This window comes from Pleurodeles waltl, unplaced genomic scaffold, assembly GCF_031143425.1.
Source record: "Pleurodeles waltl isolate 20211129_DDA unplaced genomic scaffold, aPleWal1.hap1.20221129 scaffold_67, whole genome shotgun sequence".
Lineage (NCBI taxonomy): Eukaryota > Metazoa > Chordata > Amphibia > Caudata > Salamandridae > Pleurodeles > Pleurodeles waltl.
The window spans coordinates 2,266,285-2,338,373 of NW_027150384.1; the positions used below are offsets into that span (position 1 = coordinate 2,266,285).

General features: G+C 46.5%; 2 non-coding genes across 2 annotated transcripts; one reads left to right on the forward strand and one right to left on the reverse strand.

Annotated features, from left to right (window-relative positions):
* Nucleotides 1-15,113: 15,113 nt before the first annotated feature.
* On the reverse strand, nucleotides 15,114-15,196 carry TRNAL-CAG (transfer RNA leucine (anticodon CAG)). Its single transcript has one exon. It is a non-coding gene; the product is annotated as a tRNA-Leu (tRNA).
* An 8,776-nt stretch (nucleotides 15,197-23,972) lies between these two features.
* TRNAG-CCC (transfer RNA glycine (anticodon CCC)) lies at nucleotides 23,973-24,043 on the forward strand. The gene has a single exon. It is a non-coding gene; the product is annotated as a tRNA-Gly (tRNA).
* Nucleotides 24,044-72,089: the final 48,046 nt, after the last annotated feature.

Below are 72,089 nucleotides of genomic sequence, written 5' to 3' on the forward strand. Positions count from 1 at the left end.
GCACTCACGCAAGCATCACACACATGCAGACACACCAACATCCACTGCCTCCACTGTGTCCCCCTCCTCCTCGTCTCCCTCCTCCCTCCCTGTCTCGTCTACACTCACACCTGCATGCACTACCTCTACAGCCACTACTACCATCACCAGCACACCGACCACCACACCTCGCTCACGTGCAGTCACCACCCCCACTACCATTCACATGTCCCCTGTGTCCTCTCCCAGTGTGTCTGTGACGCCCCCTCCCAAGATACACAAATGCAGGCACACACCCACCCAACAGCCATCCACCTTACGACAGCCTCCAGCGCATGCACCTTCACCCAAAGTCACCAAACGAACACCTCCTACAACCACTACCTCTTCCTCCACTCCCAAACCCCCTCCAGCTACCCGTCCCAGTGTGTCAAAAAAACTTTTCCTGTCCAACCTTGACCTCTTTCCTACACCTCCCCCACCCCGTCCGTTTCATAGGTCTCGAACTAGTACCTCAGCCACAACATCTCCGGGACCAGTGGTGCATGTAGTCACCGGAATCTGGAGTGCACCGGCCACCAGGGCAGCCAGTGTGGCACGGAGCCACAGCACAGACAGTCCCCCACCTGTGAAGCATCAGAAGTTGGCCAGTGCCCGGTGGGAGAGGGGGAAGACTTCAGCCACCAAAGCCGCTACCAGGGGTACAGGTGGGAGTGTGGAGTCAGCTGCGACACCTTCCAAGTCTGGGAAGAGCAGCACGGCGGAGAAGACCGCCATCATCCCAGCTGCCCAGGAGGCCACCACCAGCACCAGCCCAGCTGCCCAGGAGGCCACCGCCAGCACAAGCCCAGCTGCCCAGGAGGCCACCGCCAGCACAAGCCCAGCTGCCCAGGAGGCCACCGGCAGCACAAGCCCAGCTGCCCAGGAGGCCACCGCCAGCACAGGCCCCGCTGGGCCATGAAGGACCACCAGCACAAGCCCCGCTGGGCCATGAAGGACCACCAGCAGCTGAGTCACTGCAATGGAGACCGCCGCTCCAAGCACCGCTGAATAGGGCATCGCCGTCTCAAGAACCGCTGAACAGGGCACCGCCGTCTCATGCACCACTGAACAGGGCACCGCCGCCTCAAGAACCGCTGAACAGGGCAACGCCGTCTCATGCACAGCTGAACAGGGCACCGCCGCCTCAAGAACAGCTGAACAGGGCACCTCCGTCTCATGCACCACTGAACAGGGCACTGCCGTCTCATGCACCGCTGAACAGGGCACCGCCGCCTCAAGAACCGCTGAACAGGGCACCGCCGTCTCATGCACCGCTGAACAGGGCACCGCCGCCTCAAGCACTGCTGGCCCATGAGCGCCAAGGGCACTGACGCTACTGAGTCCGTCACGGGCAGAATGAAGCACTCTGGGCACCATGCCCCCTTCAGAACCAGTGGAGATTTACATCCACTACCTCAGCCCTTGGCAGGATGAAGCACTCTGGGCACAAAGCCCCCTCCAGAACCAGTGGAGATTTACATCTACTACCTCAGTCCTTGGCAGGATGAAGCACTCTGGGCACAAAGCCCCCTCCTGAACCAGTGGAGAGATCCATCCACTACCTCAGTCCTTGGCAGGATGAAGCACTCTGGACACAAAGCCCCCTCCAGAACCAGTGGAGATTTACATCCACTACCTCAGTCCTTGGCAGGATGAAGCACTCTGGGCACAAAGCCCCCTCTAGAACCAGTGGAGAGATCCATCCACTACCTCTGTCCTTAGCAGGATGAAGCACTCTAGGCACCATGCCCCCTCCAGAACCAGTGGAGACTGTTATCCACTTGAGAGACTGTGGCTTTGCACTCCCCAGGATGGAACAACCCACCCACTGTATAGACTTGAGAGACAGTGGCTTTGCACTCCCCAGGATGGAACAGTGGGCAAACCAACCATTGTACTGTAGAGACTTGAGAGACTGTGGCTTTGCACTCCCCAGGATGGAACAGTGGGCAACCCACCCACTGTACTGTAGAGACTTGAGAGACTGTGGCTTTGCACTCCCCAGGATGGAACAGTGGGCAAACCACCCACTGTACTGTAGAGACTTGAGAGACTGTGGCTTTGCACTCCCCAGGATTTAACAGCGGGCATGTGGCCCTCTCGTGGATTTGGCGTTGTGCACTCAACCAGCTGCGGTGCCCCCCCTTTCCCTCCCCCTGGGGTGCCTGTTTTGTTGCTCTCTGATGCCCCTGCAGTGTTCTCTCCATCATGGTCGGGGATCTTGTGTAGGCCTCGCCCATACCGTGTGGGCCCAGTGTTCCACGGACTTAATTGGAGCACTACCTGGACTACTATGCTTGGTATATATTTTGTACATGATGTATATATATATGTTTGTCTACTTGCTTTTAATATATTACAATTGTTACACTCATCTTCTGTTGTCTTTGAACTCTTCCGGGGAGTTTGGGGGGTAACTTTGATGTATCAATATGTATTAGTGTGGGTGTTGTAGCGTGTGAGGGTGGGGGTATTGCGTGTGTGTGTCACTCTCTTTTCCCTCCCCGCTCCCCAGTGTCATAGGTGCAGTACTCACCGTGGTCTTCGCCGCCGGCATTCGTGCTCCTGGTAGAGGAGCAGGAAGACTATCGCAGGGAGAATTTGGAGTTCCGGGTCTATGGTGTCCTCGTTCCTCGTGGGGTGTGTAGAGGTGAGCGTTTTCCCTTCGAAGTCCTGTTTCCGCCGTGTTTCTATCTGCGGTGAATCCGCCCCGAAAAGGTGGAGGATTGGTGGGTTGTAATAGTGTGGGCGGTACATTGCCTCCCGCCTATCTGTTGGCGGTCACCGCCGCGCTGTTTGTTTGTAATGCCGTGGCGGTCGGAGTGTTAAAGTGGTTGTCTTTGTTGGCGGTTTCCGCCACGGTCGTAATTGCAAAAAGTTTACCGCCGGCCTGTTGGCGGTCTTACCGCCGCTTAAACACCGTGCGCCAGGGTTGTAATGACCACCTTTGTCTCTATCAGTACTCCATTACAAAAACTAACCAAGAATGTTTGTTTCTTTTAAATAATCACAAGGATGTGAAAAGAGTTTCAAAAGAATAAAACATATAATAGAAAATGCAACAGAAATGGCGTACTTCAATCCAAGGTTCCATACCGAGATTGGAGTTGATGCTAGCCCCGTTGGGTTAAGGCCTATACTTGCACAGCAGAGTGGACGCCCAAATGCAAGAAGACATATTGGGGGTCATTACAACCCCGGCGGTCCAAGACCGCCAGGGCTGTTGTGACAGAATCACTGCCAACAGGCTGGCGGAGCATTCCGGGTCATTACGACCGCGGCGGAAGCGCCGCGGTCGCACCGCCGGGGCCGGCGGTTTTCCGCCACAATGGCCCCAGCGGTTCTAATCCGCCAGGGCAGTGCTGCCCCGGGGATTACGAGTCACCCTACAGCCAGCCTTTTCCTGGCGGTTTGAACCGCCAGGAAAAGGCTGGCGATACGGGGAGTCACGGGGCCCTCTGACAGGGCCCTGTGCAGCTTTTCACTGTCTGCTATGCAGACAGTGAAAAACGCGACGGGTGCAACTGCATCCGTTGCACGGCCGCAACAACGCCGGCTCCATTTGGAGCCAGCTCCTGTGTAGCGGCCGAGATCCCCGCTGGGACGGTGGGCGGAAACCAGGTTTCGGCCCGCCGGCCCAGCGGGGATCTCAAAATTTTTGTGGCGGGAGTGCTGCTGCATTGGCGGCCGCCCGGCGGTCATATCTGGTGGGCAGCTTCAGCCACCCGCCAAGGTCATAATGAGGGCCATTGTGCCCTATGTAGTAGAAGTTTGTCTCAAACAGAATGCGCTCACAGCCTGAAAAGGAAAGTTTGGCTGTAGTAGGGGCTTGTGGACATTTCCATGTATTCCTGTACGGAAAGCCTTTTACGCTCGTGACTCAACATCAAGTCTTGCTGACTGTCTTCGGCAATTTAAAAGCCAAGATGCCTCCTCAAATTGAATGATGGGGAATACGATTGCAAGAGTATGATTATACAATTGTCCATCGACCAGGAAAGGATCACAATCCTGCTGACTACTTTTCGGGAGTGCCCATTCAAGGTCATGGCACTGCATCCTAAACAGCTGAGGCCTACATCAATTTCATTGTAAAGTCAAGTACACCAGCTACTATATTGTGGATTCTACGACAAAAGGTGATAGAAGTGGCTCACAAAGGGCATCATGGTAATGTTGCTTCAAAGAGAGCGCTCCGAGACCGAGTTTGGATTCTATATCCGAGATGAAAGAGTGGAAAAGCAGCTCAAGGCTTGTCACAAATGCAATTGCTTGCCAACCAAAGTCACTTAGCATAATTTAGACATGTCAGAACTTCCTAAACATGCCCGGGAGAGAATACCCATTGCTTTTTTGGTCCACTTGCCAATGGACATCATTTAATGGTGATAATAGCTGAATATTCACGTTTTCCTTTGGTCGAAGACCTCTCATCTAGACACATGAGCGAGTAATTGAAAATCTTGATGGCATATTTGCAACATGGCGTTTGCCAGCCATTGTGAAGTCTGACAATGGCCCACCCTTCAACAGCAAAGAATTTAAAGAATTTTTGGGGCATCTGTAATAATTCTTCTAAGCGATGTAAGAAGTTGCAATCTGAATAGTTATAGAAAATTCTTCTTTATTTTTGAAGAGATGAAGGTAACAGAAACTCAAGCCACACCTGCACACAGCTCCTCTAGCTCCAACAGTATAGAACCCTGGAGAATTCCTGATAATACAAAAGCTGGTGTAGGGGTAACCAGACCATACCAACTACAACATTTGATATAAATGAACAGATGTCCTGAGTATAAAATAAGCTTTACAATAAAATATAACCTAAGTTGACACATACAATACTACACCACCCTTCCCCTTTAAAAACACACACAAAAGTTGTTTAAATATAAGAGAAAATGAAACAAAAAAACATATTATTTTATCTTGACAACTCTATTAAGGTTCCAAATACGTCCATCATCCACCTTAACAGCTCCCTTAAACACCTTGATAACTTAAAAAACTTTACTGTAGTGAGACTGTCCACTGCCCGTTTTACCTGGCAACCTGACTTTGACGGAATCACCCACATTAACACGTATTTCTTTCACTGACTTGTGTAAATCATACACAAGTTTCCATTTCTTTTGACAACTCAAATCTCTGCTCAAAACAATTTCTTTTTGCTTCTCATAGTCAAATTGCTCCTTAGTATAATCTTTAATCCATGGCGAATCTATTTTAGTGTGAGGAACGAGTTTTCTAAAGATGACAAAAGGCGACTGGCCGGTGCTTGTGTGAAGTGTAAACCTATAATCTTCAACTTTACGCTTAACCATACTCTCCCAATCACCTCCTGTTTTGCCAATTGAATGGTTTCTTTCAACGTCCAGTTAAAACGTTCCACCATCCCATTGGTTTCTGGATGATATAAAGCACATTTTTTGTGAATGATTCCCCTTTCCTTCAAAAACTCACACATTAATTTAGACGTGAACTGTACGCCATTATCAGATAAAATATATCTTGGATTACCCTCCCTTCCAAACACACCGCCAAAAACCTTACTACCTTCAAAGAAGTGACTTCAGAAGTAATCAATATTTCAGGCCACCATGACAACCCATCCATGAGAACTAATACATACTTGGAAAGTGTTCCTCCACTTATAGGACCCAAAATATAAATTGATACTTCCTCCCACACCTCCTTAGGGATTTCTTTCAACACCATAGGTTGTGTCCTAAGCTTTAAAGTCTTATCTGCCATTTTACATTCCACACAATCACAAACTTTTCTTTCAACCGCTAGATCCATACCCGGCCACCAAATACACACACCTCATTCTTTCTTTAGCTTTACATATACCATGATGGCCACTATGTGTCAGATCAATTAAACGCTCACGTAGTTTACATGGTGGAATCAATCTACACCCTCTTACAACCACTCCATTTTGTATAGAAAGCTCATGTCAAATTTTCCTAAATTGTTCACTAACTTCCACAGTATGACCAGGTCGTAATCCAGCAGACAGCAAGTCCTTGACCTTTAGTAATTCCTCATCATTATTCAACTCTTGTTTCCACTCTTCCTCAGAAAGACATCCATCTGTGACAATACAAACTTTAACTTCCTCATTCACCCACCGCGACTTATCATTTTCACACTCATCCAACTCTTTCTTCTTCATCCTGGACAAACAATCCGCAGTCCTGTTCTCACATCCAGGAACATACTTCACACTAAAATGATAATCTTGAAGGCCAACAATCCATTTACATATACGACTAGAGACATTGTCCAAGCCTTTCTTCTCAAATATTTCACATAGAGGTTTATGATCAGTGCGTACCTCAAAGCTAGTACCCCAAAGAAACTGCTTAAATTTGTTGACAGCCCAGAATATAGCTAAGGCTTCTTTTTTAATTGTTGAGTATTTACGTTCTGCTCCTCACAAACCTTGTGAAGCAAAAGTAATAATATTCACCTTGCCATCATTCAATTGCTTCAAGACACAACCTAAACCTTTCTTTGAGGCATCTGTAGTGATAGAGCAGGGAAGACCAGATTGAAAACTGCTAAGCGATTGCGCTGAAGACAAACCAAATTTTAAGTCATCAAACTCCTTTTGACATTCAGAATCCCAAATAAAATCAGTAACTTTCTTGAGCAAACTCCTAATAGAACAGCTCCTTTTAGCCAAATCAGGTATAAACCTAGCGTAAAATTCTACCATCCCAAAAAAAACTTGAACCTCATCCTTATTTTCAGGAGCAGCCAAATCAAGAATAGACTTCACCAGCTCCTCCTTAGGTCTAACTCTATCACCTGTTATTATGTGACCTAAATACAAAATTTCCGATTTGAAAAACTTGCATTTGGTGCCTTTCAATGTAATTCCTTTTAATCGAGATGTATCGAGCACCTTCCTGACCAATTCTTTATGTTGTTCAATGGTACTTGAGAAAATAAGAACATCATCTTGAAAATATTTCACACCAACAATGTCACCTAGAATTTCATTGATTAGTCTTTGAAATACCGATGCTGCTGAACAGAGTCCAAAAGGCATTCTATTGAACTTGAACACCCTAAAGGGTGTAATAAAAGATGTGAGTAACTTGGACTCTTCGCACAACTGCACTTGATGATATGCTGAACTCAGATCTAAGGTGGTGAAGTACTTGGCATCCACCAGAGAACTAACCATCTCAGTTATATTAGGTAGAGGAAACCTATCCTCAATGACTACCTTGTTTAGATTGCTTAAGTCAACACACAGTCTAATGTCTCCATCGCTTTTTGTTGCAACCACAATCGGAGCGATCCATTCATCCGCCTCTACTTTCTCAATTATGCCTTCAGACAGCAGCCTCTGAAGTTCCATTTTTACTTTATCTCTAATACTGAAGGGAATGTTTCTGACCCTACACGCGACTGGTGCAGCATCTTTTTTTAGTACAATGCGATGCTTATACCCTTTAACGCAGCCCACCTTACTATTGAAAACATCCGGAAATTCGTTCATCAATTCTTCACCCCAACTACAAACCTTCTGCACTTGTACTTGGGGTACAGAGTTGGGGTTTAGTATAATTCTCAATAATTTTTGATGTGGCAAACTCACTATGGTAACACCTACAACAGGAACATACACCTTCCCTTCAATTGTGTTCCCTTTGAAAACAATTCTAGCATCAAAGTAGCCCTTTAACTCTATAGGCTTCCCACCGTAACTGAATGGTGTAACATCAGGTGCATGAAGAATCACTTTGTTCAGAAAATATTTAGTATAATCAGTATCCGAAACTAAAGTAAACTTTACCCCTGAGTCCATCATCATTGGTATTTTAACACCATCAACCTCCACAATATCGGTAGGGTACTCACACCGAACATTAGAGATACAATTTACATCATTAACTATTTGTAAAATAAAACTTTTTCCATCATCATCCTCTTTATCACACTCAACCTCATTTACTTTCACTATTTTTTTTTCTAAAGACTTGCAACACCTGGCAAAATGACCCTTCTTGCCACACTTCTTACGCACCACATTAAAAGCAGGACAATCTCTGTTGTTGGCTAAATGTGATGGAGAATTGCATCTGAAACACAATAATTTTGATTTTGCACTGGTATTCCCCCTAGGTTTAGACTTAGCATCCAAGGATTGAATAGTATGAGATACATTTTTTGATTTCCTTAGATCCTCAATACAAGATTCAGAATGCTCTATTTGTTTAGCCACAATCAACACCTCCTCCAGAGTGGGATCCTCCTTTGACCACAAAGCTTCCCTTACTTTATCACTTCTGCACTCTAGCATGAATTGATCTCAGATGCGTTCATCTAAAGTACCTCCAAACTTGCCTTGAGCTGCTAATTTACCTAGGTTTGTTACGAAGTCCTCAACAGTTTCAGTATTGTTCTGTTTACATTTCCCAAAATAATACCTTTGAAGAATAATTGACACTTTAGGTAAGTAATGTCTGTCCAATTTAAGCAATGTTATCTCAAATTCATTTAAAGTAGTATCTCCGTCTGCGCCATCAGGAGTAATGATCGAAGGTAAAGTCTCCAAAAACTCCTGTCTTTCCGCTCCTAAACAATGTTGTAGAACAGAGGTCTTTCTGTCCGCCGATAAATTGCTGCCACAAACACGAATATAAGTAAGGAATACTTTTTTCCACTTGTTCCACGGAATAGGTGGATCTCCTGGTAATGACAAAAATAACAGCGGCAGAGTAATGTTTTGCATAATTCCGAAAACAGATGATGAAGAACAGAGAAAAAAAAATAAAAGTATACTCAGATCTTAGATGGTAGCATTAAAAATTAAATGAAAATAGAAAAACAATTAATGAACAGGAGTCTAGTAATATGGATTGTAAAGTCCAGAGGAGCCGGAGAAATCTGCAAACAAACAATGGACAATATTTGAAGCCAGCAGGGTGCTTTGAAAGAAAGCATACAGTCACAGGGAAAAATTCAAATGCTTCAAGCGTGCTCTTCTACGATGCTGAAAACTAGAGATTAAAATCACAAACTGCGTGTGCAGCTGCGAAATAAAGTTGCGAGGAAAGCTTTGTTATAAGCATTGTAAGCGGCAAATCCTCAAATGAAATAAATCTGCCAGGAAAGCTTCATGATAATATCTCTAGCGGCGCGTGCTGAATTGAAACAAAACTGCAAGGAAAGTTTCAAATCATGCGCTTGCCTAGAAATGACAGAGCCACTAGTAAAGCTCGTGATCGAAGAGCGCGGCAACAAAACGTGAGACGCTTGAGGTTGCTAAGAAACGGACACAAAGCTTCAGCAGAGGAAAATGCGTTGTCTAGGAAACAAGACGCATAGATCCTCGCGCAAACAAAGACGTTGTCCCGGCAATGGAAAGGGAGCCGGTAAAGAAAAATAACACGTACAAAACCACATGAAAAGATACTGAGTTTTTCTTTTTCTTGAAAAAATAGGGAAAAAAATGAAGGGAAGACAAATAAACGTCACACAGTTAAAAAATCACAGTACCTTATAGTGTGACAAGACCCATGAGCGTGTTGGAGTTTCCTGCTAATCCATTGTGAGTTCAAAGTCCAAAACGTCACCAAAGTGTAGTAATTCCTCTAAGCGATGTAAGAAGTTGCAGTCTGAATAGTTATAAAAAATTCTTCTTTATTTTTGAAGAGATGAAGGTAACAGAAACTCAAGCCACACATGCACACAGCTCCTCTAGCTCCAACAGCACAGAACCCTGGAGCATTCCGGATAATACAAAAGCTGGTGCAGGGGTAACCAGACCATACCAACTACAACATTTGATATAAATGAACAGATGTCCTGAGCATAAAATAAGCAATAAAATATAACCAAAGCTGACACATACAATACTACACCATTCAAATGTAAAGAATAAAAAAATCACACTCTTGTGGCCACAGGCCAATGGACTTGTTGAGCATTTTATGAGTACGCTAAAGAAAGCAGTGCACCGTGCAGTACTTGAGAAGCTCAGTCTGAAAACAGTACTGAACTCTACTTTACGAGCTTATCGTTCAACACCCCACTCAACCACAAGTGAAAGTCCTGTGGCTTTGATGTTTGGAAAAGCAATGGCAACCAAGCTACCCAAAGGAACCACTGAGAAAGATACAAATGAAAACTTGATTTGTATGAGGGACCCGGTTCAAAGACAGAAAGTGAAGCTGTATGCAGACAAGAGGTGACATGCGAAAGACCTCTCATTCAGAAAAGGAGATTTGGTGATCGCTCGATAGCTGAGGAAACGAAAATTTGATGCTTTTTACGATGCTGAACCTTTTCAAGTAGTGTCTACTAAAGGACACATGGTGACTGGCCACTGACCCGAGAAGCCCCTTACCAGGGAATCTTCTCACTTCAGGCCTGTGTTTCATTGGTCTTTGACTTGCGGTGGTGAAAGAAAAACTGATTTTGAAACCTCAAATCCTGTTGCTGATTCCTTACCGTCGTTGGCAATTTCCAACATTGAAGACAACTGTTTAAAACTTCCAGCAACCAGATCGGGTTGACAGTACCCAGCGCCAAGAAGAGATTTAATTGTATATGTTTCTATAAATGTAGATATTTGTGTTTGTCTCATAATTTTCTAAAGATTTGCAATTTTTCTCAACATTTCAGAGGCAAATCTCCTGAGGTGGATATTTCCCCTCCTTTCAGAGCCTCCGTCTGTCCAAAAAGGCATTCAGAGAGATTTGCAAAAGGTTTGGGGATCCTTACACAGCCTTTTTGCTTCCAGGATCAATGCTCTTCTCCTGAGGTTTCTCTCCATATTTCCAGAGTGAAGAGTTTGGAGAGTGGGTGCTTTGGCCATCAAATGCCAAAGAAGCTTATATTTGCCTCTCCTCCTTTCCCTTTGACACAAAAATTGTTATGAAAGGTACTTCAAGAGAAGGCCCAGGTGGTAGTTCCATTTCCACCCAGGACAACCCGGTTCCCTCTTCTGAAGGCAATAGCCCTTCAACCTCCTTGGATTCTTCCTCTATCTCCTTCTCCTCTGAAATCTTGCAGCCCTCTTCTTCCTCTTCATCTCACCCTTTCACCAGGAGGATGAGAGGCTGAATCCTGAGAAGCAAAGTTTAGCTCCACAAATAATTGAAACCCATAAGAGTTACCTTGGCTGCTTATTCTAAACATTGGAAGAATTTTAATACATGGAATTCTGCAGGAGAGCTCTCTTCTTTGCCCTGCTCTGCCCCCTCCATCTTCCAGTTTCTTTTGTATGGCTGTGGAAATAATGTATCTCTGCCCACCTTGAAATCTCAATGGTATGCCATCCAAGCTTTTCATAACATTGAAAATGTGATTATAGGAGCAGAGTTTTTGGTGTCTAGGATGCTTAAAACATTTTCAATTTCTAGGCCTGTTCCTTGCTCTTCGGTTCCTCATTAGGATTTGCCTCTGGTCCTTAAAGCTTTCCAGTGACCTCCATTTGTGCCCTTGAGCTGGTGGATTTCAAATGTCTCTCCTTTAAAGTTCTGTTGTTAGTTGCTATCACCTCTGCTAGAAGGTTGGGGGAGCTGCTGCTTTACTCTGTCATCATCCATTCTTATCACTTCTAGATGACGCAGCAGTGCTCAGATTAGACCCTGCGTTTCTTCCCAAAATCAATTCTAAGGTTCACTCTTCTCAGGTACCTATTCCTCCAACTTTCTTTCCTTCTCCTTCTGAAGAACAGATGGTGAGCTTGTTGGATGCTAAGAGTGCTCTATCCATTTATCTTGACAGATCCAGCGAGTTTAGAAAGACAGACTCTGTTTATCTCTTTTGGCCTTCAGAAGATGTAAAAAGGCAACCAGGATAACCTTGAGTCGATGGGTAAAGGAGGCTATTCGACTTGCTTATTCAAGTTGTGATCTCCCTCTGCCCTTGGGATTGCAGGGTCGCTCAGCCAAATGGGTGTTGGCCTCTTGGGCGGAGATGCAGGGTTTTGCGCTGGGTGAAATATGCAGAGCACAGACTTGGGATTTGGAGCACACTCTTGTAAGACACTACAGGACATATTTATGATGCCCCTAGCACCACCTTGTGCCACATTTGTTTCATTTGTTTAATGCAAAGTGGCGTTAAGGTGTCATTTCCCACGCACCATATTTACAAAGTGGTACAATGCAAGCTTTGCGCCACTTTGTAAACGCTTGTACCACATTATACCTGAGATAGGCATAACATATGCAAGGGGAGGTGTTTCAACGTAGGGAGGCCCAGAAAAATGACCCAGTGAAATTTACTAGATTTCACTGCACCATTTTTAGCCTCATTATTAAGGCCTGCCTGAGGCAGGCGTTAAGATGACGCTCCCATTGAAAACAATGGACCTCCCTGTGTTTTGCTGCATCAGCAAAGCGCAACATTAGCGCCATAAATTATGACACTAATGTGGATATGACCGCCATGGGGCGCAGTTTTGTAAATACAGCGCACACATGGCATCGTTAGGGGGACGCAATGGGGCGTGACACACCATGAATGATGCGCCACTTTTCCATAAATATGCCCCTACGGGTTAAGGAAATTGCTCAGCAGAATTCTGGTGAAGGAGTGTTGCACTCGATGGTGTTACAAACTATGTTTTCCTGCTATTTCATTTCTGATCATGTTATCAGCACATAAATCGCTGTGATATTGCATTATATATTGATCAGGACTAAACTTCATTCCTTATCTATGACCTGTTCTTTTTGCCTTGGTGTACCTCATAGGTAAATGACTGGATCGAGGACGAGGGACGTATAGGTAATGCCTCAATTACTTACCGGTAATCGTCATTAATTTTAGTCCCTTTCGTCCGTGACCCAGTCATTATATCCCCCCACAACCTTCTCTGATTTCCAGACCTTTAATAAAGGGGCTTTGGATTAAGGAACTGCTGGGGAATGCTGCCCTGTCATGCACTATGGGGTATATTTACAAGAAAGTGGCCCATTGATCCCGATGCGCCACTTTTCTTGCGTCGTCCTTGCCCCAACTAACGACACCATGGTTGCACTGTGTTTACAATAGGGTGCACCATGGTGGTCGTTAGGGCAAAAGCATCAACATTTTTGATGCTACTGTGGTGCTTTGCTGCACCAGCGTCAAAAATGTTGACTCTAGTGCAGCAAAGCACGGGGAAGCCCATTGATTAAAATGGGTGCATCATTTTAACATCTGTTTTGAGCAGGCATTAAAAATGGCTGTAAAAATGGCGTAGTGAAATGTAAATTTCACTGCGCCATTTTTCAGGCCTCCCTGCGTCGGAATGTCCCCCTTGCATACACTATGCCTGGCGCTGGCATAATGTGACACAAGGGTTTACAAAGTGTAAATACGGCGCGGGAGAAAAGCTGTCTTAGTGCCTCCTTGGCGTCAAAACAATTACGCTAGGTCGGTGCAAGGTGGCACTAGGGGCTTGTAAATATGCCCCTATGAATGGTTAGATTTCACAGTGGCTAAAAAACAGTTAAAATCAGACCATCTGTGTACACAGGAGGCGATTGGGGCAGGAGGATGCTGGTCTGCGGTTCTGGCTGCTGAGGTGCTCTCCCTCCATCATGGTTTCTTCTTTCCCGCATGAGAACATTGGGCATTTAACACCCAGGGGAGGGTCTCCGCTGGATTTTACTGTAATTTACAAATTCGACCAGGCACCCACAGATAATGAAAGGGGTCCCACTGTTGAGGCTTCATAAAGGAGAAAGCGCATCTGCCAGTCTGGACGTCCGAATCCTGGGAACTGCTAGGAGTGCTGCTATGATCAGGGGTCTGCTGGAAATCAGTCCATGTGTGGAAAAACCCGTTGACCACTCACTTTTGTGACATTCATTCAGGCACTCAGTGAGCCTCTCACAAACAAAACACAACTAGTGCAGCTTAGCCAGGTTCCCAAAATGGGGTCACTCTGGGGAGATCACGCTCGAAGCGAGAACCAAGTCTTCCTTACTTCTTAATGTGCAAATTATTAAACAGTGATAAATGCAAGTATTATTATAAAACCGTAGGATTGTGTATTCATTAAAAAACACACACACTGGTTTGCATTCACAGAAGATTAACATATATGCGTGGCTTAGTCACAAACATGCATTGTATACATACATTTTAGTTAGCAATATTTGTATTTCAGCGATGAACGTAAAATAGGTTCATTCCCTTTAAAGTGAGTGGGTGATCGGAGCGTGAGATCACTCCCTGTGAAGTCCATCGACGTGACATAATTTCAGGGGATTTATACTAATCAGTCCCAGCCCTTCAAAGTGCCACGCATCTCGTGTTAGAATATCGCATTTTCAGGCATTTTCCCGCATTGCCACAATGTCTGAGATTGTCACGCAGAATAACCGTGCCCTGAAGTGCGGTAAAACCTTCTCGTTCCAGTTTCTCACTTTGCTGGGAAAGCTCCGAGTAGTATTTATCAAAGACCACAAGGTGGCGCTGGTGTACACCAGGAGATATAGGATTCTGGATATATCACGATATTTACACGGGCTTCATCGCTTGATTTTTCTGGCGAGAAAGTGTCACTCGTAGTCGTTGAAATGTCACTCATAATTACATAGAAATTATGAAAATGTCACGCATAGTAATCTGAAACCTTGGCAGTTTTGTAGTCTCCCTCTTTGTTCAGGATTTGTGGCCTGCACAGCATGTCTAGGGTGTGTCAGTTCCAGTGATGGATCACCTGCGTCACTGAGTCCAGACTATGCAGTGAGAGTGACCTTCGGTGAAGTAGTTTATCATCGAGCGCCATCTTGTGGCTGGTCAGGGACATGATTATGAAGGGAGCAGGCTGGGTGCGTGCGAATGGCGCCAAATTTGTAATACAAAAAAAACCATCAACAGGAGGAAGTTAAAGAAAGGAAATTCTAAATCTCACCGTGAAGTATTGTTTGCTTGGAGGCAAATGACGCACTGTACGTGTTTTCAAATATATAACATCAAATCGTGAAAAGCAACTTTTGTCCAATAATATTATATCGCTTTGCCAATCGAGATTATAAAATCTGCCAGTGGTTTTACGTTGCTAGTATTTGTTAATGCAAAGTTTGCTTTGGTAGACCAAAGACGAGGTGTTCATTGAAAGAAGGTGTCAGAAGTGGGATTCAAACCCACGTCTCCAGAGGAGACTGCGACCTGAACGCAGCGCCTTAGACCACTCGGCCATCCTGACAGGTGGTAACATTGGCAGAATATTTTCTATAGTGTGTCACAACAGTGTGTGTTCAGAAGTGCATTTTATTTCTAGGTCATGGCACTTGATATATACCCTCTGATGACAACAGGGCTGCCTTTCTTACAAAAAAATGCAAGATATTTCTTTACATTTTGCTACTATGGAGCAGCCAAGAGGTGGGAGGTGAAAAATAATTCCCACAGGATTGGCAGGCCAGGTGGCATACCTAGGTGAGGCACAGCTGCCAATCACTCGTAGATTTCCTTGCACCATTTTTTTCGGTCCCCAAATGGGGGAATGCCCCCTTTGCACATCATGCCTGGTGCAGGTATAATGTAATTCAAAGGGTTACAGAGTGGCTCAATGCGTGCATTACTCCGCTCTGTAAATTCGCTCTGGGATTTTGGCCACATTGGGCCACATTAATGTAAAAAATAATGAGGTTAATGTGGCGCAAGGTGGCACTAGGGGATTTTAAATATGCCCCTAAATTTTGGTGTGTCATAAACTGCAGAGCTTTTTCAAGATGTCATTCTATGTCTCATACAACCTGTCATGAATGCTTTCAACTATAGTGATGACATATTAGTTTTTTCAATATTTTTAAAATTGTAAAACAGTGACTGAGATTTCACATGTTGGTTTGGGTTTTGAAAAGTATCTGCAAACAATAATTATTCGATGGACCATTTTTGGGCCTGGATTTAATGAGTCATATCTTGTGAGACATGTAATAACAACGTGCCTTTTGGGGAGTCCAATGCATCAAAGCCTTGATTAAAACAGGACTTGAGTCCCAGAGGGGCTGCACATGTTAGAGGAGGGGAGCACTGTGTCAGGAGAGCTTCATGTAGACCTTCGCCAGTTCTGTTTGCTTTCACCTGCAATGCGTTTGCCTTGTGCTTGTGAAATCACTTGAATTTTTAAAAAAATCTTGAAAGGGCTTAGAGCCTGCCCATTACTTACCTTTACTTACCATTGGCTGACTCCTCCATGGCTGCTATGTCATATTACCTATCGTTGACTGACTCCCATGTAGCGCCACATTGCTCTGCTTGCCATTGGCTGGCTCCCACGTGGTTCCACATTGCTCTGCTTACCATGGGCTGGCTCCCACGTAGTTCCACATTGCTCTGCTTACCATTGGCTGGCTCCCACGTGGTTCCACATTGCTCTGCTTACCATTGGCTGGCTCCCACGTGGTTCCACATTGCTCTGCTTACCATTGGCTGGATTCCCTGGGTTCCACATTGCTCTGCTTACCATTGGCTGGCTCCCACGTGGCTCCTTGCTAGAGAACGCCTCCACCTCGTCTCTGTCATCCTGCCGTGAAGACTGACCAGAGTACTGCTTCCAATCTGCTGGTCAGTCTCCTTCCACTCGCACAACTTGATGCTTCTGATGGTACTTTTAAAAAACGTATACAACCCCCCCGGAAGCCTTCCCCAGGCATTCTGTATCTTTTTTATTTATTTGCTAGAGTGAATCTGCAGGCTGTCTTTTTTCTTCTTCAGGGCTCGGGTGCATGGCTGCTTAGTTTACATGTTGTTGTTGTACTGCCCGTTTTTTTTTTCTCAGCATGCACCCCGTAAAAAGCACAGGAGAGAAAGACTTGAGATGGCGGTTTCCATGTCAGATGGAAAACACATGCCCTGCAAGTTGTCTCCGGCCTCATGGGAAGGCTCTCCGTTCGCACAGCTGCTCCCCATGCCTTTGGATTTCAAGCTTACAAAAGATTAAGGTGAATTTAGAAGCAGCTTAACTACTGTGCAACACGTAGAATACATTGAAAAAGCCAATAGATTTCGCATAGTCGATTTCACATTGTCTTTGCCAATGCTTGGGTGTTATCAGTTCTACACAGATGCCCAATATCATCAATTGGGGTTTCATTTCTAGCTCTTCACCTGTCACCACAGTTAATCACATTTTTATCCTTTTCCAGAAGGGGTGTATCCTAGGGAAATGCTAAAGCATGAATGCACCCCTCCTCTGGCAGGCTCGGAGTAGCGTATCATTATACCCACTTCCAATCTTCCATAGCAGTGTTCAAGTATAATAGACTCAGTAAAGTATTTTTAATTGCATCAATCGAAACCCTGCCCTTATTGCAATTCTAAACTATACTACACTACTAATACTACTACTCTAAACTATACTACACTAGTACTACTACTCTAAACTATACTACACTACTACAAATACTACTACTCTAAACTATACTACACTACTACTACTACTACTCTAAACTATACTACACTATTACTACTACTAATACTACTACTACTCTAAACTATACTACACTACTACTACCACTACTACTACTCCAAACTATACTACACTACTACTACTACTAATACTACTACTACTACTCTAAACTATACTACACTACTAATAATAAGACTACTACTAGTACTACTACTCTAAACTATACTACACTACCACTACTACTAATCTAAACTATACTTAACTGTCTACCGTCCCTCTACCCTGTAGACTCTGGCGATGGTCTTAGACATGCCCATATCCCAATGCTAGAGGTGCCTGTCAACCCCTCCATGGTTAATTTCAAAACAACAACCAAATGGTTGGACACCCACACTTAAACAAAATATGCCTCTCAATTCCCCCATCACTCCCCTGCCTACGGATCATTACGTCAATTGTTTTTTAGATATTAACTTTAAAGAACCCAAGGAGGCGGAGCCCAGTGCTTTTACAGTTATTCCTCGAGGCGCTGTACTTCGTCCCATCCACATGGGGTGCGGCATTTTGACACCATCTCCCCCGTCCACCATTAATAGAACCAGCTCTCCCTGATCTTCTTATGGTCCCTGTCAACCTCCTTCAGTTTGCCCCATCTCCAGGTCATATTGCATTGACTCAGTAGAATTCTGTCAGTCACTGTACTTTCAGAGGAATTGTTATGCCACACAGTGGTCACTTCTGTATCTGTGGAATTGTCTATCAAATTGTCTCCTTCGTTCATCACATCCGGTGGTCTTTTGCTCGTGGAAAAGCTTCTTGGGTTTATATTTTGTGCATTAACAACGTGTTCTTTGCATTTCCACACATGATTCTTCATATACAGACTGAAATAACATAATTGGAATTGAAATACATTTCTAATTATGTATAGAAAATAAGTTATTAATGTGATTTAGTTAAGCCACATATCTGTGTAAAACTCCATCTGGAAAAAGAAGGAAGCCACCACTTGTGCTGTTCATTCAAAGAAAGTCTTATTGTTAAATGCTTCATGTTTGTTCAAACACCTCCTGACGACTTTAGCATAGAGGTTGTTGAATGATTATTATTTAAGAAAATGGGGGAGCACACAACCGAAAAGAGTACTTACTATCCAGGAGGAGGATAGTTTAAAGTGACAACATAGATGAACATTTGATTGACCTTAAACTAATGGTTATGATACTGCATAAAAGTGATGGAATGAACAAACCAAGGTGCAATATAAGGATCTACCCACAAAATGCGTAAATATCAATTGACACCAGATCACGCATTAAAGAGACATTCAACAGTCTGCAGCAAAAGGGAACGTTTCAACCCAGTAAGATAAAACCCGGAGCTTATGATGGGCACCAAATCTATTTAGAAGGTTTTTTTTGCAACCCTGTCTATTAAAGACATGCATGTTGTCAATCATGGCATGAGCATCCTTGGATGCTCTAAACAGCAAAATCTTCACATGATGATAAATCTATGCAAGGCACTTTATGTATTTACAGTCCACACACACACTTGGATGAAATGTTGCGAGAATTTGAATCCACCTTTGCTGATAAATTAGGAATGTTGAAAGGTTACCAACATATTGTCAAACTCAGGGAGCCACACCTATTATACAGAAAGTCTTCAACATTCAATTTTGTGCACAAAGGATGTTGATAAATTGCTGCACAAATGGTTGTGTGAAGGAGTAATCAAACCTGTATCAGCCTCTTCATGGTTGTCCCCTTTTGTAATTTCAAAATAGAAAAATGCAGATACCAGACTTTGTGTGGATCTGCGCTAACTGAACTGCCAAGTAGTGGTAGAAAACCAAGCATTACCCCATGTGCATGAAACGGTGGCAACCTTGGGCAATGCTAAGGTGTTTGATTTCGCAACTACTTATTGCCTGATAATTCAACACAAAGACTCATGTGACAAAACCTCTTTCAGATGTGGCTTCATGCCTTGTGGACCCAATTCAGATTCCGCAATGTTCCAAAAGGTCTTGATTAAGTGATTCAAAGAATTACATGGTATTAGAGCCTTCTAGGTTGACATAATTGTGTTTTTCTGAGAATCTGGATAACCACCAGATAATTTTGAGTGAGGTCTTTAAAAGAATGCAAAACACTGGTCTAACCTTCAAAGGAGAGAAATGTAAGTTCTTTACTGGTAAAGTGGAATACTTAGGCCATTTTATTGGTGCAGATGGGGTTCAGTCCAGACCAAGCTTTATTGCTGCCAATATAGACTCAGCTCAGCTTACAGGATTAACTGTGTCTATGCAGCAAACTATTCGTAAAAGGTGGAGACTGTGCATCTTTTAATCAAGAAAGATAGTGTTGTGGGGCGTGGATATTGGGCTGGATAGTACAGAGGGTCAGACTCGGTTTTGTACGGGTTTCTAAGGCCGGAGCCAGGGTTTATTTGATTATAAAGAAAAAAATATTTAAAAAAAACAAAAACAGAATCTGGTCTTCCCCTTAGTCTTTCCTCTGGGGAGTCTCTGTTTTACAGGTGAGGTGGTTGGCGCAGGTCCTCCATATCTCCTTCTGTCCTTTCTTGTAGGTGGTGGTCTGCTGACGGCTTCTTCCTGGGTGCCCGTGGATTCTCGGCAGAACAAACATCGGACAGGACTCGGTAAGTGGTACGGTAAGTTTACTATCGTGGTTATCGTATTAATATAAGGGAGGGGTGTGAGGAAAGGAACAAAAGGGTTGGTGATGTAATGGGAGGGGTTCGGGTTAGGAAAAGAGAAAATGACAGAAACCCGGACGATTACCGGGCTGTGACAGGGTAGTGTGGGGCCGGTTGGCGTGCTCCGTGACCCTGAGTCCTCACTTTCCCAACCCAAGCTGTCCTACTCCCCTTCCACCCTCCCCAGTTCCTTTCCCTCCTTTCTCCTCCCTCCTACCCCTTTAGTGCCGGTGCCCCTGAATAATCCCCGTACCTTGGTTAGCCACGACCCTCCTGGGTCGTGGCAGGATTCCACGTCTTCTCTGGTGGTTTCCTTCACTCCGGTGAGGGTGTAAGCCTTCTGCTCTCTCCTTCTTCCTTCGGCCACCGGCGGCTCCACGCCCTTAAATTCCATGTTCCTCTTGTCTTCTTCTCTCCTTTGCTCTCCTCTCGTCTCCTCTCTCCCGTTCTCTGCCTCCGTGTCCGTCTTTATGGCGTCTCCGTCCTTATCCGGGCCGACAACCCGGAAGTCCTGCTGCGCGCGGCTGCGTGAGTCACACACGTCTCCATGACAACGCGTAATGGATAGTAAGGAAAGACTCCGCCGACACCACGGCTGAATCTCGGTAGGCGAGGTGCATGACACCCGCCTACAGATAGAGAGTTCATCTAGAATGAAAAATGTGAGAAAAGCATGCAAACTCTTAAGAAAGAGTTTCAAAATGCCCCAATGCTTTACTCATTCAATTAAACTCTTTGTCTATAGTGACTATGGATGCCAACCAGGTTGGCCTTGAAGCAATACTAAGTCTGGAAGTGCCCAACAGCAAGCGCCTCATAGCATTTGCATCACACAAAGTAGGGGCACCTAAAACGAAATGCTCTGTTATTAAAAGAGAACTCTTGGTATGCATGTGGGCAGTGGCGAAATTCAAAGGATTTGTCCGTGGTGACGGCCATTTCTGATTGAAAATTAACACAAAACGCTTGTGAGCATACTGAGTAAGTGCAATTCTGAAAGCATGTCACTCTCCATCACAAAGTTAGTCAGTAAATTACAAGAATATGAAATAGATATTGAATATGTTTTTGGCAAATCTACCATTGCTGCTGTTTATCTGTCCCATATGCCTTGTGTAGAAACATTGACTGAGGATGAAGCAAGGTTTATGGATGAAGATGTAGCTGTAGCCAATCTGTTAAATAAACCAGGAGAAACAAGGGTTGTGAGTGAAATGCAGTGGACGACTGCTATTGCTAATGATTTGAGTAGACAAGTGTTTCTGATATAGTTGTTCAGGGCTGGCTGAAGGAGAAACAAGTAGATGAAAATCTGTAAGGCTGTATTGGAAGATAAAGAAAGAATTGATTATGGTAGATGAAGTCATTGTAAGAAATGTCAAATTAGTTGCACCCCTTTCACTCAAGCCAAGCCTTACTGCATTGGCTCACGAGGGTCCTACTGGTATGACTGGTATGACTGGCACAAAGGAAAAATTATGACTGGCTTAACACCATATGAACTATTAAGAGGTAGGTAGGCCCCATCAGCAAACTACGTCCTCTTTGGTTCAAGGAAAAGACGGCAAAAGCATGTGCCATCAACCTTGATAAGTAATGTGCAAAAGAGTCCAAATAAAATAGTTACAAATGAAACATAATATTATCAATGGCGGCGGGCAGGAAGCACACACACACACACTCATTCTTTCACACACAGACACACACGCACGCACCTCCATTAACAACACTCATAAGATTCAAACATACGCGCACGCACCAAACAATAATTTTAAAACATCACACACACACACTCATTCTTTCACACACGCACACACATCCATTGACACTCATAAGATTCAAACATGCACACACGCACCAAACATTCATTTTAAAAGATCACACACACTCATTCTTTCACACACACACACACACACATCCATAAACAACACTCATAACATTCAAACATGCACGCACGCACCAAACATTCATTTTAAAAGATCACACACACACAAACTTACCTTTGGCCTTGAGGTCCCAGGAGGGTAATGAGGGAAGGCAGCAGTCACAGCCTCGTCACAGAGTGGGATGGGGTCAGTAAGACTGCTGACCCCACCTTACTCTGTGACGAAGTGTCACTGATTGACACTCGCCCTGGGCGCTTCAGGGCTTAAACCTTAAGCTACCAGGTCGAAGTCAATGGGTGACGCTTTCCTCATCACCCAGGGGAGGGCCTCGAGGCACCTTTGCTGAGCCGAGGAGGTCAGGCCCACAGCCCAGCAAAGTTCAGCTTAGGCAGCCAGGAGTCTGCGCAAATCGTGCATGTCTGCTCATGGCTGCCTGACCTGAACATGAAGAGTGTCTGTCAGGCTGACCTTTGCTCAGCCTGACAGACACTCTTCATGAGGGGCAAAAGGTGGGGGGCGTGGTCCCACTGCACTAAAGGACGGGCCGCGCCTGAATATTATGATCATAGAAAAAACACTGTTAAATCCCACACATGTGTTGGTGATGTGGACAGGATCAGGCTCCTACACGCCAAATTCAGTGGTGACAAGTTTAGTTGCCCTTTACGAGTGGTCAGAGCCTCAGTAAGAGGTGTGAGGTTGGAGGATGGTAGTTGGTGGAACATGACCCGAGCTGTGTGTGTTCCTTCACCCAACAGCCTCCAGATCTCAGCCTCTTTGAGGAGTGATGGTCAGTTATCTGAAGATAAGAGGTGTCACTCAGGGCGACTTCCACACATCTCATGTTGAGGTCACACCTCTGCAATGAAAGTTTACCACCAGCTCAAGGTGAACCTTTCGGTGAAGCCCGAACCTGCACCCGCTTGATAATGGAGAAAGGTCAACATGCAATATAGGCATGTCTATTACATTTAACGCTTAACTCATGCACTGACTTATTCAAAGGGGGGGTGATGTAATAGTGGTGGACATTATTATGTATTATGAGTTGTGCTTTACTGTGTGGTCTTGTAATTGTAGTATATGTGGTTGTTGTGATCCTCGTCGGTCTTTCCTTTCCCTTCCTCGCCTCCTGTGTGTGTGGCCTCTGAATACTGGGTACGTTTGGTTCCTACACCCCGCTGCAGGGCAGTCACACTGCAGCACAACATGGATACACACTGACAAAGCCAATAGCTTTTGTCTCATAGGAGTGACTTACTGGCTTTGCCAATATTATTTTTCTTAATGGCTGAAATGGAAATCCAGGTTTGGGTCCCTGATGTGTGAATCTCTGGAGTGACAAGGGGGCTGACAAGGGACTAGCCTGAGAAATGAGGACACATTATTTTTGGCTAGTAGTCAGTCACATGTTTTATCGTCGGCTGTATTGTTTTTACTGTGTTGTCAATTCTTGTGTGAAGGGAGGCGCTATGCTGTGACTGGTCCTTGTAATCATTGTGAGATGTAGGATGTAACTTCAGGAGCAGATTACATCTGCAGCGTGTGATGGGTGGTGTAATATTCAGACGTATGTACAGTTGCTGCTTTCTATCGTCGCCTCTATAAGAAACACATTTGAAATTGGATTACACTAGATTTAGTGGTGCATGTGTACTCTGTAAAGAAGAGCATCGCCTTGTCTTGCTACGTGAGGTGTATATCTTCATTATGTCGATAAGTGCATTTTTCCCTATTACTTATGTTTGTTTACGTCAATGTCCACTTTGCTGTTTCTTCCAAACTTCCTTCAGTTCATCGACTTTCAAAGCAACGCAATTAAATAAATAAATAATCGGCTTCCTTATTCCACTTTAAAAAAGGTATTCATGGTGAGTGTTTTACTAGCGCCTAGTAGAGTGTACGAGACTTCAATCCAGAGCTGAAAATCTTCAAGTGCTCCTCAAAGACCACCCGCGCCAGTAGTGTAGTGGTATCATGCAAGATTCCCATTCTTGCGACCCGGGTTAAATTTCCGGCTGGCGCAAGTATTTTATTTATGACTTTAAAATTTGGTCTTATATACTTTTAACACCTAAATAAGTTTATTTTAAAATGCACGGTTGTGTTTTTTTTTATCTTGCTGGAAAAAAACAATGTTATTTATTTTGATAACGATGTACTTGAGAGATCGTAGCTTATATAATTTATATTAACATGAGATGCTTATGAACTAGTGTGTGGTAATGCCGCTTAAGTAATTGTATTGATGTATTTTGTTGAAACGTGTACCTGAAATGTGACCACAGGGAGTGGCCGCCAATGAATACGTGGACTAATGGTGATGGCTAAAATGTTTATAAATGTTATACTGAATAAGTTTTAGACTAATTATTAATAATTGCGTTATTGAATTTGTGCTGAAATCCTTGTAGGCCTTAAGTTAGCATGAGCCGAAGCTTAGCTGCTTGGCTCTCATATTAAATGTATTTTTCCTATCTTGCAGTGTGCTGACTCGCAAAAGGACATGACCTCTTGTTTTCTTCAAACTAGAAGCTGAAATGTAACCATACTAGACCCTTTCCCATGAATTCCACATTGCTTGTATAAAATATGAAAACAAAATGCAACAGTGTAGATTAATGTAATGTACAAGGTAATTCAAACCGGTGAAGACAATGGAGCTACTGACCAAGAGATGTGCAAAGAAATTACAGAAAGATGAAATCATACCGGACGTGCCACCTCTGACGACATCGAACATGAAGACCAATGAGAAGCTTGTGAAATAATATGGGGTGAAAGATTAATGACATAATCCATCTTTTTATTGGGTAAAGATAGTGGGGTATAACCAGTGTCCAATAGAATTTTAGGGGAATGTACAACGAAAAAGGGATAAAAACCCATGACACGGGGAGCTATTTAGAATTAGGTAGGGAATGCTATTGATTTTATCCAGAAACTTTGTCACTCTGTTTGGTGACTTACTTTGGTTTACTTAAACCATCCTTTTCCTTAGATTGCCCATTTTACACTTTACCTCCTTATGAGGAAAGTGCCCCTTTGCCCCGGAGTGGAGTTCTGACTGATGGCGTTTTGACTGATGTCCTGAAGACGAAGACTGAATTTGTGTGCTGACCTAAACCTTGGAGGGTAATTATGACAATGCATTTGTGATTTGTCTGTTTGCTTTTCCTTTCTAGGTACCAACTGCTTACTTTTGACAGAGACCATAGCTAGATGTTTTCCAAATTGGTGTTCTAAATTGTTTTGCAAGAAGCCCAACATGCTAATCCTAATCAGTGGTTAGGACAGGTGTTCATTAAACTGACACAAATAGACAAACGACCGAAACTATGCTTTGTTGAATTGACGCGTTATTGACACTCTGCTAAATTGATCTATGTTTACACCGTGTTATGTTCTGATGTTTGTGATTTTCACTTTAATGAAATCTTATCAAAGTTGCCATATTGTGACTATGCTATTATGTTTCTTGGTTTTGAGATTAGCGCATCTGCTTTTAGAATTGTAACCAATAGGGAATAAAACTCATAAAATTCTACTAGACTGGTGTGGGTATTCATGACTGCAAGGTCATGGTAGTGTTTGAATTGATTAATGACTTTGACTAAAGTGAAATGTATTGTTGTGATAAATATTGATTACATCATAGACGTATTGATTGACATATTGATTAGCTATCTCGTCCTAAGGTGTCTCTCAACTGGGTCAAAAGATTCATTGGCCTGAAACGAGTCCTAATGTGTAACAAATTATCATAAAGGGACGCGTTAACAGTTCTGGTTGCAGAGCGACGGTTTGGCCTTTGGGGCCCTAGGACGTAGAATTATTGTTTAGATTGTTTTACTGAGATAATGCAAATTGGAGATATGACGTGTTTCTAAATTCACCATGACTTTCCTGGGACCTCGGAGCCTGCCTAAGTGAGTTGGAGATGTTCTCGGCGTTTTAGCATGTGTGGTGTAGGATTTGCGCTTGCTCAGCTTATGCATTTTAAAGGTGATTTGTGAAGTTTGTGTGTATTTAGGCCAGGTAATGATGTTTTAGTAGGAGTGGGCGTACTCCGCAGTATGAGAGTAGCGAAGTCGGCGTACTTCACATGAGTGTGGCGCTTTGTGCTCAAAATTATCCACGTGGTTCGTTGTTAATGTACGGACCCGTCGTGGTCAAAGACTCCGGAGTATATTGACAAGTGTAGGAGACACTTGGGTTTATGTTGTAATTTGTTCGGTTTAATTAGTTCAATTGGGCGTGGTTGACGAGTCAAGTTTGAGTCAATTGTGTGTATGAAACCTTCGATGGAGATTTGGCAAGTTCTAAAGTGCACTAGAGCGAACCATTGACAAGTCGAGAGTAGAATTTGCGGGTCGAATTCTGCTTGCGGGAGCGGGAAATGAGAAGGAGAGAGTAGCGGCCAAGGCTTCAAGTAAAATCTCTGTAAAGTTCTGAAGCAAATGTGTTATCCTTCCTGTAGTAAACCGGCAAATTTGAGTTGTTGTTGTTAAAGGTGCTCGCAGTAATTTTGCATTAGTTTGGTGTGAATCCAGTGAGGGGCGGACAAGCCGCAAGACTTTGTCAGCTGCAGTGTGTGAGTGTGACGTCAGTGGTGCCGCGCTGAGATAGGTCATTTGTCGAGAGGGGTCGCGCACGGATTGGCTGCCGTCCGTGAGAGGCAATAGGTTGAGAAAGGTGGGTGAAGAGTGTCCTGGGAATTAAAGTCACTTTCTGATTAAATACAAATAAAGGAAAAGACGCAAAGATTAACTTTATCAAAGCTTTTAGAGCGCTCTGAAAGGAAACACATACATTATGGTGAGTGAAGGGGAGCCTACACCGCCTGGGGGTACTCCAGCTTATATAGTCATGGAGGAAAAGGGTGTTGCGCCTTGCTAATGGATGAAACAGTGGCACAAATTGACAGAAAAGGAGGGATGTTTGGCGTTCCCGGAACACGGAACGTTCAATACGAGAGTCCTAGAGAACTTGAGGTGGATGCTAAGTGTACAAAAGCCACCTCCGAGGCCAGCTCAGTATGAGGCTTTAGCAATTTGGGATTTAATGGCTATTAAACAGAGACAACAGAAATTCGAAAGGAGAATAAAAAGGGCAGAAAATACTTTAGCTGAGGCTAGATGGGATAATGAGAGCAAAATGTGGAGACGGGGAATAGTTGACGGACTTAAATTGTTTCCAGCAATAGCACAGGGAGATGAGACGCAGGGGAAGAAAGCCATCTGTAAGACAGACAAGGACTCTAATAAGCCCAAAGAGACCAAGAGGTCTTGGATAGAAGAAGATGATTCAGACGAGGAAGAGTTCCTAAATCAGATATTACATGATCGCCCGCCACCTTATGCGGTAAGCGACAATGTCCCGAGCACTAGTGTGGGTCCTGGGAACCAGACGCAGGAGAAGGGAGTTACTGATACAGCGCAGACTAGTGATACGGTTTTGACACAAAATGGTGTCAGTGTACCCACTGCGCCAGACATGCAGATACAGTTGCAACCTCCACCGCAGATACAGAGAATCTATCCAGATGTCCCAGTACTAGAGACTATTACGAATCTAATAGTGCCGCCTGATCCGATATATACAAAATCAAGGTTAGTGCAGATTGAGCCAACTCCACAATTGCTGCCCTAGTCGCAGCAACAGCTGATACCAGGTTATAGCCCAGCAGCAGGACCTCCATTAGTACCTGCCCCAGCCTCAGAGAATCAAACTTTTGGAGTTGCTGCTCCACTGAGTTTTGGACCAAGTCAGACACCTGCTGCCATATCGTTACCAATCACTGTTGGTCCGCCAGTGCCATTGTATGCACAAGGTAAGTCTGGTATGTGTGATCAGGGAGTAATGACCCAATTTTTATTCAGTTTCAAATTCCTGGAGAAGGTGTACAGTTGGTGCAGAATTCCTCAAGGGTTTTCTGAGTCACCGTCTATTTTCAATCAGATATTGAAAAAGGACTTGGAGTCATTAGAACTGCCTTTTAGTTCGACTCTGGTGCAATACATTGATGACTTACTGATTGCGTCCAGAACAAAAGATGACTGCAGGTATGACACAATTGCCTTACTGAATCATTTGGGAAAGAACGGACATAAAGGGGATCATTCCGACGGAAACCGCCCAAACACCACCGCGGGGACCATTCTAACTTTCCCGCTGGGCCGGCGGGCGATCTTCAAAAGATCGCCCGCCGGCCCAGCGGGAAAGCCCCAGCAAAGATGAAGCCGGCTCCGAATGGAGCCGGCGGATTTGCTGGGGTGCGACGGGTGCAGTTGCACCCGTCGCGATTTTCAGTGTCTGCCAAGCAGACACTGAAAATCTTAATGGGGCCCTGTTAGGGGGCCCCTGCACTGCCCATGCCAGTGGCATGGGCAGTGCAGGGGCCCCCAGGGGCCCCACGACACCCGTTCCCGCCAGCCTCTTCCTGGCGGTGTAAACCGCCAGGAACAGGCTGGCGAGAAGGGGGTCGGAATCCCCATGGCGGCGCTGCATGCAGCGCCGCCATGGAGGATTCCCCCAGCCGGGGGAAATCCGGCGGGAAACCGCCGGACCCTGCTGGGCGACCGCGGCTTCACAGCCGCGGTCGGAATACCTGATGTAGCACCGCCAGCCTGTTGGCGGTGCTACCTCCGGCCTCCACCCTGGCGGTCTATGACCGCCAGGGTCGTAATGAGGCCCAAAGTGTCTCCAAAGAAGTTGCAGTACTGTCAAAAAGAGGTGAAGTACTTAGGACACTTGTTTGAGAGAGGGTCCAGGAGAATATCAAAGGAAAGGGTGACAGCTATTTTGCAGATGAACCCCCCGACAACAAAAAGAGATGTCAGGATGTTTTTGGGAATGGTGGGCTACTGTCGCCAGTGGATACCCAACTTTTCAATTATCTCTAAACCATTGATAAAGCTGACAGGCAAAGAAACTAAGGATGACCCGTACACCATAACCCTGTCCAAAGAAGAGCTTGAGTCATTCATGGAATTGAGGGAGTGCATGTGCAGGGCACCAGCATTAGGTATGCCTGATTACACGAAGCCTTTTCTACTGTTTTGTCATGAGCGTGATGCTTGTTCTTTGTCTGTCTTAACACAGGTCCATGGGCGTGCAAACCGCCCTGTAGCATATTCTTCAGCTACCTTGGACCCCGTCGCAGCAGCCTTACCGGGTTGTTTGCGTGCAGTTGCAGCAGCCTCACACAGTGTGAAGGCACAGTGATGGGACATCCCTTAACAGTAATGGTTCCACATTCAGTTAAAATTCTGTTGACTCGAACTAAAACCCAGAACATGACAAATGCCCGACTTACCTGATATGAGCGATGTACTGTATTGAACCCGGCAGCTCTACTTCCTGTTGAAAGTACTGAGATTAATAATAAGAGGAAGTTGAGCATGATTGTCTTGAGGTAACAGAACTATGTACCAAGCCCCGACCTGACATTCAAGATACGCAGTTAAAAGAAAATGACTGCATTATGTTTGTTGACAGATCCTGTTTGAGAGACTCAGTCGGAATGTTGAGAGCTGGTTATGCTGTGTCTACCATAGCTGGTATCATTGAAGCTTCCTGGCTCGAGAGAGTGTATTCCGCACAAGTGGCAGAATTAATTGCCCTTCCTAAGGCATGCCACGCAGCTGAAAGTCTGAGAGTCACTATCTATACTGACAGCAGATATGGATTTGGAATTGTACATGATTTTGGCCAGTTGTGGTCACAGAGAGGTTTCATGACCTCTTCTGGTTCTCCTGTGAAAAATGGTGAACACATTAAGGACTTGTTGCATGCAATTCAGTTACCTCTTGAAATTGCCATGATGAAATGCAATGCTCATGTTAAGTCTCAAGACTTTGGGGGTCATTCCAACCATGGCGGTCGGTGATAAAGCGGCGGCCAACCCGCCAACAGGCAGGCGGTCCAAAAAATTGAATTCTGACCCTGGCGGGAACCGCCAACACAGCCCGCCACCTTAACACTCCGACCGCCACGGCGGGACACACAAACAGCGCGGCGGTCACCGCCAACAGGCAGGCGGCAGACAATGTACCGCCCACACTATCACAACTCACCAATCTGCCACCTTTTCCGGGGCGGGAGCCCCGCCGATAAAAACACGGCGGAAACAGACTACGAACGGGAAAACGCTCACCTATACACACTCCACGAGGACGGAGAACAGCATGGAACCCGAATTAAACATCCTACCAGCTATTGTCTACCTGCTCATCTACCACGAGTACGAACTCCGGCGCAGACGACAACGGTGAGTACTGCACCTACGACACAGGGGAGGGGGGAGGAGGAAAGCTTACGGGCACACACATATGCGACCCCCCCCCCAACTATCTACACACCAATGCAGAGCACCAAGTCACAGTGACACCACCCAAACCCCCCGGAATAATGCAAAGACATAATTAAAGTGAGAAACAAAATTTATGTATAAAAGAGATTCTTTGAAGTCATGGTAAAATAGCAATATGAATTGTAAAAAATCAAGTAAGAACATTGCGAAACCGATAAACATAGGCAATAAGTCCTGCACAGTCACTTAAATTTCCACTGTCCATGGGCCAAAGTGTATCAACACATGGGCAAAGCCCACACAGGAGACCTGAGTCCGTTGGAGAGAACACTGCTGGGGCATCAGATGACAAAACTACAGGCACCTCAGGGGGAAGGGAAGGGGGGGCACCTCAGCCACATGAGTCCACGACGCCAGATCCACGAAGGGTCCACCATGCCCACTGTGCCATCCTGGGGAGTGCAAAGCCACAGTCTCACAAGTCTCTACAGTGGGTGGTCTGCCCACTGTGCCATCCTGGGGAGTGCAAAGCCACAGTCTCACAAGTCTCTACAGTGGGTGGTCTGCCCACTGTGCCATCCTGGGGAGTGCAAAGCCACAGTCTCAGAAGTCTCTACAGTGGGTGGTCTGCCCACTGTGCCATCCTGGGGAGTGCAGAGACACAGGCCATCAGGTGGATTACAGACTCCACAGGTAATGGAGGAGGCAGGGTGCCCCGAGTGCAGCGTGAACACTAGCTCGACACAGAACCGGCACTGTCAATGGGCCAGCAGTGCTTGACAGGAAGGGCCCAGCAGAGTGGTGCTTGAGACGGCGGGGCCCAGCGGAGCGGTGCTTGACAGGAAGGGCCCAGCGGAGCGGTGCTTGAGACGGCGGGGCCCAGCGGAGCGGTGCTTGACAGGAAGGGCCCAGCGGAGCGGTGCTTGACAGGAAGGGCCCAGCGGAGCGGTGCTTGAGACGGCGGGGCCCAGTGGAGCGGTGCTTGACAGGAAGGGCCCAGCGGAGCGGTGCTTGAGACGGCGGGGCCCAGCGGAGCGGTGCTTGAGACGGCGGGGCCCAGCGGAGCGGTGCTTGACAGGAAGGGCCCAGCGGAGCGGTGCTTGAGACGGCGGGGCCCAGCGGAGCGGTGCTTGACAGGAAGGGCCCAGCGGAGCGGTGCTTGAGACGGCGGGGCCCAGCAGAGCGGTGCTTGAGACGGCGGGGCCCAGCGGAGCGGTGCTTGACAGGAAGGGCCCAGCGGAGCGGTGCTTGAGACGGCGGGGCCCAGCGGAGCGGTGCTTGACAGGAAGGGTCCAGCGGAGCGGTGCTTGAGACGGCGGGGCCCAGCGGAGCGGTGCTTGAGACGGCGGGGCCCAGCGGAGCGGTGCTTGAGACGGCGGGGACCAGCGGAGCGGTGCCTTTCTGCACGGCGGGACCCTCTTCAGCGGTGTCTTTCTGCACGGCGGGCCCTCTTCAGCGGTGCCTTTCTGCACGGCGGGGCCCTCTTCAGCGGTGCCTTTCTGCACGGCGGGCCCTCTTCAGCGGTGCCTTTCTGCACGGCGGGGCCCTCTTCAGCGGTGCCTTTCTGCACGTCGGGCCCTCTTCAGCGGTGCCTTTCTGCACGGCGGGGCCCTCTTCAGCGGTGCCTTTCTGCACGGCGGGGCCCTCTTCAGCGGTGCTTGTCCAGTCATTCAAGGGAGCCAGACCTGGCCAGGACTCCCTGCTTAGTCGCCCTCTGACCGTGCAGTTGCTGGACCCTTCTGTTACGGAGTCGTGGGCCCGAGGGTGTCCTCCCTCACACCCGGGATGGGGCTTGTGGGGCCCTCCTGGTCCGCGCCCCTGCTGGCTGACTTCTCCGCCCTGCTGCCCTTGCCCTCCTTCGATGAGGCTCTCTGGCCCTTGCCTCCCCTGGATGTTGTGGCAGGTGACGGCCCAGGACTTTGCTCCTTGTGGGCAGCCGTGTCAGTCTTCTCGCGGCGGCCCGTGATTTTACGGGTCCTCTTTCCAGGGGGGGGGGGCTGGCTGTCCCCTTGCTGCTGGCCGATGTATCAGTGCTGGGAAAGGGTGGACTCCGAAACCCGTGCACAATGGTGACACTTGAAGCAGGGCTGGTGGTGGCTGAGGTGCTCTTGGGACTCTTAGCAGATGGAGGGGGTGGGTCAGGTGGGGCAAAGAGGTTAAGTTTGGAGAGGTAAAGTTTTTTAGGACCAATGTAAAGGGTAGGTGTAGTGGGTATGGGAGTGGAGGAAGAGGATGTGGTTGTAGGAGAGTCAGGTGTGCTGTCTTTGGGTGCAGGTGCTTGTGACGTAGGCTGTCGTGAGGTGGTTGGCTGTTGGGTGGGTGGCTGCCTGCGTTTGTGTGTCTTGGAAGAGGGGGTGACAGACACAGTGGGAGAGGACACAGGGGACGTGTAAATGGCAGTGGGGGTGGTGACTGCACGTGTGCGGACTGTACTGGAGGGTGTGCTGGTGATGGAAGTACTGGCTGATGGTGGTGTGCATGCAGGTGTGAGTGGAGACGTCACAGGGAGGGAGGAGGGAGACGAGGAGGAGGGGGACACAGAGGTGGTAGTGACTGTTGGCATGTCTGCATCTGGGTGTTGCTTGGGTGAATGCTTGTGCGATCTGTGGTGCTTATGTCTGGATGAGCTGCCCTTGGGTGTTGAGGTGTGTGCAGGCTGGTCTGATGGTGTGGATGGGATAGGCTGAGGAACAGGAGACAGAGACAGGGTGGAGGCAGTTAGAAGAGGGAGGCTGGAAACAGGGACAATGGCTGCCGTCAGTGCTGAGGCCAGAACATTGAACGATCGTTGATGGGCAGCCTGACCCGAATGAATGCCCTCCAGGTATGCATTGCTCCGATGCACCTCCCTCTCTACCCCCTGGATGGCATTCAAAAGGGTAGACTGCCCAACAATGATGGTCTGTAGGAGGTCAATGACCTCCTCACTGAGGGCAGCAGGGGTAACAGGGGCAGGGCCTGAGGTGCCTGGGGCGAAGGAGATGCCCGCCTTCTTGGGCGAGCGGGCACGGAGCGAAGGCTGAGGGGCTGCTGGGAGGGCGGAGCTGGTGCGCTGGGTTGTGGTGCTCCCCTCGCCCTCCGTATCACTGGTGACCTCGGTGTCTGTACCATGGCCCACCGGGGCCTTGTGAGTTGCAGCTCCCTCGTGCTCCGATGCCAATTCTCCTCCGCCTGATGATGCTAATGCACACATGCACAAGAAGATAAAGAAAAAGGGTGGGGGGAGAAATAAAAACAGGTTGAGTGCATGCATTGTCAACACCGTTGGTGGAGAGGACAGACACAGGAGCCTCATGCACTACGCTGCGCAATAGGGGTACACTACTCAGTACTTGTGACTAGGCCAACAGGTCTATGGACAACAAATGCGCACATGGGTGATGCTGGACCATCGATTGCTGTACTTGGCACCCTACAGAGGTGGAGGGCGGGGGCACAGGGCCATGCCTAAAGGAGGGGACTACACTACAGAAAGCGCCCTGGCCTAATGTCACCCACAGCCCTCCTCCCCCACCCAGACGCCTCCACTGCGTGTAAAGATAGCAGAATGAGGTTGTACTCACCCCCTTGTGTCTGCTGTGATGTCCTCACGCGCCCATCCAAATCGGGGTAGGCCACCGCCAGGATCCGGGACATCAGGGGGGTCAAGGTACGACTGGCACCCCTCCTACGTTGGGAGGCCATCCCCAGCAGTGACTCGGCGGTCTTCCTGGTCCCGCGGCGGATGTCCTCCCACCTCTTTCGGCAGTGGGTGCCCCGTCTGTTGTGAACCTCCAGGGCCCGGACTTCCTTGGCGATGGCACGCCAAATGTCGACTTTCTGATGGGCGCTGACCTATTTGAAATGTACAGGGTGGGAAAGGAATTTTCATCATTTTTCTGCATGTTAGATGTGATTGCCCCCCCCTCCCCAACCCTGCCATGTGGCACATGCTCTCATTTGTCGTGCCTTGGACTCCTCATTCGCTCCCCACCCCACCATCTTACATCCACCATACACAACCCAGGCATAGCCCATTCAACGTGCACCCAGTGTACTTACCTGTTGGTCTGGAGGACCGTAGAGTAGCGCATACTGGGGCAGGACCCCATCCACAAGTTTCTCCAACTCTTCTGAAGTGAAGGCAGGGGCCCTTTCCCCAGTCGCAGCAGCCATTGTCTCTTCCAGACCGAGGTCACAGCAGCACTTGCAGTATAGGTCCTCTCCTGTGGATGGTCAGGTCTCGAGTGGTTAAGCAGATGGAAAATGGCGGTCACCGCCGGCGCACATCGTCATTGGCTCCTGAGACCCATAGGGTTCAATGTTAACCAATGCGCCTTCGCACTGCGGTCTTCGACCGCCTACCGCCAAGGTGTGCCACACCAGCGCGTTGACCTCATATCCCACTGTCACACTTCTCAGGTCAGGCAGCCGCCATTACAAGGGCCCACATGGCTTAATTGCTACTGCGTCACACAGGCCTAGGCCTTGCATTGCCACTCATACATGCCTTTCAATGCATAGCGATTCGTGTACTGTGCAAGCTGGGTGAACGTACCTGTGGGTTGCTTGACTCTGTGCTCCATGTTGTCCTTCCTAGGCACCGTCCGCTGGGACTTGCGAGGAGAAGGATGAATCCTCCCGTGTACCGACAGCTGGTGGACCTGTCGACAATGGAAGAACGACATATTATACTTCGATACCGACTTGACCGAGCCACTATACATGAACTGTGTGCCCAGCTGGAGCCTGACCTGATGTCCCTCATCCGCCAACCCACAGGGATTCCCCCTCTGGTGCAGGTTCTGTCAGTACTCCATTTTTTGGCAAGTGGGTCTTTTCAGACAACAGTGGCCATGTCATCAGGGATGTCTCAGCCTATGTTTTCTAAGGTTTTGTCCAGAGTGTTGTCTGCCCTGATTAAATACATGCGGAGATACATTGTTTTCCCTGAGGAGGGTGATTTGGCCACTGTAAAGGGTGATTTCTATGCCCTTGGACATATCCCCAACATCATTGGTGCCATTGATGGGACCCATGTGGCTTTCGTACCCCCAAAAGACAATGAGCAGGTGTACAGAAATAGAAAAAATTACCATTCGATGAATGTCCAGGTGGTCTGTTTGGCTGACCAGTACATCTCCCATCTAAATGCCAAGTTCCCTGGGTCAGTGCATGACGCGTATGTCATGCGAAATAGCAGCATCCCTTATGTGATGGAACAGCTACAGAGACACCGTGTGTGGTTACCCCAACCTGCCTTGGCTATTGACCCCAGTGAGGAATCCCCGGACCAGGGCAGAGGAACGCTACAATGAGGCACATGGGCGAACTAGGAGGATTATAGAACGGACCTTCGGGGTCCTGAAGGCCAGGTTTAGGTGCCTGCATATGACAGGTGGATCCCTAATGTACTCACCAAAGAAGGTGTGTCATATCATCGTGCCCTGCTGTATGCTTCACAATCTTGCATTGCGACGCCAGGTGCCTTTCCTGCAGGAGGATGGTCCAGATGGTGGTGTTGTAGCAGCTGTGGAGCCTGTGGAGAGTGAAGAGGAGGAAGACGACGGGGACGACACGGACAACAGGGACACAGTTATACAACAGTATTTTCAGTAGCACACAGGTAAGAATCACCCACGCCATTTTACATTTACTTCTGCACTCCTGCATCTCTACTTTCTGTGTTTCCCCCCAGTTCCTTTTAACTGATTTTTGACTTTCCCTTCCCTTTTCAGAGCTGTATGATCCACAGCGTGACTGCTGCTTTGTTTGCCCATGGACTAATGCTTATAGACATTGGTATGTTGTCATCACAATGTGACTGAACATTATTGCACCGTTATGTGTAATACATTTGTAAAGAATACAAGCAGACTCCTGATTTTTGAAGTGCAATTGGTGATTTATTTTAAGTGCTGCATATGGGTCCATGATAGTAAAACGGTGATGGGTGGGGGTGGAGTAATGTCCATGGCAGAGTCCAGTTCTCAGTCGCACAGGTGCATTGTCCATATGCCTGTGGAAGGATGGAGCAGGGGCAGTTCAAGGTTGGACAGGGTGACAATGTGGGACAGTGGGATGACATTAGGGGGTATCTTATGCTGGCGGGGGTCTTGGCATCCTACTCTGTCTTCTTGTGTGATCTCAGGTTCCGCTTGCGGGGTGGTTGATCTTCAGCAGGAGGTGGGGTTCTGGTGGCCTGTCGTTGTGTGGGGGCCTCCTGTCCACTAGCGCCGGCGGAGGTGGTAGGCTGTTCGTGGTCCGGGCTAGTGACAGGGGCCCTTTGGGGTGCCACATGGTCCCGCAATGTGGTGACTATCTGGTTGAGGGCCAGGACGATGGTCCCCATTGCGGAACCTATGTTCCTGAGTTCGTCTCTGAACCCCATGTACCGTTCCTCCTGCTGTGCCTGGATCTCCTGGAACCTGGCCAGTACCGTCGCCATCGTCTCCTGGGAGTGGTGGTATGCTCCCATGATGGTGGTGAGGGCCTCTTGGAGAGTGGGTTCCCTGGGCCGGTCCACCCCCTCTCGCACTGCAGCCCTCCCAGTTCCCCTGTTTCCCCGGGCCTCTGTCCCCTGGACGGTGTGCCCACTACCACTGCCCCCAGGTCTCTGTTGTTGTTGGGGTGGTGGGGCAGCCTGGGTGCCCTGTAGTGGCGGACACACCGCTGATTGACGCGTCCTGGAGACAGAGGCATGGGCCCGCTGGGTGGAAGCTGTGCTGGTATTCCCAGAGGGGGTTGGGTCTGCTGTGGCCTGCATCTGTGTGTGGGGAACCGACTGTCCAGAGGTCCCCGATGGTCCGGGCTGGTCATCAGGTTCTAGGTCGACAGAGCTGCTGTCATCACTGGGGGCCTGTTCTGGGGGCGGGATGGACAAATCTGGACCCTCCTGGCCGGTGTGTTGGCGTTCGGGCCCTGCAGGGGTAAAAGAATATGGTTATTGCTTCTGTGTGTGCCAAGGTGTGCGATTTGGGGGTGCCCTTGTCCCCCAGTGCTGGTATTCCCTTGTGGGAGGAGTTGTTAGGGTGGTTTGTGGGGGGGATGGGTATGTGCAGTGGTCATGCTTAGGTGATGGGTGTCCATGGTTGGTATTGGCATTCAGGGATTGGTGTTGTGTTGGGTGGGTTGTGCTGGTGAGACATTGGCAGGGAGGATGTGTGCTGGGGGGTTGGGGGCGAGGGTGGGGGTGTGGGTTGGCATGCTGGTGGTTGGGGGGGTAAGGTAGTTGAGATTAGACTTACCAGAGTCCATTCCTCCGCCTACTCCAGCGAGGCCCTCAGGATGCAGGATGTTCAAGACCTCTTGCTCCCATGCTGTGAATTCGGGTGGAGTGGGTGGGGGTCCGCCGCCAGTCTTCTGCACAGCGATGTTGTGTCTTGACACCATCGACCGCACCTTCCCCCGTAGGTCGTTCCAGCGCTTTCGGATGTCTTCCCGGTTTCTGGGATGCTGTCCCACAGAGTTGACCCTGTCAACGATCCTTTGCCATAGCTCCGCCTTCCTGGCTATTGTGGTGTGCTGCACCTGTGTGCCGAATAGCTGGGGCTCTACCCTAATTATTTCCTCCACCATGACCCTGAGTTCTTGGTCCGAGAACCTGGGGTGTCTTTGGGGTGCCATGGGGTGGTGTGGGGTGGTGTTTGTGGTGATGAGTGTGGTGTGTGTGGTGGTGTGTGGTGTTTTGTGCGTGGATGTAGTGTGGGTGATGATGTTGTGTTCCTGTGTGTGTTGGGGTTTTCGATAGCTGTGCTCTCTCTCTCTCTCTCTCTCGCCTTCTCTCCGAATTTCTAGTAGTGGGGGTTTGTGGGTGATGTGGGTGTGTGTTTTATAGTTGATTGGATGTGTGAGAGTGGTGTTTGTATGTGTATCAGGTGTGTGTATTTCAGATTGTCCAATGTGGCTGTGTTTTGGAGCTGGGTGTGTATTTTGACCGTGGCGGTGTGTACCGCCAATGGAATACCGCGGTTAAAAGACCGCCGCGTGGATTCGTGGGTCGTAATGGCATGGGCGTGTTTGTGTTGGCGTGACGGTGGAGGTTTGGTCATCTCCAGTTTATCGCTGACCGCTGATGAGGCGGCCTTCCGTGGATGTCGGGTTTTTGGCGGCTTGGCAGTTGTGGGTCAGAATGACCGTGGCGGTTTACCGCGGCCGCGGCGGTAGAATGGCGGTCTTCTGACCGGCGGTAAGAGCCTTTTACCGCCGAGGTCAGAATTGCCGCCTTTGTGTCCATGGGAAACGGCTATGCAGATCAAGTCGCAAGGTTTTGCGCATTGAACTGTATATCGTTTAAGGATCAGTGGGAATTGCTACCGCAAACTGAAAATGAAACATGCTTGAACTTTGCATTAAGGGTGGTTGATACACTAGATGAGCTAAAATCACTACAGGGTCGTGCTAGCAGAGAGGAGAAACGCTCCTGGCAGAGAATGCAATGTGTACAGAGAGCTGACGACTTATAGGTCTCAGAGGAGGGGAAACTGGTTTTGCCAAACAGTCTTTTGTCACAATTTGCAAGACTTTATCATGGACAGGCACATCTTGGGCGAGATGCAATGATTAGGTCATTCAAAATTGACTGGTTTAACCCGAAATTCAGACAAGCTGCAGAAGTTACTTGCCACAGGTGCATCATCTGTCAATAGATGAATGCAGGAAAAGGGACCGTGGTAACTTTGAGCCACATAGGGAGAGCTGGCGGTCCATTTAGCAAAATGCAAATGGATTTCATTGAGATGCCTGTTTGTGGAGGATTGAGATACATGTTGCTGACTGTGTGTGTTTTCAGCCACTGGATTGAAGCTTACCCCACACGTAGAAATGACAGTCTCACAGTTGCAAAGCTGCTGCTTAGAGAACTAATATCCAGGTTCGGGTTTCCGGTCTCTTTAGAATCAGATAGGGGCAGACACTTCGACAATGAGGTGATTAAGTTCTTGTGTGCTGCATTAGACATTGAACAGAAGCTGCATTGTAGCTACCGCCCTGAAGCATCAGGACTAGTAGAACAAATGAATGGTACCTTGAAGTCGAGAATGGCGAAAATGTATGCAGCCACCAATATGAAATGGCCAGATGCATTACCTTTAGTAGTGATGTCAATGAAAAACACCCCTGATAAGAAGACAGGACTATCACCCAATGAGATCCTTATGGGCAGAGCTATGAGGCTGCCCGCAGTACCTGCAAATGCTCTTGTGAATATCACAGATTATATGGTGTTGGACTACTGCAAAGGTTTGGCTGACATGGTTCGCTCTTTTTCCCACCAGGTGGAAGCCAACACATTGCCACCGATCAGTGATCCAGGTCACACCCTGCAAACCGGTGACTGGGTGGTTGTCAAGAAGCACGTGAGAAAATCGTGTTTGGAGCCGCGCTGGAAGTGGTCATATCAAGTAATACTGACAACGACCACTGCTGTGAAATGTGCAGGCGTTCCAAACTGGATACACGCCAGTCGCACAAAGAAGGTAACGTGTCCGACTGATGAGGAACTTGAAGTTTCCGACTCAGCAAGTCCAGATAAGGAAGTCTCAGGGTCAGAAAATAGCCAAGGGGGAACTGCGGCTGCAGGAGAGCCCACGGAGAACAGCCTAGTCCCTCAAACAGTAAACGAGTTCGAGAGATGACAGTGAGCCTATCTCAGTAGAGGCAGCAGGAGAACTAAATCAAGGAGAGGTTCTCCCAGAACTAGACGGATATGGGTTAGAGCTTGAACCTGTTACAGACCCAGAAGAAGAGGAAGGGGAAATAGTAGAGAGAGGTCTAAGTACACCGGCATCCCCTGAGCCAGTTGTAGGTCCGTCAAGAGAAAACACCATAGCACAAGAGGAAGGTGCTGTTGAGCGTCCTCAAAGGACAAGCAGGAAGAAGACGCATAAAGGTGATAACTGGCCAGAGAAGCAGGCTGCAAAAGAAAAGGTCGTACCAGGTGAAACAATAGCAGAAGAAACTGATACATCCCGAGTAGTGGATCTAAGTGAAGGAGAATTGCAAGGCAAACGCATATTGAAAAGAAAAAGAACTGCAAATAGAAGGTACGCAGGTCCTGAATGGGCATATGCAACGACATCTGAATGGCAACAAGAATTCTTAGCGTTCTGTTTTGATCGAGAAGTACCAGGCCAATACTACGGTACCTGAAATCAATCAGAGAAAGAGACTGTGTTAAAACTGAAATTGAAAAGGAAAATAGAAAGCTGAAAAGCTAAGAAAGAGACTTATAAATTACCGGATGTGGCACTGATAACCTGAATTGACTTTGAAAACCCGATTATGACAAGCTGCTAACCTGATTGACAAAAGGGGTCCTGGAGTGAGTGAAACGCTGTAAATACACGCAGAGATAAAGAGACTTTGCATCAAGGAGAAAAAAAAAAAAAGAGAGAGCTTTATATCGTCCTCAAGCTGATTGTTTGCTTTGAGTTCTTCTGCTATCTGATTCTTTACAGACCATGGCTCATAATAGAGGTAGTAGCAAGAAGGGTAAAGTGTGTGGTTGGTTAAGCCTTATATTAGGTATTGTGTGTGCAATAATAATTGTGGGAGTGATTGTGGGAATGCCATGGTTGGATAAGAAAGCGACTGACAATGCTTTAAAACCTGAGACTACAACACTAACACTGTGGGAAAAGTTTGAGCAAGATACAAAACACTTGCATGAGGGAACTAACTCAAAAGGGGAACTTTCCACTAATGTTTTCTATCGCTTGCTGAATGAGTACGTTGAGACCATGGATGCGAAAAACTGTTATGTGTGTACAAAGATTCCTTCATCAGTGCAAGAAGGGGCCACTTATCATAGCCTTCCTCCAAATTACGGGATAAGCTGTAGTTTGCTACTAACAAGATTCTATAATCAGGAGCATGTGCAATATTTTTATTCAAATTTGGATGTGGTGTTTTCTTTTGTGCCAGTGACTGAGTTTCTGAACAAATTAGCTAAGGAGCATAGTATAAAAATAGTTAGAGGTTTCTTTGAACCGACACTTACATTTGGGACAGCTTATGCACACCGCAACAACCTGACCTGCTTAATTAACACCTGTAGAGAAAAGCTTCTTAGATCACACTGATGATAGACGCAAAGCTTTGAAAGAGCGACTAGAAAAGGGGCTAGAGAAATGCACATATGCAAATGATAATGCCTACACTGTAATAAAGACACAAGGCAAACTAGCTATAGATGCATTACATGTAGGAAGGCTTTGTGTATATAAAGGCCGAAATCTGAACATGACACTTTATTTGTGGGAACGAGTGAATGCAGACATGTGTTTTTGTTTCAGAGTAAATGGACATTCATGTTAAATGGACAGGATCCAGCGATCCCTGGGATCTAATATATCTGTGGACTTAATGCTTATTACCGTCTCCCTAAGGGATGGTATGGGACATGTTAATTAGGGATAGTTTTCCCAAAGATTTACCAGATTGATGACTTAAAACAAATACCTAAAGCGTCTGAATTACAACATGCTAGACAAAAATGAGGGACAGCGGCTGCTGTCGTGGGTGACATATTTTGAGCCATAATTCCTTCAGTAGGGGTTATTCTAAACTCCATAAAGATTCGAAAGTTGTCTACTATTGTGGATAACATGCTGACAAATTTTACAGGGGCTATACTCCTGATGGATACTGAACTTGCTGCGGAAAGAGCTATGACTCTTCAAAATCAGCTTGCTTTAGACATTCTTTAGCAAAGAGCAGCGGAGTCTGCAAGATGCTCAACGAGCGTCATTGTTGCTCGTATATACCGGATAATAGTAAAAAGATTAGAGGTATGCTTACTAACCTAACTAGAGATAGTGCAGATTTGAAGGAACCTGGAGTGTGGGAGAAAGTGGGAAAAGGAATTGCCAGAGTAGGGAGCTTGTTTAGCAACATTTGGAATGGGGTTCTTGCAAAACTATTAGTGGGTCCATTAATTGTTCTGGCCTGTTTATTAGGTTTGTGGGGAGCATGCAAAATTAATGACAAAATTAAAAGAAATTGGACAAAGAGAAATAAGAAGAATAAGGAAAGTGAAAGGGAGAAAATGTTTAACGAAATTTGGGAAAGTTCACACAAAGGACAAGATGATACTTTAACAGAGAACTACAGATTCACCCTCTTATTCTTTGGCCGCATCGATCAGTGCAGCCCGGGGACCCCCGGGGTACCGCAGGGTCAGTATTAGAGGGAACTGCGGAGCTGCTGAGAGGAACCGCAGAGCTGCCAAGATCAGCACCCAGAAGGGGTGGAGAGGAGGAGAAGCCCCTGCAATCTCAATAGCTGCTGAGAATTTAAATCCACAGGCGGAGAGGAGTGTGAGGAATGTTTACAGATCTTTAAATTCACAAATGTGAACAGCTGTTTAGGTCCTGCCCTAGAGGACAACCGGGCGGGGGTGTCAGGAGTTCATTTTAAAGCCTGTAGTGACCCTGCAAGAGGTGATGTGTGACTGATGCTGAACAGTGCACAGAGGGAGACTTTTTGAGGTGTAATCCTGAGTATTTTTAAATTGCGCTTCCAGTTCGTGTAATTTTTGCTTTCAGGAAACTGGTTTGGAGGAGAAATATTTTGCAGATCTGAGAGCCTAGAATGTTGCTGCTGCCACGTGACTTGTGCCAGAGATGCTCATCTTCTAAATTTAAAAATACACAGGGAGATGCACTGAGCATGTATCTCGCGTGATATTCAGTACTAGAGCATGGCTCCTGGACAGAGACAACCCCACAGTCTTACTTGGCGTAATAGGCACAATTCTCATGTAAATTACACGTATTCCATATGTAAACTGTTTGCAAATCCTCCCATCCCTAAAAATAAACCCGAAAGGGGCAAATTAAATCTAAGTGCCTGGATAGTTAAATCTCAAAGCAAACAACTAGTTGGTTAAATAAGGATGCCTATATTTTAGTGGCTTCGTAGGATGACGAATAATACGAACGGGGCATTACCAATACCAGGGCTGGCTTTTGGGTGGTGCGACCGGTGCAGCTGCACCTGGCGCTAAGTTTGGTGGGGGCGCTCTGTTTAAAAATACCTTAAAAGCAGGTGAACTTCCTTGTGCGTCCAGCAATATTCATGAAACTATCAAAATCTCAACATAACTCTGGTGATTAATGTCCCTGCTGGTGAGGGTCGGAATTTTGTTTAGTGGCAATTTCAACTCACCATAAAGTAGCGCAGAGGACACAACATTTTCTAGCTTTGCGACAAGAAGTTTAGATTCTATTAAGGACACGGAGGCGAGGATTGTGCTTCACAATCTTTTCCATTTAAAAAATAGCAGCCAATTAAAAAACAGTAAACACAGAAAACACACTACCATGAGTCTTTGAACCACGCCACCGCATAACTCACCAATAGTAGTCCAACACAGTCTATAAACTAGAAAGGCAGCATCTGACTTTGTCTTTCTTTGCAAAGTCCAATACCACTCTCAGATGAACAGTTCTGGAGATGATCCTCCTGGGTAACTTCAACATCAAAAAGACTTATCGACAGCTCTTGCCAACAGCGAAACACGGAAGATCCACAAATCTTTACGCCTGTTTAGAATCAGTTCCTGTAAGAAAAGAAAAAATGAGATCCAATTCTACTCCAACAGAAAAAATCAAGGGAGTGCAAACACACCTACATAATAATGCAATACAAGCAATAAACATCCATAATATACTGTATCTATATGTATATTTGACCCAATGGGTGGGATAATCGTAGCCTCTGTGTCCTTAATAGAATCTAAAATTCTTGTTGCAAAGCTAGAAAATGTTGTATTCTATGTCAGGACCGGAGACTCCGATTATGTTGGTTCAAAGCTGATCCAGCACTAAAGAAGAAACATGTACTACTGGCTTATAATAAAACATTTTAAACATGGAATCACTGGACCAGTCGGCGGCTGTGTGAATGTCTTCTAATCTAGAACCCAAGAGAAAAGCTTTTGAAGCCATAGCACTTCTGGTGGAATGAGCACCATATAAAGATGCATTGATGCCTGCGTCTGACATTACCCACCAAACCCAGCGGGCCAAAGTGGCGGCTGAGACCGGTCGAAAAGGTTTTTGAATAGAAATAAGCAGAGGTCCAAGTATCCATTCTATAGCTAAATGTGCGTTCCTCATAAACCTTTAAACATTTAACCACACAAAGATTTTCGTTATGAGGAAAAGCCGGATAATCAACAGAATTAGACATGCAATTTGTACGTCTAGAAATAAGAAACAAAACTCCAGAAGGAGAGAATAACCTACCTGCTAAATTTAAAGCTCTCACATCAGAAACACTGCAACATGAGATTAAACACAACAACATGGCCAACTTTGCAGATAGTTGTTTCATTGTTAACAAATGATTGTCAGGACAGTCGCTCAAAAAGAATAACACAATATGTACATCCCACAGTTGTGAATAACATGGTTTGGGTGGATTTGCCAACCTAATAATTTTAAGCAATTTACATACCAAAGGATGTCGACCTACTGGTTTATTATTTATCCATTCATGACCTGCAGAAATAGCTGATCTAAATTATTTACTGACCTGTAACATAAGCCTGTTTCTGTGCATTCTGACAAAAAGTTTATAATGTCTTTGATCTCAGATCCCACGGGATCAACTTCACCTTAAAGGCACCAACCCACCCATTTTCTTCATGCCAAAGAGTATCTTTTGCGGGTGGATGGAGCCCAAGCTTGTTGTATAAAGGAGGCAGCTGAAGACGAAAGACAATGCACTTGTGTATTGTTCCTGATATCTTCCAAGCCATAAGAGTTAGCTGCCCTGTCAGCAGAAGGGGATGAGGAGATCCCACAGCTTCCAGAAGGAGCTGCGGGAAGTCCGGAAGTTAAAGAGGTATAGCAATAGACAGCTCCAGAAGAGATGGAAACCACGGTTGACTCTTCCACACAGGAGGGATGAGAATCAAAGATGCTGCTTGGCGTTGCATGAGCGCCGCTACTCTTAGGATCATGGCAAACGAAGGAAAGGCATAATTTATTTCAGTTGACCAATTCTGTAAAAATTCATCTGTTGCCAGCGCCAACGGATCTGTTCTCCAGCTATAAAATATCAGAATCTGAAAATTTAGACGAGATGCAAACAGATCCACCTGACACTGACCAAGCAAATACATGATCTTCTGAAAGACAGATGGGTGAAGCTTCCAGTCGCTGGAATCTTTCAGGAACTGGGAGTTCCAGTCTGCCACTTGATTGCCTTTCCTCTGAAGTAATTCCGCTATCACCATGATCTTTTGTGATAGGCAGAGATGCAAAAATTCTCTGGCAATATTCACCACTAGGTGGGACCTTGTCCCTCCCAAGTGGTTGATGTACTGCACGCGGACACATTCTCCATCCTCAAGAGAATGCAACAATTGCTCTTGAGAGGGGAGAGGGATCTGATGGCGAACAAACATGCTAATAGTTCCAGGAAATTGATGTGGACCCGAAGCTCCTCGGATGACCACCGACCTCCTGTCAAGAACTGTCCGCATCTCGCTCCCCAACCCCAACGACTGGCATCGGACTCTATCACAATCTTTGGTGACACTCCAAAAATGGCCCTGCCATTCCAGGCTTCCATATGAGAAAGCCACCATTGGAGTTCCTCTTGGGCTTCGAGAGGTAACAGAACCAGATGATCGTACGAAAGGCCCTGCTGAAGGTAGCAAATCTTCAGTCTCTGTAAGGCTCTGTAATGCAGAAAAACTGCTTGCATTGAAGAAGCAAGTAGGCCAACAATCTGAGCTAGGGATCTCAAAGAGACAGTCTGATTCGATAATGTCATCCTCAGTTCTCTCTTGATCGATTTCATTTTCTGGGAAGGAAGCAGCAATTGAGCTTTGACTGAATCTACTTGGAACCCTGAGAACTACATTTGCTGTGACAGAATCATGGAAGATTTCTTGTGGTTCATCACAAACCCCAGATCCTGAGGAAGAGCAACTGCCCATGACAGATGAGTTAACAACAGGGACTGATCGTGTGCCAAAAGAATCATATTGTCTATGTAGGAAGTTGGCTCTGTATATACTATCTCAAAGTGGGAGATAGTGTGCACAGAGTCCAAGGGTTCCCCTTAGAGGTTGATAGTGGCAATAATAGATAATATTAATGATCTATTTGTGGTAGTGTGGTTGAGCAGTAGGCTTATCGGAGGGTAATGTTAAGCATTTGTTGTACACACACAGGCAATAAATGAGAACACGCACTCAAAGACTTAACTCCAGGCCAATAGGTTTTTATATACAAAAATATTCCTTTCTTAATTTATTTTAGAACCACAAGATTCAGAATTCAAGTAAGTACATAAATTGTAAGGTACTTGGCATAGGTAAATATAGAACTTTGAAGTAAAACAATAATGTACACAGTTTGGCATAAAATGGCAATAAGCTATTTAAAAAGTGGACACTGAAAAATTCAACAGTTCCTAGGGGAGGTAAGTAAAGGTTGGTTTGTTAGGTAAGTAAAGCACTTACAAGTTCAGTCTCCGGGGAATAGGCAGCCCACCGTTGAGGGTTCAAGTCAACCTCAAACACCCAGCACCAGCAACACAGGGGGGATCACGTGCAGAGGTCAAAGAGGGGCCCAAATATCATAGGTGCCTATGGAGACTAGGGGTGCTCCGGTTCCAGTCTGCTAGCAGGTAAGTACCTGCGTCCTCGGGGAGCACACCAGGGGGGTTTTGTAGAGCATTTGGGGAGGTCCCAAACAGGCACACAAAATACACCCTCAGCACCACATGGGCGGCCGGGTGCAGTGTGCAAAGAAGGTGTCGGGTTTTGCGTTAAAATCAATGGAGGGACCTGGGGGTCACTCTGGTAATTCAGGCAGGGCACAGGGGGGCTTCTCGGGCCAGCCACCAACTGGGCAAAGATAAGGGCTGTCTTCTGGTCACTCCTGCACTGGTAGTTGGTTCCTCTTGGGCCTGGGGGCTGCGGTTGCAGTGCTTCTTCCAGGCATCAGGTTCTTTGTTACTGGGCAGTCGCGGTCATGGGAATCCTCTGGATTCTCCCTGTAGGCGTTGCCGTGGGGGTGCAGGAAGGTCGTCTCAGGGTGGACACGCCATGGGAGTCGCCTGGGGGTCCTCGTTGCAGTGTTAGTTTCTCTGGACACGGGCCAGGGGCGTTGGGTGCAGAGTGTTGGGGACTCACGCTTCAGGAGTGAGGTGGGAGTCCCTTTAAGATGGTTTCTTCTAGCTTGTTTTGGACAGAGCTGCTGTCCACTGGAGTTTCTTGGTCCTTTGGGTTGCAGGGCAGTCCTCTGAGTCGGCAGAGGTTGCTGGGCCCACTGGATGAGTCGCTGTTGCAGGCTCTTTGAATGTGGAGACAAGCCGGTAGGGCTGGGGCCAAAGCAGTTGTCGTCTCCTTCTTCTCTGCAGGGTTTTGAGGTCAGCAGTCCTTCTTCTTGTTAGGTCATCCGGAATCTGATTTCCTGGGTTCAGAGTCGCCCCTAAATACTAAATTTAGGGGTGTGTTAGGGCTAAATGGCAGTAGCCAATGGCTACTGTCCCTGAGGGTGGCTACACCCTTCTTGTGCCTCCTCGCTTTGGGGATGGGGGCACATGCCTAATCCTATTGGGCTAAATCCTCCAAAGGAAGATGGACAATTTTCCAAGGAGGGGGTCACTTCAGCTCTGGTCACCTTAGGGGTGGACCTGGCTGAGGGGGTGACTCCTTGTTTTTCTCATTATCTCCCCGGACTTGCCGCCAAAAGTGGGGGCTGTGTCCGGGCATCTCCACTAGCTGGAGTGCCCTGGGGCATTGTAACACGAAGCCTAAGCCTTTGAGGCTCACTGCTAGGTGTTACAGTTCCTGCAGGGGGGGGGTGTGAAGCACCTCCACCCAGAGCAGACTTTGTTTCAGGCCTCAGAGAGCACAAGGGCTCTCACCCCAGAGGGTCAGAAACTCGTCTCTCAGTGGCAGGCTGGCACAGACCAGTCAGTCCTGCACTGAAGGATTGGGTAAAATACAGGGGGCATCTCTCAGATGCCCGTGTTCATTTTGTTTTATAAATCCTGCACTGGCCTCAGTGAGGGTTTATTATTCTGAGAAGTTTGATACCAAACTTCCCTTTGTTCAGTGTAGCCATTATGGAACTGTGGAGTTTGTTTTGACAAACTTCCAGACCATATACTTAATATGGCAACACTGCACTTACAATGTTTAAGAATGGACTTAGACACTGTAGGGGCATATTGCTCATCCAGCTATGCCCTCACCTTTGGTATAGTGTACCATGCCTTAGGGCTTTAAGGCCTGCTAGAGGGGTGACTTACCAATGCCACAGGCAGTATTTTGTGTGCATGGCATCCTGAGGGTGCTGCCATGTCGACTTTGCCTTTTTCTCCCCACCACCACACACAATCTGCAATGGCAATGTGCATGTGTTGGGTGAGGGGTCCCTTAGGGTGGCACAACACATGCTGCAGCCTTTAGGGACCTTCCCTGGTCACAGAGCCCTTGGTACCACTGGTACCTTTTACAAGGGACTTATCTGTGTGCAAGGGGTGTGCCAATTGTGGAAACAATGGTACATTTTTAGTGAAAGAATACTGGTGCTGGGGCTTGGTTAGTAGGGTCCCAGCACACTCTCAGTCAAGTCAGCATCAATATCAGGCAAAACGTGGGGGGTAACTGCTACAAAGAGCCATTTTCCTACAGTCTAGATAGAGAATCAAGAGGATACCCCTTCTGCGTAGGTGTTCCACCACTGGTTTCAACAGTGTGGTGAGCACCCACGGGGACGAAGACAGGCCAAATGGGAGTGTCAGATATTCATACTAATTGCTGCTCCAACTCGAATTTTGCAATGAATAAAGGATTTGTCTAGTTGGGAAAAAAGGATAGGAGGAGGAAGCGAAGGTTGTAGAGGTGTGGAAGTTAGCTGTATGGCGTAACCTTATACTATATTCAGTACTCATACATCTGAAAAAGAGGAGGCCCAATTTTGAACAAAATGTTTGAGTCTGCCTCCTAAAGGAATATAAGGAAGAGGAAGGTTTATTACCCAGGGGAGTGTTGTTAATGGCTCTTTAGCCACTACCGGAGCCTCAGGAGTTGCGGTTGCAGGTATAACTCCTGCGTTTTGAGAAGGTTCCTGTTGAAGGACCATGCTGATATCCTTGAAAATGACCGGCCCTTTCAAAAAGGGGGTTGAACATTCGTTTGAGGGAGGACTGAGACTTTTCCAGAGAGATTAAAGTGTTCACAAACTTCCCAATATCCTTTACGAAGTGATCTCCAAATAATTGGCCTTTAGCCAGGGGTCCCGCTTCAGCAGAAGCTAAATCCACCAATCGAGGGTCAATGCGAAGTAAGTCGGATTTCCTTCTTTCGGATGCCAAAGCATAGTTCGCAGTCCCCAAAAAACAAATGGCCTGTTGAGTCAATCGGCCAGGACCTCTGGGTGGATAGCGACCCCTGTTTCCTGAGCTTGAAGAGCTAATTCTAGAATCTTAGCTAGTGGTCCTGAAATATCTAGGAGCTTGTCCTGGCAAGCCCTCAGAACTCTGCCTATCCCTTTTATCAGATCTTTATTATATTTCTTAAGGAATGTCACCATAGTTTTTTCAATTTCAGGGGGTGACAACGGTTTTATGGGAAAGATCGGGGCGAAGGCACTCAGACTTCAATCTGGACCTGACATCTTTCTCAAACCTTTTCCTAATATGCCACTGCAGGGGCCAGGCCCAGTCAGATGATCTGGGGTGAAACATAGCAGAGGGTTCATAAGAGAAAGGAGAAGGAGAAGGAGCAGCAGGGGAAGAGGGTTTGCACTTCTTAGTGCGCTTACGAGCTTTACGGGATTCATGAGAAGAAGAAGAGTCGGAATCAGAATCCGAGGGAGGGGAAGTTAAAGGAATAGGTTGAGGAGGGTTGGACGCGTAAGTATGCTCAGGAAGAGAAGGAAGGGAAATGTTGGCTGACTTGCTGGAATGGGGCCAAGGTTGCTCAGAGGGAGGGATAGACGGAGAAGAGAGATCTCCAGAAGGAAGAGAGGGCACTGCAGGTCCTGCTAATTCTTCAAGACGTTTGGACAAAGGTTGTAGGGCTGAAGAGATAACTTTATCTGGTGATTTTTTCACTGAAGAGTCAATGACCTGTTCAAAACAGGGCTCAAAGTAGTAATCTTCGTCCTCGTAAGGACCATACATCTCCAGCCCTCGATCATAAGATTCATAATCCGACATGATAATAAATATCACAGTCTAAGCCCCAAAGGGAAGCAAGGTATTCCCAAGTAAGACAAAGCAATATTGAAGATGTTCCAAAGAGTTATTGGGAAACCCAATTTAATTATTGCAGCCCCAGCCTTCCTTGGTCAGGGGCGTCAGAACAAGAATGAAGCTGCACCAGGAATTGGTCCCCAAAAGCTCTAAAATGGGAACGATCCAATAAGAGCAGGATCTCTTAATTACACCACTTGACAAACCCCCGTTATTGCAGCCTGGAGTTGGCGTCAACCGACGTATGGAGAGGACAGCTGACAAATGTCACTGCCCCTCCCATAGGCAATTGGCTATGTCATGCGTCTCACAGTGCGCTTCATCAAATGCGTACCGGAAGTCAGGCAACGAGCTGCCTGGCTTGCCGGCCGCACCACCTAACAAGGTAGAAAGCTAATGCCTCTGAGGAGGCGAAACCCGCTCTGAAAGGGGAATATACAGTTTCCCGTCAGTAATTGCGCAAGGCAGTTAACTGGGGGAAAGCTTTGTGGAAGGAGTTGGGGCGGGCGCAACATGCACCACAAACTCACGCGAATGAAGGGGCGCGTGCCACAGAACGGCACCTTGCACGGTGGAATACCGGGTCGGCGCAGTTATACAGACATTTACAGAAATATTAAAGCTGTACACATTAATGAAAGGGAGAGGCACTTATCTGACTGTGGAGCAGCAAAGAAAGAGGAAGCCAGATGGTTCCTTTCTAGTTTATAGACTGTGTTGGACTGCTATCGGTGGGTTAAGCTAGGAGCGTGGTTCAGAGCCTCATGTTAGTGTGATTTCTGTGTTTACTGTTTTTTTATTTTTCCTGTTTTTTGAGTAGTAAAGATTGAGAAGCATAATAGGAGCCTCCGGTCCTGACATAGAATTAATGTGCCTGCTGCAGAGAACATGTATCATGCAGATACAGAACTGAGCGTGAGTGAGCTATGAGTAGCACTATAAACCTGCATTTGCAATGTAATGCGTCTCAGGTTTGCTTGAGTTAGAGCTATTGGCGTTGTGAGTTCATACCTCGACTTTTCTTGCCACATAAATTGGTCAATCCTGCCTCACGATTTGGTATTTTCCTGCCACTTAATTCGGGTGGCCCTGCATATAACTAAAGCACTTCCATTTTCCTTCTTCCTCTATCTGCGGCCAAAAATGAAAATGTTGTCACTTACCATCCTAATTTAAATAGGCCATGCTAATTCCAATAGAATACCACCTTCACCATCCCACCATCAGAGGTTAAATAAACTAGAAGACTCTCCCAGACATATCAAGATTGTTCAAACAGTCATAGTGTAATAAGGATGTTAAGTTGGCCTGAATCATAGTCATAATTACAATAAGAAAAGATTAATAAAACATGTACAATTATCATATGAACCCAATAAAAATCTTTACCAGAAATAAACATTTAGCATTGGACTATAGTGCTCAGAACAGCCCCTAGAAAACACATCAATGAAAATAGCATTTGTAAGAAACATGTTCATGTTACCATATAGCTTTGCAGTGTAACCATATTTTTAGCCCCTGGAAGGCATAGTGCATTACACATTTTCAGAAACAGCAGACCTAATGTAATGTTATTACAAACAAGACCGTTAAAACACAAACTACTCCCAGCTGTCAAACAAAAAGTCTAGCCATAACAGTAATTAAGAAGACAATAAATGGAGGGAGGGGTTATTATTTTGGGTTCCCCACTGACCTAGTGTGGGGACCCAGAGATGGCCTAAACAGAAAGTGTATCATGCAGAACATGTTGGTGATGGTCCCATTGTCCTAGGACCACCACAGGCTGAGTTATGGGCAAATATGTTTTGAAAAAGAATGCTTACAAAGCATTATGGGGCGACTTTTCCTGAATGCAGTGAATATTGTAGAATCTGCTCTCCTGATGTGCTGGGAGAACAGCATTGCAGATTTCTGTATTTTTTAGTGAAGAATTTATAAATTATAAGTGTTTTGGGGAAAGCTATGGAGCGTGAAGGGGAGAACCCAAAGAAATGATTCTGATTAAGTAAAAGTGTGAACAATATGACCAATGCTCTAATACAGCTGATGGAGTTTGCGCTGTTGGCTCTGTTCAGGCCATGGTTGCCACTGAGCAAGAAAGAGACAAAAGAAAAAATAGTTCACCTACGTAATTATCCATGTAACAGGGTCAGTCTGCAAGGTGGTAACAAAACCGCCCGAAGGCAGGACAAATGTAAAGCAATTACCTATGACATCAAGGGATTTTTGAAAGGCAAGCCCACAAACGAGTTTAAGTGATGGGGGTGAGGTGGAAGTGGTTAAAAGCCCACAATACTTACAACAGGTCAAAGCGCCTGCGCGCTCGACTTAAAAAATGAAATGTATGTCACAGATGGACTATGGAGAGATGAGGGGCACTGTTGGAGGGTGGTACAAAAGGAATTCATGGAGAAGTTGGTAATGGGAGTGTGGGGGAGGAGGTGCTTAAAAAGACTTTTGCACCGGGCACCACCAACTCTGAAGCTGGCCCTGACCATCACCAGGGGTGGGGGTGGCTCCTCAGGGGAGCAGTATTTCTGCAGCACTAGACGTGCTTATGCTAGCTATGAGGCCTAATGTGTGACATGAGCACCAATTTTCCAATAATGCGCCTCTTTCCGAGCCCTTTTCACCCTTCACTTTTCTCCAGGTTTTTCCTGTACTTCGCCAGTACTTTGAGAGTTGCCACTTCACTGTCCCATCACCACCCCAGGGGTGGTGCCCAGAGCTCCTCCAGGTAGCCTCTTGATTCTGCCATCTTGAATCCAAGGTGGGAAGAGCCCCTGGGAGCATCTGAATGGTCAGGTCTGGCAGGTGACATCACAGCTCCTTTCTGATAGGTGGTCACCCTGCTAGGTGACCAATCCCCCTTTTAGGGCTATATAGGATCTCCCTCTTGGGTGGGTCCTCAGATGCAACGTGAAAGATTCCAGCGGGACTCCTCTGCAATGTTTACTTTGACTTTTGGTCACTGGAACCGCAACTGGAATTCACAGGAACCTACAATCTTTGCTCTTCAGCATTGTTTCTCCAACTCCTTCCAGTAACTGCAACATTTCCCCGGCTGTGCATCTTCTGAGGGTGGCAAGTCTTTAGTCTGCACCAAGAAGAAAGAAGGAATCTCCCTTGAAGTGAAGGAGCCACTCCCCTGCATCCGCAGTCACCAACTGCAACAACGACCGGCTCTGTGGGTCCTCTCTCCTGCAACTCTGCGTGGATCCAGCAACACAGGGGCTGATCTTGAGTGGTCCCCTCGGTCCCCTCTACCAGCTCTCTAACTTTGGAGGTGGTGAGTCTTTGCCTCTCCTTGCAGGACAGTGCCCTTGTGCACTGTGACTCTTGCAGCTACCAAGGTTTGTTGGCTCTTTGTTTAAGGGATCTTCAGGCTCCATGTAGCCCCGGCCTCCAGCACCCGTCTCTTCAATGCGTAGTCTCCTACCTGCTGCTCCAGCGACGTGGGACTCCTTCCCAGGTGTGCTGAGTGGGCCTCACTGCGACTCCTGTGCCTGCTGCTCCAGCGACGTGGGACTCCTTTCCAGGTGTGCTGAGGGGGCCTCACTGCGACTCCTGTGCCTGCTGCTCCAGCGACGTGGGACTCCTTTCCAGGTGTGCTGAGTGGGCCTCACTGCGACTCCTGTGCCTGCTGCCTGCGAGTTGCCTGTCGTGGCTGCATCCTCAACGTCTGACTCTCCTCACTGCTGAGAATTGCCTGAGACTCCCCGCCTTCGGTTGAGTCCCCTCTGACCTCCTTGGTCCGCAGCAGCTCTGCAACTTCTCTTCTGCGACTATTGCCTTTGCCAAGGCTGGTTGCTGATTTTTCCACACCACTGATGGACTGCAACTCTTCTACCGATGTGGAACATTGACTTCTTCATTTCTGGAACTCTTCCTCTGCTCCTGTGCTGCATAGCAGACTCCTGGTCTTCACCGCCCACCTGGTCCGGCCCCAACTGGACTCTCCAGCTGGAACTGGACTTGGTCCCCTGCATTTGCAAATCATCTTCTGTCCGATCCATCTTCTGTTTCTTTCAGTGTTGCTTGGGTCTCGCACAGTCTTTTTACAAAGTTTCACTGTGGGTTAGGGAAAAACCAGGTGCTTAACTCTTCTCTCCTGATCGTTGGGGGCACTCTGGTACTTACCTTTTGGGGTTCCTAGTTCCTGCAGCTCCCCTCTATAGATTCCACTTACCTGGGTGGGGGTCAGACTTTCTCATTCCGTTTTTCAGTATATGGTTTGGTCTCCCCTAGGGTCTCTATTGCTTACTGTTATTTCACTGTTTTCTATTGCTTTCTATGCCCATTCCTGATTACTAAGGTTTATATAATAGTGTGTTTACTCACCTGCTAGTAGAGTATTGCCTATATAGTATTCTAGTGTTTGTTTCATTAAAATAAAGTACCTTTATTTTTGTAACACTGTGTGGTTCTTCCATGTGTATAAGTACTGTGTGACTATAAGTGGCATTGCATAAGCTTTGCATGTCTCCTACATAAGCCTTGGCTGCTCATCCACAGCTACCTCTAGAGAACCTGTCTTACAAGACCCTGACTACACCTCAGTAAGAGGGGATACCTGGACCTGGTATAGGGTGATAACACCATAGGTGCTCTCCACACACCAGGCCAGCTTCCTACAATAGCCATGTTGCTTATATACTGGATGCACGCTAGCACAGCCTTAGCAAGGCCGTTGTATGATGCTTTGTTGTACCATGTTGCTTATATACTGGATGCACGCTAGCACAGCCTTAGCAAGGCCGTTGTATGATGCTTTGTTGTACCATGTTGCTTATATACTGGATGCACGCTAGCACAGCCTTAGCAAGGCCGTTGTATGATGCTTTGTTGTACCATGTTGCTTATATACTGGATGCACGCTAGCACAGCCTTAGCAAGGCCGTTGTATGATGCTTTGTTGTACCATGTTGCTTATATACTGGATGCACGCTAGCACAGCCTTAGCAAGGCCGTTGTATGATGCTTTGTTGTAATCCAAGCAGCCACCAATCAGAGCAGAGACTGCTGTGGTAATGAGGGTAAGAACAGGGCATCACAGTGATTCTCCAAAGAACCTATGAAGGGGATGAGACGATCGGAGTCATAGAACACACCTGTCATCAAAGCAAACGCTGGAATACTTCAAATCAAGTGTAAAGAATACAAACGCCACGTTTTTGAGGCAAAAGTGGAATTCTTCAGAAGAGAAATCAGGGTGGGTAAAAATAACCCTGGGGTGCTCTTTGACATTGTCAAGAAGTCCACCAACCATCTGCCCTCTCCAAGGTAACCAAGAAAGATGTGACAATGTCTTCTATTTCTTCATGGACAAAATAAATAAAATCCAGTTCTCTCTTCAAAAGGATATTCCTATTCTCCTACAGGATAACATATCTTGCAGATTTTCAGAAAAGTGGTCCAGCTTCCAACTGTTCACTGAATGTTCACTGTTTGTTGACCCCATTCCAGCCTCTAAGGTCAATAACACAGCTTCATCCCCCATCCCTACTTATCAAAGTAATCAATTCCTCCCTCAGCCAAGGAATCATGCCTGACTTCCTCAAAACAGCCGGGTCACCTCTCTTCTTAGGAATGATGCTTCGTAGTGGATGATGCTGTGCACATCTTGAATAGTGGAGAATCTTCTCTTCTCAGACTCCTGAACCTCTCCTCAGCATTTGATGGTCAGTCACTCCTCCCATCTAAGAATTCTAGAAGATCGGATGGCAACCAGAGTCATGGTTCAAAGCTGGTTTGAGTCCTATCTTGTACTTTAACTCACAACTGGTTTCTAACTTTCAGTCCATCCCCTCTCCTCTGTGTCAAGGAGTTCTCCAAAGTTCCTTCCTACCCCCCACACTAATAATCCTGTACATGGAGCCTCTGTGCTCCCTCTTGGAGGAATCTCTTCTACATGTGGATGACGCTCAGCTATGCTTGAAAGTTTCCTAGCCAGAGGCTAGAGCAAGCCTTTCAAAAAACGGTTAGTGGTCTTTAGTCCTGCTTCTCACTCCATCACCTCCAACTGAACACCTAGAAAACAGACTTCCTTCTACACCCTCCGCTGTGCAAATCCTCATCTGTACAATCCTTGTCAGTCTCCTCAATTGTCCTTGTCTGCAAACCATCCATGGTGTTAGGGAGGTCCCTTGAGAGACTCCGCAGTATAGTAGACACCCGGATCAGAATGATTGTAGTCAGACTATGTTAGACCTGACAGCCTTAGGGTGGTCTTCCCCAACCTTTGTGCCTGCCTTCCTCCATTTTTCTGATCTCCTTTTTGCTGGTTTTAAGACTCTCTGCACTTTACTACTGCTGACCAGTGACCAGCGCTAAAGAGTCTCTCCTCTAAACACGGTAACATTGACTGATACCCAATTGACATATTTAATTTACTTGTAAGTCCCTAGTAAAGTGCACTAGATATGCTCAGGGCCTGTAAGTTAAATGCTACCAGTGGGCCTGCAGCACTGATTGTGCCACCCACATAAGTAGCCCCTTAACCATATCTCAGGTTTGCCATTGCTAGGCCTATATGTGCAGTTTTACTGTCACTTCGACATGGCATTTAAACCTACTTGCCAAGCCTTAAACTCCCCTTTTCTTCCATATAAGTCGCCCCTAAGGTAGTCCCTAGGTAACCCATAGGGCAGGGTGCTATGTAAGTAAAGGCAGGACATGTACTTATAAGTTTTACCTGTCCTGGTAGCGGAAAACTTCCAAAGATGTTTTTCACTACTGTGAAGCCTGCTTCCCTCATAGGTTAGCATTAGAGATTCCCTTATATGCTTTTAAGTGGTAATTTCTGATTTGAGAGGAATAGACTTGTCATATTTGGTATAGTTGGAATGGTAGTAAGAAATCCTACTTATTGGTTAAGCTGGATTTAAATATTACTCCAGAAATGTCACTTTAAAAAAGTAGACATTTCCCTGCACCTCCTGCCACCTGTGCCTTACATCCTGTCTCCAATCTACATCTGGTCTGTGCTGGTTGACATCTTCCCATGTGCATTCCATCCAGATATCCATAACCACTGGACCACTTAGCTGCATCTGCCATTATCTGCAGACAGATGGGTTTCCCTGGGCAGAAAGGGTGGAGGGGTTCTCTCCTACACTTCAAAGGCCAGTGGCCTGCCCTCACACGAAGTACTTATAACCCCCCACAGGGCTTCTGGCAGACAGGACTGGGTTGAAAGGGGAACTTGTGCAATTCAAAACCACTCTTTGATGTTTTCTCTACTTCAAAGGCACTTTTGGGTGTATATATACTGGGTCTGTGACCCCACCAAATCAGACACTTCTGGACCTACAACTAGACTCTATCAGAGGGACTGCCTGGCTGCCCAAAGCACTCATCTGGACCGCTTTGCTGGAAGGACTGCTGACCTGCTTGTTACACTGCTGACCCCTGACTCTGCTGGAAGGACTCTGCCTTCCTCCTCCAGTGCTCCCCAAGGGCTTGGATTGAGGTTGCCTCCTCTTCTGAGGTCTCAGGGCTAGCAAAGACTTAACCAAAGAAGAGAAAATCCAGTGCATCAGAAAATTGACGCAGCACCTGCAAAATCTGACACAATGACTGCCGGACTGGCGCATCACTTGCCCCACGGTAAAACAATTACCACATCGCCTGCCGGATCGACACAGTGCCTGTTGCCTCTGCTCAACGCGTTCTGGGTTTTCCACACAACCTCCCTGGCTGTCAAAATATCCCAGCATTGCAGTGAGGAAACGAGGGTGTGCTCCTGGAACCCGATGCAGCGCCTTGCAGGATGGAAATAAACAACGTATCGCCTTTGCTGTGCCATAAAAATTGGCACATCACTTTACGTTTCAACGCATCTCTTCTTCTGCTACCCCTCTACGTCGCTATTTTGCATCCCAGGTACTGTGTATTAAAAGGATACAACCACTGATTCTTAAGGAATGGGACTCACTTAAACCTTTCAAAAATTATAACTTGTCATGTGCATATTGGATTTTGGTCATTTTGGTCTTATTTGATTCAAATAAATATTATCTATTTTTCAAAACTGGTGGAGTACCTTTTGCAGTACTTTCACTGTGCTACTGTATGAGTTATTTCAATAAATACTTTACACATTGCCTTCTAAGTTAAGCCTGCCTGCTCTGTGCCAAGCTACCGGAGGGTGAGCGCAGGATAATTTAGGTTGTGTTGTGACTTACTCTGACTAGGATTGTGGTCCCTACTTGGACAGGGTGCACATCTCTTTCAATTAGAGCTGCAATTTCTAACAGATTATGTTAGAAATTGGGCCTCTAGTTGGCGGAGGGAAGTACCCCTGTCCAAGTAGGGACCATAATCCTAGTCAGCGTAAGCCAGATACACAAACTAAATTAACCTGTGCTGACTCTCTGGTAACTTGTCACAGAGCAGGCATGCTTAACTTGGAAGGCAATGTGTAAAGTATATGTGCAACACACTTGTAGCAACCACAGTGAAGCACCACAAAAAGACTCCACACCAATATATGAAAAATAGAGATTATTTATCTGAGTATATCAACACCAGAATGTCAAAAATACAATGAACATTCACTTTAAAAAGCTGTCAAGTATAAGCACACTTAGTACGGGGCTCGTTTTAGAGCCTTTATGGTATGTGTATTCCTCTGCAAAAAGCGCAGCAAGGACTTGTCGGGGTCGTTCAGGACCGGCCCGAGTGTTGATTTCAAACTCAAAAGATGTTTGTCTTTTTACAGCAGGGAGGGCAGCAGAAGCTCTAAGGCCGCTCGGGCATCTGCTGTCAGAGAATGCACTGCTGCAACTGTGGGTTAGAGGTAAGGCGGTATCAAGGTGGCTGGCACTGTGGCAGGAAGCACGTTTTCACCCGACAACAGCTTGTCAGCCAGGCAAGTGCAAGCGCATGCAGCGTGTCTCTGTTACCTAGCGAGAGGAAGTCACTCCAAAGTCCTTGCAAAAGCAGGCGGCGGGCTGCAACAATGCTGCTCCAAAGTCCTGGCAAAGCGGGTGGTAGGCTAGAATGAAGCCGCTTCGAAGTGCTTGCAATGCGAACAGTTGGCTGCATGAGGCTACTCTGAAGTCCTGGAAAAGAGGGCGGTAGGCTGAAATGAAGTTGCTCTGATGTCTTTAATGTCCTGAAGACCTTTGGTAGAACTGGGGGCAAGTCAGCAAGTCCTTGGGTCACTCTGGAAGCAGTTCTTTGTTCTCTTCCTGTAGGGCAAAGGTCAGCAAGCATCATGGCAGCTCATTAAAGCAGGACAGCAGTGCCTTGAAACTGTCAGACACAGCAAAGCGGCAATCTTTCAGCATAGCAGCCTTCACTCCAGCAGGGTTCTGTCTTAGGTCCAGAAGTGTACTGATTTTGGGGGTTTAGAGACCCAGAACTTATACCAAAATGTGCCTTTGATGTCGGGGGTGACTTCAGAAGGTTTCTCTAAAATGCACAGGTCCCGTTTCACCCAGCACCGGCTCCAGACAATCAGCGGGAGGTAATCAGCCCCATTTGTGTGGCTCAGACCACTACCCTTTGAAGTGTAAGTGTGAGCCCTTCCCAACCTCCTCCCCAGGAAGACCCATCAGTATGCAGATGAATGCAGATACAGTGGAGTATCCTATGTTTAGTAATTGGTTAACACTTTTGGGTCTGCTTTTCAGGAGGAGGATACCATGGTAATGTTTGTAGATTATTGGTACAAACCTGAGGATCAAATACATAGAACTGTTTGTGTTGTATGTTAGAGGGAAATCTGTTAATAAAATAAAACAAATCATTTTGACACAATAATATAAGTTTAATCGATTTTCAGCTGGGAACAACAGGCAGTCTCACATAGAGGCCATGACTGAAGTTCAAAGTTCTGGTTCAAACACCAGTAGCATTTATACTGTAAAAACCACAAAAAACTGTGGTCAAGAGTTCAGCATTTACGTAAGCAACTACGAGCAGTACAGATAAGGTAATGAGGTGCCTCTGGAAGGAACACTTGCACTTGTTGGCCTCATGGGTAGGCAAGTTACACTGACGTAATTCACTATATCTATCTTTCTGCACAACAAGAGATTAAGAGGGTCATTCTGACCCTGGCGGCCGGTGGCCGCCAGGGCCACCGACCACGGGAGCACCGCCAACAGGCTGGCGGTGCTCCAACGAGCATTATGACCGCGGCGGTTCAGCCGCGGTCAGAAGCGGAAAGTCAGCGGTCTCCCGCTGACTTTCCGCTGCTCGTGTGAATCCTCAATGGCTGCGGAGCGCGCTCCGCAGCCATGAGGATTCCGACCCCCCCTACCGCCATCCTGTTCATGGCGGGAAAGCCGCCATGAACAGGATGGCGGTAGGGGGGGTCGCAGGGGCCCCCGTAAGAAGGCCCCGCAAAGTATTTCAGTGTCTGCCTTGCAGACACTGAAATACGCGACGGGTGCCACTGCACCCGTCGCACCTTCCCACTCCGCCGGCTCGATTACGAGCCGGCATCCTCGTGGGAAGGTCGTTTTCCCCTGGGCTGGCGGGCGGTTTTTCAGCAACCGCCCGCCAGCCCAGGGGAAAACTTGTAATACCCGCCGCGGTCTTTTGACCGCGGCGCGGTATTTTGGAGGGCGGCATCCTGGCGGGCGGCCTCCGCCGCCCGCCAGGGTCGTAATGAGGCCCTATATGTTGCGTGCTGCTCATGGTAGCCCTCCCTTGCAAATACTTATCTGACCCTTTACACAGTTCCCCTTAACACAATATGAATGACTTGTGGTTTTTAGGACCCCTGTGCTAAGGAAGGATTCACCCTTCTGTTCCACCCTGTTCATGCTAAGTGAACATTTTGAAAGCAACAGTTGGTGCAGCTTTAAAGAAAAACTCTCATTCTAATGTGGCTTGGGCCTCTTATGTGTTTCAGCACAGGTAACTTAACAATGCAGCATGTGTATATGTTTCCTAAGTAATAAGTGTTTGTTTGTCCTAAATATGACCTGCCTTTTCTATTGATCCCACAGTCTGTCTTTTTTAACATGCCATGTATTAAGCCTTTCACTACTTACATTGGTTTACAACTATCTAGCCTAAAATGTTTGTATTGAGATTTGGGAACTTATGTTTGTTTGTATGTGATGTATTCCTATTCTTCCAACATCATTCCTCCCTCTAGTTGATTATTCAACTACTTTTTCCACCTTCCCATCTACTAATGAAACTAGGGGAATCATCACATACCCACTACTCGGTCCCTCCCAATTTAGCTGTCATCCTTTTGCAACATGCTATTATTACCTGAAAAATAAGACCCATCAAAAGCAACAACACAATCAAAGGCAACAAGGCCTTGAACAACCCCGACATCCAAGACGGCACCCAATCGATCCAGCCCTCGAACCACCCATCAGGGGCACCCCCCTCATCGATCATTTTCTTTTGTAAATCATGCAATGTCTGAATGGCCTGAGTTAATGTCCCATTGTCCGCATCATTGGCCGGCACATAAAGATCCAATCTTCTTACACACCCCTCCTTCCATGGCCATCATTAAATCAAATACATATCTGTGTTGCATTAACATCAGCCTAAGGGCTCGAAGTTCTTCCTTGATAGCATTGAACCCATCTTCAATTGCACTTATGGTCTTCATCAATTCAAAGTGCGTGATCTGCAGCCAGCGTGCAGTTGCCTTCACCTGAATGAATGGTAGGATGCTACCAAAAAATATTTGGGCATCATTAAATAGTCTATGTTCCTGTGGAACGTCTTTCCACACTTCAGTTCCCAGAAACTCAGCAGCTCGTTTTGTCCGATAATGGTGAAGCAAGGTTGTTGGATGGCTCATGGGATGGTCATGTAACTGAGAGATGTCCACACCTGGTGTCACCAGGGAGGGGATGTGCAAAGTCACTAGGGAGCAGAGGCCATTCCAGTTCAGGGGTAGTTGCATGTGGAGCCGGGCCCCACACATTCAGTAGTGATCCATCAGGCTGGAGGTGCCGTCCTGCATATCAGCGTTGTAGGTGGTGATGTTGCAGTTGAGGTTACTCCCCACCTTCATTGTCCCATTCCCTCTGAAACAAAGAGAAAACTGTGTTAATTTCATTGCTATTCTAGGTTTTATGGTAGTCCCTGTCCATGTATATCTCTGTATTTTCGCATCCCATATTTGATGACACTGGCCTATTATCTTATTAAAGCTTAATGGACCTTTTGTCTTGGTACCGTTTGTCATGGGCAAATACTGATCCTGTGATACTAAGAACTGGCCTGCCTGCGCAATCAGCAAGCAGGGGTTTAGCTAAATAGTTACTACATTCAGATGATGGGTAAGACCTTCCAAAAATACCTTGACGTAATACCCATTTTTCCCAATCTGGGTGAAACATTGTTTGCCCTGCTTCCTTCATTCTTGATATCTCTTCCATTATCTCTTGTTTTTCTGTCAGGACTTGTAGGACTTCTGGAGTGGTGTCAAATCTAGTTGTGTTAACTCGTGCAGTAGCAGGACTAACCTGAGTTGGCTGTAGCTGTGCTCTCATTCTGCATAAAAATAGGTGCAGGAGACAATGTGTAATGTTTGGGGATACCTTTTTAGGGAGATGCAATTTATCTACTCCAGCAGCATGGGGGATGAGAGAGCATACATAACAACTGGTGTTGGATGTGGATGTGCCTGTACTGTGCATGTACTGATACCACACATTGTCAAACAAAGCAATATGGCGAGGGTGATGGTCAGTATCATTATCAACAGTTCTACGCATGCGTGTAGTAATTGATATAGGATCAAAAAAAGTAAAATATCCAAGGGCTAAACGCAGCAATATCAGTGCAACGAGGAGGAAAAACAAACATAAAGTACATAACTTAAAAGAAGAATTGACTAAGATTGAAGCTTTAGAGGGAGGTTTTACTCCGGTTGCTTTTCCTGTTCTCCCCCCTCTTTTTCCTGCTCGGTGTCCAAAGGGATGGATGGCACTGGGAAGGGTCCATTAAATTTGCAGTTCTTCCATTGTCTTGCAAAATTGCTAAAGTTCCCAAAGGTAATGGTGTTTGTTGATCCTTTACAGGAGATGTGTTGGCGCGTTGGTGTGTAACCTGTTTAGAGAAGAACTTTGCAACTTTGGTTAGCTCAGACATGTATTCATTCATTTCAGTTTGTACAACCTCAGGTGCACTCTCAGTCTCCAATTTATGTCTGGTTGGTGGCACAAATGCGCTCATTGTTCTACCTGTCACTATTTGATGAAGAGTCAAATAGTGCTCTGATCCTGGGGTATTTCTCAAAGCAAAGAGGGATAACAGACTTAGCATTATGGTGAACACAAGGTCCTGCTTCAATCCACCTTGAGAATGGGCAGACTACAACTATAAGATAGCGATAATGATTGCATCTGTCAGTCATATCAATGTAGTCAATGTGCAGTTCCTTAAAGGGACCTTGTGGGCGAGGTATTGTAGAAGCTATTACCTTAAAGGTGGTATTTGGTGAACACTGCTGGCACACTGTGCAGGTGTGTATGTACATTGTAATCATTTCATGTAAGTAAGGAACAAACCAATCCTGATGTATTTGGAGGGACATATTGTCTCTAGCAGTATGTGAAGGAAGATGTAGCTGGTTTAGAGCTATCAGTAGCAATGCTTGGGGCATGACAGGCTTCCCTGTTGATATTTGTCTGTATATTAAATCTGTTCCTGTCTGTGTGCATCCTCTAGCTTCCCACAACTGTTTCTCATGCTCTGGTGCATTTTCTTGTATCTCTCTTATATGCAGATGAGCTGTCTCTGTGTAATGTCTGGATGCATTCAAAGGGTCTGAAGATGTCAATGTTTCACTAGCTAACAAAACTGTGGTATGTGTGTCACTAAGAGGGCGTGTTGCTGCATCTTTGGCTGCCCAATCAGCCAGGACATTTCCACGGGACACAAAATCTGAGCATTAGTGTGGACTGCGCATTTCACTACTGCAACTGCATGTGGCAGTGTTAAAGCTTGTATCAAGTCCTCTAAAAGGGGGCGGTGCATGACAGGGCTTCCATCAGACTTGAGAAATCTCCATCTATTCCACCGCATAATGCTGGAATGCACTGTTGTAGTGACATAGGCTGAACCAGATTATACTGTTATTGTTTCTCCTTCCCCTTGTTTGAGGGCTGCCACTAAAGCTACTAATTCAGCAGCCTGGGCTGAATATTGAGATGGCAAAGTTATCTGTTCAGTTATCTGCAGTGTGTCTGAAGAGTTGTGCTGCATCGCTCTGACCACTGCAGCACTTGTATGTCTTACTCCTGTGTCCTGATCTATTGTGGAAGTTTCATCCACAAAATATACAACACTACCTGGAATGGGGTCTTCTGTCGCTTGGCTACACGCATCTGGAGTATATGTGGCACAATCATGGGCATCATCATCAGTGTCTGAAATGGGGTGTGCAAAGAAGGTAGCAGGATTGATTTGTGTGGCATTTAACTACCTTCAAGGATGTTAGTGATAATATCTCATAGCCTGATACTCTCCGTGTTGTTAATGTTGTTTTAGCTTTCTGAATTATTGCAAACACAGCATGTTCAGCATACAGGATCAAGGGTGCACCCATGACAATGGGAGCACTTTTCTCTACTACAAAGGCTGCTGTGGCTAGTGCTTGTTCACAAGGGTAATTACTTTTCATGACAGAATCAAGTAGGCCACTAAAATATGCAACTGGATACTTTTGGGTGAGGACAGCCGTCATCACCTGGCCATTACAGTGGCAATTCCTTCCTCTGTTTTCTTGGCTAGTTTCTGCTGGACCAATTTAGCTGCTGCTTTCTCTATTTTATCTTTCTCTCTCTTTTCCTTTTCTTGTCTCTTCTTACAAAAATGTATTATGTGTGCTTCTATCTCTGTCATGGTTTGGCCTCTAAGGCAACTATATTATCTAATTTATCCTGTACTTAAACTGGCAGACACTTTTTCACTATATTGAAAAATAGTATTGCATTATGTCCAGTGACATCACAACTCTCCCCCACTTCCTGTGTCCATTTTTCCTTCATTCTGCTAAGGAATTGGGCTGGGTCCTCATTTGGCTGCATTGCTTGTGCCATTGATGACGCAGAAATGAAGGTTTTACATTTATTAGCGCATAAACGTAGTGCCGCAATAATCAAGTGTGACTTTAACCGAACTAATAAAGATTGTACGGGGACAAATGTGCCCTCAGAGTAGTTCGCCAACATTTATAAGCGTGCTTTATATAACGTGATGTATTAGAATTGTACTAATCTGACATAACCGTAAACGTGTGCCATGATTTGCTTGTTTGAAATGTTTTAACTTAGCATAACTTTAGTGGAGGCTTCGGCCTAGTTGCCTTGTCTCACGGTTTAGATGCTCGTGTTTTTCTAATGTGCTAATAAAACGTGTATTCTTGCTTGAAGCTGTACTTTTCCAGTGAGATCGGTTCACATGCTTATCTTTAGGGTTTCGTGCCAGCCTGGCATCTTCTTCTTTGCTCCAAGGTCAATCTGCAGGTGCAGACAATGGAAGCTCTGAAAGTGAGTTAATTGGTAAAATATGTTGCAACTTACGTTCCCGACTCCAAGGATAATGTATGCCTAAGTAGAAGCTTGTGAATTGTTGTTTTTGATTGGACAATTTGAAGCCAACCTATGAACCCTCCAATGGAAGACCCTACTGGATTTGAACTGTTGTTTATTTAAACCTGGTGCACGAGAAGAAAGCGCCATTACCCGCCATTTGCACGCCATTGCGCCATTGCGCCATTACCCGCCATTTGCACGCCATTGCGCCATTACCCGCCATTTGCAGGACATTGCAGACATTATGGCCCATCTTGCCGACCTCGTCATTTTGCCATCTTCTACGATGCCAATTGATGTTCGACGCCATTTTGAATGAGACTTTGATGCTTTCTCTAATCGAGAGAAAGAGACTTTAAGTAATTCTCGCCCTAGAGACTTTAACTTTGATTCGTCCCTTTGCATGAAGTAGTAGTTTTGTCCTTTTATCTTGCCGCTGTGAGGCAATTGCCCCGTCCACCCTGCCCCTTTGCCCCCGTCCCATGCTGATCGAAACCGGTACCTGTGAGACGAAGACTTCCTTGAATGCTGATTGAATTTGGTAAATATGAAAGGAAAATGTACAATTGCATTGTGTTTCTTTTTAGGTAACCAACTGCTGATTTTTGATGAGAGCCCTAGTTAGGAGTTTTCCAAATTAATGTTGCTAAATTGTTTTTGCATGAAGTCCCACATGCAGATGCTAATTTGAGGTTAGAGGAGGATTCATTTGTTGCACGATGCAATTTGAGACCTTGTTATGCTGACTAATGTATGCAATTAGCCCATTACAGATTATAGTTTTAGTGGTTTGCGTTGCTATTATCGAATGCATTGTTATTCAAATGCTGCATAGATTGCATCTTTTTCGCCGTTATGGACAGCTATTAATGTTCATTTACATATATCATTTGGTGTTGAGACACATTTATATCGTGCTAGCTTTGTTAATATAGGGAAATAAATTCATTAACTTTGAATAAACTGGTGTGGTTATTCATGGCCGGAAGGTCATGGTTCACCGAAATGTTTTCTGGATTAATTGTGAAGTGTTATGTTGATCAGGGCATTGCTTATGTTCGTTATTGATTATTGATTTGATTAAATTGACTAATCTCGAGTGAAGAGAGCCCCACTTGGTCAAAAGATTCATCGACCCAAGAGCGTCCAAATACAGGTAATTTATTAGGTCGGAACGCTCTATCAGTAGATGGTAGCAGAGGATGGTTTCGCCCTTTTGGACCCCACTCGAGGTAACGGTTTCGCCCTTTTGGGACCCCACTCGAGAGGACGGTTACGCCCTTTGGGACCCCGCTCGAGAGGTAACGGTTGCGCTCTTTGAGACCCCACTTGAGAGGTATATGGTGTTGAATTAGATTTTTCTTGGGTAAAACAGATTGAGAGAATGATGATGCCCTAAGTCCCCCGCGACTTTCCCGGGATCTCGGAGCTTGTGAATGGAGAGAATGGAGGTGTGAAATCGGCGTTGGCGGTACTAGTGACGGTATGAGTGAAGTCAGGGTTTTGCGCTTGCACAGCTTATTGCCGCAGATTGTTTGAAAAGGTTGCGAGGATTTTAGAGAATAGCGGAGGTGCGACTCCGAGTGTGAGAGTAGGGAAGTCGTCGAACTTCAGGTGCATGTGGCGCTTTGTGCAGAAAAAGGTCCACGTGGTTGTTGTTGTTGAGACGGGCCCTGCGAGGTCAAGAGACTCCGGAGTATGTTGAAAAGTGTATGAGACACTTGTTTTATGTTGTGGTCTGGTCGGTTTAATAGGTTGACCGGGCGTGGTCAACGAGTCGGTACGTGTGTTAAGGGAGTGAAAGAAAACTTCGACTTCGGGCTTTGACAAATTCTAAGTGCACTAGAATAGATCATTGACAAGTTGAGAGCAGAATCTGCGGGTCAGATTTGCTTGCGAAAGTGGGGACCGAGAAAGATGGAATAACTGCCGAGGCTAGTGAAAAATCCCTAAGGTCCTGAAGCGATTGTGTTACCCTTCCTGTAGTAAATCGACAGATCTGTTTTATTATTATTTGGTTGCTCGCGATACATGCCAGAAGTTGTTACGAGAGGAGCGGAGTGAAGGAGGACAAGCCGCGAGGCTTTGTCAGCCGCAGTGTGTGTGAGTGTGACGTCACTAGGAGCCGCGCTGGGATAGGTTGGTTGCAAAGAAGGGTCGCGCACGGATTGGACGCAGTCCGTGGGGCTCGATTGGAAGGGGAAAGGCAAGCGAAGAGTATTCCGGGAATTAAAGTCACTTATTGATTACAAACTTTGTGAAATAAAAGACGAGAAAATGAAATTTTTTAAAGCATTAAAGAGTGCGATGAAGGGGGAGTCTTACATTAAAGCGAGCGTAGGAGAGGAGACGCCACCCGAAGGTACACCAGCTTACATTGTAATGGAGGAAAGGGGGGTAGCTCCGTGCCTTTGGCTAAAGCAATGGCACAAGCTGACAGAGAGACATGGGAGCGTAGCGTTCCCGATCCATGGGACATTCAATATAAGGATCCTAGAGAATTTGAGATTCGCGATGTACGACATGAAGGTACCTCCAAGGCCAGCACAGTTTGAGGCTCTAGCGATTTGGGAACTAATGGCTAGACAGCAACAGCAAAAGAAGTTCGAGGCCAGGATAAGAAAGGTAGAAAAGACACTAGCGGACGCTAGGTGGGATAATGCACAGAAGGTGTGGAGGTCAGATATATTGCAGGGGATAAAATTGTTTCCCGCAATTGCCAAGGAAGAAGAGGCGACAGGCAAGAAAGCTACCTGTAAGACAAACAGGAGGTGTTCCAAAGATAGAGAGGACGAGGAAAAGTTAAGGAGAGAAGAAGAGTCAGAGGATGAGGAGTTCATCATGCAATTGCTGAACGACCGTCCACCACCTTATGCAGAGAGTGAACAAGGTCCAAGTACCAGTTCTGCCCCTCCGGCACCGGTACAGAATAATGAAACTCTGAGTTCAGAAACGCCATCGGGATCTAAGGACCCGAGTTTACTGTTCACCCCGCAGATACCGCAGGTTAGGAGAATATATCCAGATGTGCCTATATTGAAAACAGCAGAAAATTATCAGCCGCAGGTCCCAAGGTACTACAGCAGTGACAACAGTACGGGAATGATTCTAGATCCAACCGTAATGGGAGTACAGAATGGTCGCAACCCAACATTGGCACAAGCTGAATCAACCCAGTTATTGATGCCTCAAAAGCAGATGCAGGGGGGAACCGCACATGCTCAGATGACGGGGAGTCAGACGGGCATGCCGGCAATGATGACCCATAGTGTGGGAATGAACATGCCTCAGAACCTGGGGAATGGACAGAACCCAGATGCGATATCCCTACCCATTACTGTAGGTCCACCGGTACCTTTGTACATTCAGCCTAACTCAGGTATGAGCGGTCAAGGATCAATGGTGCAGAGTGGGACGGAAAGGAGGTGCATAGAAAACACTCCAGAGACAACTCCGATAGCGGCTCAGCCAACTGGATCTGGGTCCTTGATGGAGTTTAGTCCCATATGTGCTCAGTCAACAGTGGTGAGGTCGAGTCCCCCACTGATGATACCGCTATCATCGAACACTGAAAAGTTGCCGCAACCATCAATGGCAGTCGATGTGAATGCTACACTGATGGGGTTGAATCCGCAACAGCTAACACAGTGGTTCAACAGTCTGAATTCCAAACAAAGCTCAGCCAGTGGGAAGGGAGAAGACTATCTGAATAGGGTCAGGTTGAACATGGAAGCAGAAGAATTGGTGGAACGGACTATGGGTTTGAATAGGTTAGAGTCCTACTCGGAAGAAGAGCTGAGGTATCTATGTCCCAGGATTACGAGAGAAGTGAACAAGGTACATAGAAGGTTGCAAGAAATAGCTGACAAAAACGGGGTTGAGATAGACAAGACAAAACACTTGAGCAGGAGCTATAGATTGGATTTCGGGACCACAGACTTTGAACACATGAGGTCAGCAGGCATGAAAACGCACCTTAGAGAATTGCTGCAGAGTGCACAAGTGTGGAGGTGCTTAGACAAATGGGAACGCAGATGGGCAAAGAAAAAGGAAAAGAGGAAAGACAGTGTTCCAGAGCACAAGGAGAAAAGACCACAGAGTATTGATGCAGTAACCATGTTACCAATGAGGGAGACAGCAGGGGGAAAATTAATACATGTACCGTGGCACAGAAGCGACATTCAGTCTTTTACGGATAATTTTCCCAAACTGAGAGAGAAACCGATTGAATGGTATCAACAGACTGATAGGTTTGTGAAGCTTGCAAAATGTCTTTGGGAAGACCTGAACACCCTCTTTGAGATTGTGGTTCCGGCAGATTTGTGGGAAGACTGCAAAAGGGCTGTAGGTTGGCCGACAAGTGAACCAGAGAGAGACAGGGATACGGGTGCACCATCACCTATGGTAATGAGCTTGTACTATAAGGTGATTGAGCATTTGAAGACGAAGGTTGCCGCAAAAAATGTGGATTGGCAGAAGATTGATCGAACTGCCCAAGAGGCTAAAGAGTTGATTCATGGTTACTATGAGAGGTTGTTGAAGGCGTTCAAGAACTACAGTGGCACGGAAACAATAGAGGCGAGGGACATGCTTCATTTTGTGTTTAGATTTGTGGAAGGGCTGAGACCAGAGATAAGTCAGATGATAAAGACGCATTTGATTTGTTGGCAGTCGAAACCGATTGATGAGGAGTTTAATTATGCGAAATACTGTAGCGACGAAATTGAAGTGAAACAGAAAAGGTTGAAAGAGAAAGTGATGATGATGCAACTTAAAGCAGCTCAGACAGGTTTGCAAGGGTTGCAAGGGTTCCAACAGCAGATACCGCAGCCGCAGCCGCAGGGAAATATGGTGTTTCAGCCACAGGCGAGAGGCAGAGGCAGAGGAGGCTTTGGGAGTAATGGTCCGGATTTGAACACTGTTGCGATTCCGAATGGTGTGCAGGCAATGAAAAGGGTGATGCCGTGTCACGTGTGCGGAATCGTCGGACATTGGAAACGCGAGTGCCCGATGGTGGTGCAGGAAGGTGCAGGTGTTGGTCAGCAAAACAATTATGTCAATGCATTCCAGACAATGAGGGGACCGAAAATGAGAGGTCCAAACCCAAATTTTCAGACCATAAATCAGCTGCAGGGATTACAGCCCATGCAGCCGCAGCAGATGCAGATGCCCCGTATGCAGATGACGCAAATGCAGCCAATGCAACAGCAGTTTCCCATGGTACCTAATCAGCAAATGCAAATACCTTTGGCACCAATGAGTCAGCAGCAAGTGATGGTTCCTCCACAGGTCAGGTGATGAATACAAATGGCACAGTACAACAGTTCCCATTACACAGTGAGAATGGAATAAACAATGTATGGGAGAGTGAAAGTTCAGATGAGGAGGGAAATTGTGTGCTTGCAGCATCCTTGGAAGTTGATCAAAAGGGTCCATATGTGGAGGGAAGAGTTATGGGTCATCGTGTTTCATTCTTGGTTGACACAGGAGCCACACGTTCAACTGTTAGGAGCATTGAAGTACCAAATTTGCCACTCTCAGGGAGAACAGTTCAAGTAGTGGGAGTGGCAAACAGGCACCTGACGAACCCAATCACAGATCCAGTACAAGTCAGAATTGGTAACTATCAAGGGTTACATAATTTTGTGGTATGTGACTCAAGCCCGATAGCACTGTTAGGGAGAGACCTATTGTGCAAATTGGGATGTTCGATTATTTGTTCGAACGATGGAATTAGAATTCAGACGAGCAGTGATGGGGAAGAAGAGGACAGTGTAGAAGGGGATGAGATGGAAACTGTTGATGAAGAATATCCTCTGATTAACCTTTTTCCGATGATAACTGAAGAAGATATTCCAGCTGAATTACGGGAAACAGTCGGAAAGGAAGTGTGGGATATGACAGGAAAAGAGGTGGGATTGGTGAAAGGAGTGGAACCAGTGAAAGTGACCGTAAAACCCAATGTAACCTTTCCCCAGACCCCACAATACCACATGGCACAAGACACCCTC